The 72089-nt window shown below is 43.7% G+C and overlaps 2 protein-coding genes across 2 annotated transcripts in view; both read right to left on the reverse strand.

The window, feature by feature from the left end:
- Positions 1 to 16218: 16218 nt before the first annotated feature.
- Positions 16219 to 52423, reverse strand: TMEM44 (transmembrane protein 44). Its single transcript, XM_075266698.1, has 10 exons — positions 52121 to 52423; positions 49320 to 49446; positions 47833 to 47926; positions 46786 to 46952; positions 43816 to 43902; positions 42067 to 42237; positions 37935 to 38087; positions 37024 to 37125; positions 36672 to 36845; positions 16219 to 18627 (listed from the first exon to the last, which is right to left on the reverse strand). Exons 1-10 carry the CDS (start codon positions 52273 to 52275, stop codon positions 18499 to 18501), a joined length of 1359 nt encoding a protein of 452 aa, XP_075122799.1. The 5' UTR covers positions 52276 to 52423; the 3' UTR covers positions 16219 to 18498.
- An 18989-nt stretch (positions 52424 to 71412) lies between these two features.
- Positions 71413 to 72089, reverse strand: part of LSG1 (large 60S subunit nuclear export GTPase 1) — a 19819-nt gene continuing 19142 nt past the window's right edge. Inside the window, exon 14 of the mRNA XM_075268563.1 lies at positions 71413 to 71920. Within this exon, the coding sequence (XP_075124664.1) occupies positions 71741 to 71920 (180 nt within the window). The 3' untranslated portion in view covers positions 71413 to 71740. The remainder of the gene's footprint in view (positions 71921 to 72089) is intronic.

Raw genomic sequence — 72089 nt, forward strand, 5'->3', positions numbered from 1 at the left:
TCCAATCTCTCTATTGTCTTGTTTTCCAGATTTCAAGTTAATGTAGGCAATTCATCTTATGTTTCTTGAGAATCACTGCAACGTTTTTGAGAGGTTTTTCCTTAGTGCACCGTATAAGTGTTTTTGGGATAAGTTTCATCATTATAATGAATTCATTCTGTGAAATTATTCAAATAAAGAGTAATCACATATTTCAACAGAAAAAAATTTATGCAAAAATATTATAATGGCATGAAAAATTCTTCTCCCATGAAGATTATTCTACCAGTGCTACTGAGCATTACTGTCTGTACTGTATAGTCTGTACCAAGAAGAGAGTCATCTCATTGCTCAGTGAACATTCAGGTTTCTTCCTCGGGCAGCACATCACTGTTTTATCCTTCACTTACACAGTATTCACCTTCTGCGGACTTTACTACAAAGTGACACTTTATTGGTAACTAGATAACCAGTCATAGACACATTGTTACAGGGAGCTGGCCCTGTCAAGACCCCTGTATAGCTATCATACAGACAACACAAATGTTATTTTTCCTGTTTCTACATGTAATGTGGAGTGTTTGATTTATTATGACAAGGTAATTTTTGACTACCTGGTATGGCAGAGATTATTGCGTAGTACATAAAGGCTGTACTGTCATACTATCTAGATTTATGGGGGACAGATCTCCTTTAGATTAAGACACCATTTTGCAGAAATGCAGAATTTATTATTTTTTTTGCAGATTTTGCTGCATTTTTTTTTTAGCCAAAGTCAGGAGCGGCTTGAAAAGGAATGGAAAATAAAAAAAGGAAGCACTTATGTGTTTCCCTCCTGTTAAATCCACTCCTGACTTCGGCTCAAGGAACCGCAGCAAAATCTGCAACAAAAAATGCTGCGTTTAAGTAAAGTGCCTTGCCTTAAAGGGGTTTTCTGGCCCCAAAAGGAGTTTTTCTTACTGATGACCTGTCCACAGGATAGGACATTTCTGGAAAGACCTTCTCAAGTAAGTAAAGAGAAAGACAGTCTAATTACTTTAAGGTAGGGTTCACATTACCATTGGTATCCGTACAGGTGTCTGTTTAAAAAAACAAAAACGGACAACTATAATATCAGACACAAACGGACAGTAACTGTTGACTATCAGTTACTTTCCATTGCCCATAGACCTCAATGTTAAAAAAAAATATGGATTCTTGCTGTCCGTTTTTTCAAACGGACAGAAAAGTCCTGCATGTATTATTCAAAACGTAAAGGACACTGTAAGGACAAATCCATGCACCTTTTTCAGGCCCATGGTGCAAAAAGGCAGCGTTTTAACCACAGCGGAAACGCTGTGGAAAAACACTTAATTTTGCACGAACCGCAAAGTGGATGAGATTCTAGCTAATCCCATCCACACATCCAAACGCTTATGTTTTTGTAAATTGCAGTATGTCAATTATACCTACAGAAACGTTGGTGTGTTCCATATAAGTATAATAGGGGCACAAAGTCCGCAAAAGAAAACTCTGTGGACTTTGTCCAAAAATGTGATACTTTTCTTCATCGTTTTTTAGCTGTGGCTCACTATGTGAGGCCTTAGCCTTGTACAGTTCAAGAGACACCAGCTTATTGCAATGTACAGTATATGTTGAAAAAAAGTCATAAGTAAGTGACTGATATAGAAAGTCTACTGGTTGGTCATTAGCAGGTTATATGTTGTGCTGAATTCCTTATATGTTACATCATATAATGCCGTGTGGGGCATTTTTGCCTTCTCTGCAATTATACTGTTAGTAAATGGTTAAAATAAAAAAATAAAAAAACAGATCTCAAACCACACAGACATATTAAACAAGCATGTGCGCTGAGAGTTTCTGGATCACTCTCTATACATGACCCCTGTTCAGCTGTTGTGCAGCTACCTAGAACTGGACACCTAGAGTGTCATATTGGACATTTCTGTTCATAACTCGGATTATTGTTTGGGGCACTCATTGTTCAGGCGACTTTATACTAAGGCTGCAAATCTCCGCACTAATTCCAGTAATGTGACTCCACTGTACTATTTGTAGACTTCAGCTGATCAGTGAATGCAAAGACTTTCCTTGAGTTTTTTTTTCTAAAAGGGACAACAGAAATATGTGTTACTTACTTACAGGTGCTTTATTGGATGTAATGGATATTATTAATGCTTAGCGGGGTGAATTTCTCCAAAAAGAATATTTGTTAGACTGTTACAATTACTGCAAATACCTTTACCCCATAGAAGCCATAACAAATAGAACTGGCAGGCTTGTATAGCTTGTAGATATAAAAAGGCTTTGTCTACCAGTTATTAGCAACAATATACAATATTGTTAGCAACAGAACACATGAGCATAATGGCCTCAGCATAAGAACCCTCATCATTTGTCAAACAGGTAACCTATGGCATTAAGCTACCTATAATGGAACCCAGCGACAACTGTCAATACGTATGTCATGTTGATATGAAATACAGTTAAAGGAGTTTTCCCAACACACTTTACCTTTATGGTTGTTTAAGTATAAATAAAGACGTAAGTGCACTGTGCTTGTGACTTCAACCTCATTCTACGTGCCCAACCTTTCAAGACCTGCTCAATAGCACCATTACAATTTCAGATTGCAATGGCCAAAGTGGACAGTCTTTCCTATGGAGCATGTGACCGTCTGCTTACTAGTAATAACTATATTTCCCAGATACACATATGCACTTTCTAACAGCTGCACTGGCCATTACACCTAACAGAAGTCATTCATGCACTACAAATTTTCCATGTGTTAGGATGACACATGCATGGTTAGGTAGCCCTGATATAATAAGCAGTTATAGGAAAGTGATAAAAATAAACTGGGAACGCTCATCCAGAATGAAGATGGACTACAGGTTATATCCATTGACGACAAGGGTAGGGGGATTTCATTGAGCTGTTTCTAGTGACATATACACTTTTCCTAACTGCTTTCCATAGGTGACAGTGATATTTTGTAATTTACTTTTATATAAAATGTTATAGTGGTTGTGTGAATACCCATAAAAGCAGGAAGGAGAGAATAAAAATTAAAGAAATGGCGCTGGATGAATATGGGTAAATAATTTGCTACTTTTATGAGCAGTATTACAGAAGACTGCAATGGACATGAGCCAGATGATAAAGAATGCAGTAGATCATTGGCAGAGAGATTCTTAGTAAGTGTGCTATAAACTACGCATTAGAAAGATTCCTTAAGGTCAAGTCGTACAGAGGTCGCCAGAATCCTGAAAACTGGCTATGGATAGAGATCTGAAACACTCCATTCCCTGAAGATGCAGGGTCATTAACATGAGTGAATGTATGTGATACTGGCTGACTACTAGACATCTAAACTGGATTTAAGCTATAGCAGTTGCCTTTTCCATGTCCGTGTTTGATATTCCATTCGGGGAGTCCGCTTGGGGACCCCCCCCCCCCAACAGAAACCTATATGCATTAATAAGCGGTTAGCAAAGAAACCACACGGACCCCATAGACCCCCCTTTTCTCACTCATTACAAAACCCTTCCTCTCACTAATCCTAGACGCTCCCACCCTCACTGACTAGCAATCCCATCCATTAGTAGCCCCTCCCACCCTCAGTATCTCACAAAGTATATCAATCCTGCCCTTTACTAGGCCCTCCCTCACTCCCCATCTCCTTGGTTAATCTAGCCCACTACTAGAAGACAGGAAGAGGAGGAGAACCCATTCCCTGGACACAGGAAGGCTTGGTAAGTAGTGCAGGGGATAGGGAAGGGGGAACAGTGATGTGATGTTCTGTTTTGGAACTGGTGAAATGGAATGTCACCGGATTATCAGAAAGTGTCCCTGGAGCGGTCACATGACTGCTCCAGGGATATGGGTAATTATACATTTTTTTTTAAATTGAAGTAAATTAGAAGTTAGGTGGGGGGAGGAAGTATAGTTTGGGGTGAATAATCAGTATCAATTATCCTGAACAACCCCTTTAATGTAAACCCTAATCTGCAATGCTGACTAGTACAGTAAAATGTACAAGGTAAATAATTACTAAACATGGCTTCCACATGTTTGCTGTGTCCCCTATATGACTTTGTCAAATAGGCGATAAAGGTAACCTGTTATGTATGACAAATGATGATCAGTGAAAATTAAAAACTCAGAGGACAATGGGAGAATCTTTATTTTTCCATTCCACCACCACCAAGAAAAGTTACCAAAGCTTATTCAATACAATAATATATATGTATACAATAATGGGATCATTAAAAAGACAACCGATGCTGTGCCAAATTAAGCTAATTCTAAATGTGGCTTTAATGCCTCTCCTGATGGTTACAGCATCCAGATCACTCACCATTCCTGACATTTGGCCATTCTTCCTCATCAGAGTCACCATTTTGCTTTCCTTCCTCTCTCTGCCCTGCTGTGACAGACTGTAGGGTGCATGCAGGGCTCCTTCACCCCTCTTATAGTGCCAGTGTATAAATCTGTTAATTGTCCCCATCCAATCTCCTGAGGTCCCTAGTTATAATAAGCATCTTCCTACAGAAGCTTCCTGAGCCATCTAGGTTCCTAGCTAACTAGTTTCTGGATGCATGCTTTTTTACTGTTCTATTTGACTGTCTGCACTTGACCCTCCCTTGTTTCCTGACCAAATTTCTGCCTCCTGATTTCAATCCTATACTGCCTAACCTGTTGCCTGTTTACTACATGAACTTTCCCAGCCCTGAACTTGACCTGTACCTGACTCTTCAGTGTCTTAGGCTACAAATGGGTACCTCTCCAAGAGATAGCGACTAGAGATGAGCGAACACTAAAATGTTCGAGGTTCGAAATTCGATTCGAACAGCCGCTCAATGTTCGTGTGTTCGAACGGGTTTCGAACCCCATTATAGTCTATGGGGAACAGATACTCGTTAAGGGGGAAACCCAAATCCGTGTCTGGAGGGTCACCAAGTCCACTATGACACCCCAGGAAATGATGCCAACACCTCTGGAATGACACTGGGACAGCAGGGGAAGCATGTCTGGGGGCATCTAACACACCAAAGACCCTCTATTACCCCAACATCACAGCCTAACAACTACACACTTTACACACTCAATACCACCTCTCTGACAGTAGGAAAACACCTTGAAACATGTGTATTTGGCACTTGCAGTGAGGAGAGCTTGTCACCAGCAGTGAATTTGGCCCTTGTAGTAAGTTGAGGTTGGCACCAACATTTGTTTTGAAAATCAGGGTGGATTGAGCCTCTAACCAGCAGAGTTTGGGCAAATTCATGGTGGAGGGAGCCTCTAAAAACCCCAGTTTGGACCAATTCATGGTGGAGGGAGACTCTAAAAACCCCAGTTTGGACCAATTCATGGTGGAGGGAGACTCTAAAAACCCCAGTTTGGACCAATTCATGGTGGAGGGAGCCTCTAAAAACCCCAGTTTGGACCAATTCATGGTGGAGGGAGCCTCTAACCAGCCCAGTTTGGACCAATTAATGGTGGAGGGAGCCTCTAAACAGCCAAGTTTTGGGAAATTCATGGTGGAGGGAGCCTCTAACCAGCCCAGTTTGGACCAATTCATGGTGGAGGGAGCCTCTAAACAGCCCAGTTTGGGCAAATTCATGGTGGAGGGAGCCTCTAACCAGCCCAGTTTGGACCAATTAATGGTGGAGGGAGCCTCTAAACAGCCCAGTTTGGACCAATTAATGGTGGAGGGAGCCTCTAACCAGCCCAGTTTGGACCAATTAATGGTGGAGGGAGCCTCTAACCAGCCCAGTTTGGACCAATTAATGGTGGAGGGAGCCTCTAACCAGCCCAGTTTGGACCAATTAATGGTGGAGGGAGCCTCTAAACAGCCAAGTTTTGGGAAATTCATGGTGGAGGGAGCCTCTAACCAGCCCAGTTTGGACCAATTCATGGTGGAGGGAGCCTCTAAACAGCCCAGTTTGGGCAAATTCATGGTGGAGGGAGCCTCTAAAAAACCCAGTTTGGACCAATTCATGGTGGAGGGAGCCTCTAATTAGCCCAGTTTGGACCAATTAATTGTGGAGGGAGCCTCTAACCAGCCCAGTTTGGACCAATTAATGGTGGAGGGAGCCTCTAACCACCCCAGTTTGGGCAAATTCATGGTGGAGGGAGCCTCTAACCAGCCCAGTTTGGACCAATTAATGGTGGAGGGAGCCTCTAACCAGCCCAGTTTGGACCAATTAATGGTGGAGGGAGCCTCTAATTAGCCCAGTTTGGACCAATTAATTGTGGAGGGAGCCTCTAACCAGCCCAGTTTGGACCAATTCATGGTGGAGGGAGCCTCTAATTAGCCCAGTTTGGACCAATTAATTGTGGAGGGAGCCTCTAACCAGCCCAGTTTGGACCAATTAATGGTGGAGGGAGCCTCTAAAAAACCCAGTTTGGACCAATTCATGGTGGAGGGAGCCTCTAATTAGCCCAGTTTGGACCAATTAATTGTGGAGGGAGCCTCTAACCAGCCCAGTTTGGACCAATTAATGGTGGAGGGAGCCTCTAAAAAACCCAGTTTGGACCAATTCATGGTGGAGGGAGCCTCTAATTAGCCCAGTTTGGACCAATTAATTGTGGAGGGAGCCTCTAACCAGCCCAGTTTGGACCAATTAATGGTGGAGGGAGCCTCTAACCACCCCAGTTTGGACCAATTCATGGTGGAGGGAGCCTCTAACCACCCCAGTTTGGACCAATTCATGGTGGAGGGAGCCTCTAAACAGCCCAGTTTGGGCAAATTCATGGTGGAGGGAGCCTCTAACCAGCAGAGTTGGGGGAAATCAGGGTGGAGGGAGCCTAGTATTAGCAGAATTGTGCAACGCTTATGGTGGATGAGTATGAGGATGCGGAGGAATTGGAGAGGTTGAGTACAGACATGGAGTTTCATGTTGGGGTGCTTTACACAGGTGGGCACAAAAATGACGGCTCTACCCAGTGGTGGTTCATTTTTATCAAAGTGAGCCGGTCGGCACTCTCAGCTGACAGACGGGTGCGCTTGTCAGTGATGATGCCACCGGCTGCACTGAACACCCTCTCAGATAGGACGCTGGCGGCAGGACAGGACAGCACCTCCAAGGCATATAGGGCAAGTTCAAGCCACAGGTCCAACTTCGACACCCAATACGTGTAGGGCGCAGAGGGGTCGGAGAGGACAGGGCTGTGGTCGGAAAGGTATTCCCGCAACATGCGCCTATACTTCTCACGCCTGGTGACACTAGGACCCTCCGTGGCGGCACTTTGGCGAGGGGGTGCCATCAAGGTGTCCCAGACCTTAGACAGTGTGCCCCTCGTTTGTGTGGACCGGTGAGAACTTGGTTGCCTACTGGAGGAACTGCCCTCCCTGCCGCCAACGTCACATGCTGGAAACATCTCCATCATATTCTGCACCAATTGCCTGTGGCAAGCATTGATGCGATTGGCCCTCCCCTCTACCGGAATAAAAGACGAGATGTTGTTTTTATACCGGGGGTCAAGGATAGCAAAGATCCAGTACTGGTTGTCCTCCATGATTTTGACAATACGCTTGTCGGTTGTAAAGCACCCCAACATGAACTCAGCCATGTCTGCCACAGTGTTAGTTGGCATGACTCCTCTGGCCCCACCGGAAAGTTCAATCTCCATTTCCTCCTCATCCTCCATGTCTACCCATCCGCGCTGCAACAATGGGACGATTCGAAGTTGCCCGGAAGCCTCCTGTATCACCATCACATCATCGGACAACTCTTCTTCCTCCTCCTCCTCCTCCTCCTCCTCCATTAAACGCAGTGAAGCGGACAGATGTGTGGACCTACTCTCCAGCTGTGACGGATCGGATGCTATCCCTAACTCCTCTGTGTGATCTGAGTTATCCCTGATGTCAATCAGGGATTCTCTCAGAACACACAAGAGCGGGATTGTAAGGCTCACCATCGCATCCTCAGAGCTCACCCTCCTTGTGGACTCCTCAAAGACCCGTAGGATGTCACAAAGGTCTCTCATCCATGGCCACTCATGGATGTGAAACTGAGGCAGCTGACTTTGTGGCACCCTAGGGTTTTGTAGCTGGTATTCCATCAAAGGTCTCTGCTGCTCAACCACTCTATTCAACATCTGAAACGTTGAGTTCCAGCGTGTGGGGACGTCGCACAAAAGCCGGTGTTGTGGCACATGCAGGCGTTGCTGGAGAGATTTTAAGCTAGCAGCGGCTACTGTCGACTTGCGAAAGTGGGCGCACATGCGCCGCACTTTCACCAGTAGCTCTGGAACATTGGGGTAGCTCTTTAGGAAACGTTGCACCACTAGGTTGAAGACGTGGGCCAGGCATGGAACATGTTGGAGTCCGGCAAGCTCCAGAGCTGCTACCAGGTTCCGGCCGTTATCACAAACGACCATGCCTGGGCCCAGGTGCAGCGGCTCAAACCATATTGCCGTCTCATCGAGGAGGGCATCCCTCACCTCGGAGGCAGTGTGCTGTCTGTCCCCCAAGCTGATCAGCTTCAGCACAGCCTGCTGACGTCTACCAACGCCAGTGCTGCAACGTTTCCAACTCGTAGCTGGGGTCAATCTAACAGCGGAGGAGGAGGCGGTGGCGGAGGAGGAGGCGGTGGCGGAGGAGGAGGCGGTAGAGGAGGAGGAGGAGGAGGGGGGTGTTCTTCTCGTGTCCCTGCCAGGAATGTTAGGCGGGGAGACGAGGTACACCGGGCCAGTTTGGGAAGCAGTCCCAGCCTCAACTACATTCACCCAGTGTGCCGTCAGTGAAATGTAGCGTCCCTGTCCGCATGCACTTGTCCACGCGTCGGTGGTCAAGTGGACCTTTGTGCAAAGCGCGGAACTAAGGGCCCGCCTGATGTTGAGTGACACGTGCTGGTGCAAGGCGGGGACGGCACACCGGGAGAAGTAGTGACGGCTAGGGACGGCATAGCGAGGTGCCGCAGTTGCCATCAGGTCCAGGAAGGCGGGAGTTTCAACAAGCCGGAACGCCAACATCTCCTGGGCCAGCAGTTTAGCGATGTTGGCGTTCAAGGCTTGCGCGTGTGGGTGGTTAGCAGTGTATTTCTGCCGCCGCTCCAATGTCTGAGAGATGGTGGGTTGTTGTAAAGAAACGCCTGATGGTGCCTTTGATGGTGCAGGAGAAGGAGATAAGACAGGACCAGGGGAGGATGAGGTAGAAGTCAACAAAGTGGCGGAGGCAGATGAAGTGGTGTCCTGGCTCGTCCTCTGGAGTGCATCGCCAGCACAGTCAGCAGTGGCAGTGGCAGAGGCAGAGGCAGTGGCAGTGGCGTGAACGGCAGTCGGCCTTTGTCCTGCCGTTGCTGCCTGCCACTGATTCCAGTGCTTGGATTCCAAATGACGGCGCATTGAAGTGGTGGACAGGTTGCTCTTCTCAGAGCCCCTAATCAATTTCGAGAGGCAAATTGTGCAGACAACACTATATCTGTCCTCGGCGCATTCCTTGAAAAAACTCCACACCTTCGAGAAACGTGCCCTCGAGGTGGGAGTTTTTCGGGGCTGGGTACGAACTGGAACATCTTGGGAGATTCCGGGTGTGGCCTGGCTTCGCCTAAGCTGCTGACCTCTGCCTCTGCCTCTAGCTACCCTTTTTGGTGCTGCACCTGCCTCAACATCCACACTACTTTCCCCGCTTGACATCCCCCCTGTCCAGGTCGGGTCAGTGTCCTCATCATCCACCACTTCCTCTTCCAACTCCTGTCTCATCTCCTCCTCCCGCACAATGCGCCGGTCAACTGGATGCCCTGACGGCAACTGCGTCACATCATCGTCGATGAGGGTGGGTTGCTGGTCATCCACCACCAAATCGAACGGAGATGGAGGAGACTCTAGTGTTTGAGCATCTGGATACAGATGCTCCTCTGTTAGGTTCGTGGAATCGTGACGTGGAGAGGCAGGTTGAGGGACAATGAAAGGAGCGGAGAACAGCTCTGGGGAGCAGGGACAGTTTGGGTTATTGTTCTGTAAAGCTTCGGAATTTTGGGAGGAAGGAAGACAAGACTGTTGGGTAATAGGAGGAGAGGAGGCAGAGTCTGACTGGCTGCTGGACAATGTGCTGTAAGCATTCTCTGACAGCCATTGCAAGACCTGTTCCTGGTTCTCGGGCCTACTAAGGTTTGTACCCTGCAGTTTAGTTAATGTGGCAAGCAACCCTGGCACTGTGGAGTGGCGCAATGCTTGCTGCCCCACAGGAGTAGGCACGGGACGCCCTGTGGCTTCACTGCTACCTTGCTCCCCAGAACCATTCCCCCGACCTCGCCCACGGCCTCGTCCACGTCCCTTTCCGGGAGCCTTGCGCATTTTGAATTCCTAGTTAGAAATTGGCACTGTATACCAGTAGTAAAAATTGTGGGTGCACGTAACCCCAATATATTCTTTGAATTCCCAGTCAGAAACTGGCACTATATGGCAGTAGCAAGAAATGAGGGTATTTGTATTCCCAATATACTCTTTGAATTCCCAGTCAGACAATGGCACTGTATACCAGTAGTAAAAATTGTGGGTGCACGTAACCCCAATATATTCTTTGAATTCCCAGTCAGACACTGGCACTATATGGCAGTAGCAAGAAATGAGGGTATTTGTATTCCCAATATATTCTTTGAATTCCCAGTCAGACAATGGCACTGTATACCAGTAGTAAAAATTGTGGGTGCACGTAACCCCAATATATTCTTTGAATTACCAGTCAGAAACTGGCACTATATGGCAGTAGCAAGAAATGAGGGTATTTATAACCCCAATATATTCTTTGAATTCCCAGTCAGACAATGGCACTGTATACCAGTAGTAAAAATTGTGGGTGCACGTAACCCCAATATATTCTTTGAATTCCCAGTCAGAAACTGGCACTATATGGCAGTAGCAAGAAATGAGGGTATTTATAACCCCAATATATTCTTTGAATTCCCAGTCAGACAATGGCACTGTATACCAGTAGTAAAAATTGTGGGTGCACGTAACCCCAATATATTCTTTGAATTCCCAGTCAGAAACTGGCACTATATGGCAGTAGCAAGAAATGAGGGTATTTGTATTCCCAATATACTCTTTGAATTCCCAGTCAGACAATGGCACTGTATACCAGTAGTAAAAATTGTGGGTGCACGTAACCCCAATATATTCTTTGAATTCCCAGTCAGACACTGGCACTATATGGCAGTAGCAAGAAATGAGGGTATTTGTATTCCCAATATACTCTTTGAATTCCCAGTCAGACAATGGCACTGTATACCAGTAGTAAAAATTGTGGGTGCACGTAACCCCAATATATTCTTTGAATTCCCAGTCAGAAACTGGCACTATATGGCAGTAGCAAGAAATGAGGGTATTTGTATTCCCAATATACTCTTTGAATTCCCAGTCAGACAATGGCACTGTATACCAGTAGTAAAAATTGTGGGTGCACGTAACCCCAATATATTCTTTGAATTCCCAGTCAGACACTGGCACTATATGGCAGTAGCAAGAAATGAGGGTATTTGTATTCCCAATATACTCTTTGAATTCCCAGTCAGACAATGGCACTGTATACCAGTAGTAAAAATTGTGGGTGCACGTAACCCCAATATATTCTTTGAATTCCCAGTCAGACACTGGCACTATATGGCAGTAGCAAGAAATGAGGGTATTTGTATTCCCAATATACTCTTTGAATTCCCAGTCAGACAATGGCACTGTATACCAGTAGTAAAAATTGTGGGTGCACGTAACCCCAATATATTCTTTGAATTACCAGTCAGAAACTGGCACTATATGGCAGTAGCAAGAAATGAGGGTATTTATAACCCCAATATATTCTTTGAATTCCCAGTCAGACAATGGCACTGTATACCAGTAGTAAAAATTGTGGGTGCACGTAACCCCAATATATTCTTTGAATTCCCAGTCAGAAACTGGCACTATATGGCAGTAGCAAGAAATGAGGGTATTTGTATTCCCAATATACTCTTTGAATTCCCAGTCAGACAATGGCACTGTATACCAGTAGTAAAAATTGTGGGTGCACGTAACCCCAATATATTCTTTGAATTCCCAGTCAGACACTGGCACTATATGGCAGTAGCAAGAAATGAGGGTATTTGTATTCCCAATATATTCTTTGAATTCCCAGTCAGACAATGGCACTGTATACCAGTAGTAAAAATTGTGGGTGCACGTAACCCCAATATATTCTTTGAATTACCAGTCAGAAACTGGCACTATATGGCAGTAGCAAGAAATGAGGGTATTTATAACCCCAATATATTCTTTGAATTCCCAGTCAGACAATGGCACTGTATACCAGTAGTAAAAATTGTGGGTGCACGTAACCCCAATATATTCTTTGAATTCCCAGTCAGAAACTGGCACTATATGGCAGTAGCAAGAAATGAGGGTATTTATAACCCCAATATATTCTTTGAATTCCCAGTCAGACAATGGCACTGTATACCAGTAGTAAAAATTGTGGGTGCACGTAACCCCAATATATTCTTTGAATTCCCAGTCAGAAACTGGCACTATATGGCAGTAGCAAGAAATGAGGGTATTTGTATTCCCAATATACTCTTTGAATTCCCAGTCAGACAATGGCACTGTATACCAGTAGTAAAAATTGTGGGTGCACGTAACCCCAATATATTCTTTGAATTCCCAGTCAGACACTGGCACTATATGGCAGTAGCAAGAAATGAGGGTATTTGTATTCCCAATATACTCTTTGAATTCCCAGTCAGACAATGGCACTGTATACCAGTAGTAAAAATTGTGGGTGCACGTAACCCCAATATATTCTTTGAATTACCAGTCAGAAACTGGCACTATATGGCAGTAGCAAGAAATGAGGGTATTTATAACCCCAATATATTCTTTGAATTCCCAGTCAGACAATGGCACTGTATACCAGTAGTAAAAATTGTGGGTGCACGTAACCCCAATATATTCTTTGAATTCCCAGTCAGACACTGGCACTATATGGCAGTAGCAAGAAATGAGGGTATTTGTATTCCCAATATACTCTTTGAATTCCCAGTCAGACAATGGCACTGTATACCAGTAGTAAAAATTGTGGGTGCACGTAACCCCAATATATTCTTTGAATTCCCAGTCAGACACTGGCACTATATGGCAGTAGCAAGAAATGAGGGTATTTGTATTCCCAATATACTCTTTGAATTCCCAGTCAGACAATGGCACTGTATACCAGTAGTAAAAATTGTGGGTGCACGTAACCCCAATATATTCTTTGAATTACCAGTCAGAAACTGGCACTATATGGCAGTAGCAAGAAATGAGGGTATTTATAACCCCAATATATTCTTTGAATTCCCAGTCAGACAATGGCACTGTATACCAGTAGTAAAAATTGTGGGTGCACGTAACCCCAATATATTCTTTGAATTCCCAGTCAGAAACTGGCACTATATGGCAGTAGCAAGAAATGAGGGTATTTGTATTCCCAATATACTCTTTGAATTCCCAGTCAGACAATGGCACTGTATACCAGTAGTAAAAATTGTGGGTGCACGTAACCCCAATATATTCTTTGAATTCCCAGTCAGAAACTGGCACTATATGGCAGTAGCAAGAAATGAGGGTATTTGTATTCCCAATATACTCTTTGAATTCCCAGTCAGACAATGGCACTGTATACCAGTAGTAAAAATTGTGGGTGCACGTAACCCCAATATATTCTTTGAATTCCCAGTCAGACACTGGCACTATATGGCAGTAGCAAGAAATGAGGGTATTTGTATTCCCAATATACTCTTTGAATTCCCAGTCAGACAATGGCACTGTATACCAGTAGTAAAAATTGTGGGTGCACGTAACCCCAATATATTCTTTGAATTACCAGTCAGAAACTGGCACTATATGGCAGTAGCAAGAAATGAGGGTATTTATAACCCCAATATATTCTTTGAATTCCCAGTCAGACAATGGCACTGTATACCAGTAGTAAAAATTGTGGGTGCACGTAACCCCAATATATTCTTTGAATTCCCAGTCAGAAACTGGCACTATATGGCAGTAGCAAGAAATGAGGGTATTTGTATTCCCAATATACTCTTTGAATTCCCAGTCAGACAATGGCACTGTATACCAGTAGTAAAAATTGTGGGTGCACGTAACCCCAATATATTCTTTGAATTCCCAGTCAGACACTGGCACTATATGGCAGTAGCAAGAAATGAGGGTATTTGTATTCCCAATATACTCTTTGAATTCCCAGTCAGACAATGGCACTGTATACCAGTAGTAAAAATTGTGGGTGCACGTAACCCCAATATATTCTTTGAATTACCAGTCAGAAACTGGCACTATATGGCAGTAGCAAGAAATGAGGGTATTTATAACCCCAATATATTCTTTGAATTCCCAGTCAGACAATGGCACTGTATACCAGTAGTAAAAATTGTGGGTGCACGTAACCCCAATATATTCTTTGAATTCCCAGTCAGAAACTGGCACTATATGGCAGTAGCAAGAAATGAGGGTATTTGTATTCCCAATATACTCTTTGAATTCCCAGTCAGACAATGGCACTGTATACCAGTAGTAAAAATTGTGGGTGCACGTAACCCCAATATATTCTTTGAATTCCCAGTCAGACACTGGCACTATATGGCAGTAGCAAGAAATGAGGGTATTTGTATTCCCAATATATTCTTTGAATTCCCAGTCAGACGATGGCACTGTATACCAGTAGTAAAAATTGTGGGTGCACGTAACCCCAATATATTCTTTGAATTACCAGTCAGAAACTGGCACTATATGGCAGTAGCAAGAAATGAGGGTATTTGTATTCCCAATATATTCTTTGAATTCCCAGTCAGACAATGGCACTGTATACCAGTAGTAAAAATTGTGGGTGTATATAGCCCCAATTCTATTGCTAGGGGACTTGCAGGGTATTTCTGGGGTGAAGGTGGGGGGGCACACCGTTGGAACGGGTATCGGGGTATATATCGGGTATACGGGAATACACTGACAGTGTATTCCATTCAGGATCCTGGGAAAGCTGGGTTGCGGCGATTGAGCCCGTCAGTGCCACGTTACACTGACAAGCTTCTCCCTGGAATTTAGCTCTTACAAGAGCTGTTGGTTGTCTTCTCCTTCCTATCCTAGCCTGTCCCTGCCTACCCAGAATCTAAGCCCTAGCTAGCTGGACGGAAACCTCCGTCCTCGGTGAATTGCAAGCTCAGAATGACGCGAAGCTGGGCGTCGCTGTTCTTTTAAATTAGAGGTCACATGTTTTCGGCAGCCAATGGGTTTTGCCTACTTTTTTCAACGTCACCGGTGTCGTAGTTCCTGTCCCACCTACCCAGCGCTGTTATTGGAGCAAAAAAGGCGCCAGGGAAGGTGGGAGGGGAATCGAGTAATGGCGCACTTTACCACGCGGTGTTCGATTCGATTCGAACATGCCGAACAGCCTAATATCCGATCGAACATGAGTTCGATAGAACACTGTTCGCTCATCTCTAATAGCGACCTATTAGTCTCCCGGCAGAATGTTGCACATTAATGAATGAGTTAATAGATGAAGACCAGGAAAGCCACATAAGCCAAATTAGTTTGGTGGGAAAGTGGATCCACAATCCAATGAGTATCAAAGTGGTGATGGAAAAGAAAAAAAAAAAAAAAATGATGGCCATACTGCAGAATACACCAGGTGTGTCACTGTGGGCTTCATTGCAGTGTACTTTCCCCAATAAAGGTTATAGGTGGCTATTACCTGGCTGTATTTGGGTTCATAAGTGAAAATCATTTCAAATAACATGAGAATATATATCTCAATAAGTACTGAGAACTTCCAGAAACAATAAAACACATTCTGTAGACTTTCCTCATAAATCTTCTTAGTTCTTCATAAACTGTGTACATCAACATAAGGTTTCCATATCATAACAGCTATGGCCAGCTATTACTTCGTTCAGGCAGAGCATTGGTATGTCAAAAATAACATGTACAAGTGATTCAATCTAGTAAACTATGAGAGGGTGCCCAGCCCTTTGTTCTCACGAGAGAAAAACAACTGCAAGAAGTGTCTGTCAGCAGATTATTCCCGTCTGCTAAGAACATAAGTATGCTTCTTCATCATCTGCACGCCCTACTCAAAAAAAAAAAAAAAAAAAAGAAGCTAACTCCTTGACATATATTAATATAACAATAAAGGAAAAGGACCTTACAAAAGCAAGCAATGCCAAAATACAATTTATTTTAAAAAAAAACATTTGACATAAAAAGATAAAATAGCAACGCGTTTCGGAAGAAGAACTACTGCCTTTCTCAATGGCTATTTTCCTATGGTTAGTCCACCGTGAACCATCTTATTTGGGTATGGAAAAGTTTGGCATGGAATATTCAAGCTAAAAGTAAATTTTCACGTAAAAATGTGGTTTTATATACATTACTGCCACTGAGAGTTTGGTACGGGTGGCTGTAATTTATAATGGGGCATACATTTAAGTCAGGTTTGGATTTTTAAACATTTTATGCTGGGTTATGCAGTTGAAGACAGAAAGGAGTTGAAAAGTGAATAAGATATCATACTTTAAGGAAACAAAAAAACCTATATATACACTAATTAAAAAAAATTAGATTTTCCAAATTTTATGAATTTGAGTATAAACAGTGTTGGCCAAAAGTATTGGCAACCCTGCCATTCTGTCAGATAATACTCATTTTCTTCCAGAAAATGATTGCAAGCACAAACTCTTTGGTATTAAATATCTTCATTTATTTTGCTTGCAATGAAAAAAAAACAAAAGAGAATGAAAAAAAAAAGTCAAATCATTGATCATTTTACACAAAACTCCAAAAATGGGCCGGACAAAAGTATTGGCACCCTCAGCCTAATACTTGGTAGCACAACCTTTAGACAAAATAACTGCGAACAACTGCTTCCGGTAACCATCAATGAGTTTCTTACAATGCTCTGCTGGAATTTTAGACCATTCTTCTTTGGCAAACTGCTCCAGGTCCCTGAGATGTGAAGGGGGCCTTCTCCAAACTGCCATTTTGAGATCTCTCCTCCCCCACAGGTGTTCTATGGGATTCAGGTCTGGACTCATTGCTGGTCACTTTAGAAGTCTCCAGTGCTTTCTCTCAAACCATTTTCTTGTGCTTTTTGAAGTGTGTTTTGGGTCATTGTCCTGCTGGAAGACCCATGACCTCTGAGGGAGACCCAGCTTTCTCACACTGGGCCCTACATTATGCTGCAAAATTTGTTGGTAGTCTTCAGACTTCATAATGCCATGCACACGGTCAAGCAGTCCAGTGCCAGAGGCAGCAAAGCAACCCCAAAACATCAGGGAACCTCTGCCATGTTTGACTGTAGGGACCGTGTTCTTTTCTTTGAAGGCCTCTTTTTTTTTCCCTGTAAACTCTATGTTGATGCCTTTTCCCAAAAAGCTCTACTTTTGTCTCATCTGACCAGAGAACATTCTTCCAAAACGGTTTTGACTTTCTCAGGTAAGTTTTGGCAAACTCCAGCCTGGCTTTTTTATGTCTCTGGGTAAGAAGTGGGGTCTTCCTGGGTCTCCTACCATACAGTCCCTTTTCATTCAGACACCGATGGATAGTACGGGTTGACACTGTTGTACCCTCGGACTGCAGGGCAGCTTGAACTTGTTTGGATGTTAGTCAAGGTTCTTTATCCACCATCCGCACAATCTTGCGTCAAAGTCTCTCGTCAATTTTTCTTTTCCGTCCATGTCTAGGGAGGTTAGCCACAGTGTCATGGGCTTTAAACTTCTTGATGACACTGTGCACAGTAGACACAGGAACATTCAGGTCTTTGGAGATGGACTTGTAGCCTTGAGATTGCTCATGCTTCCTCACAATTTTGCTTCTCAAGTCCTCAGACAGTTCTTTGGTCTTCTTTCTTTTCTCCATGCTCAATGTGGTACACACAAGAACACAGGACAGAGGTTGAGTCAACTTTAATCCATTTCAACTGGCTGCAAGTGTGATTTAGTTATTGCCACCACCTGTTAGGTGCCTCAGGTAAGTAACAGGTGCTGTTACACAAATTAGAGAAGCATCACATGATGCCAATACTTTTGGCCAACACTGTACAAAGCATACAGGCAAAATTCACATTTTGAAAACATGTCTAGAAAAGTATAATCGTCTACCTGTAGAAAATAAATGTTGAATTAGAATGTGGAATATGATAACTATTCTCCTGAAAGAGACAATGTTCAACACCATGGTATAGAACAAACAGATGATGGATAACATGGGGTACCAAGTATTGCTAAGCGAAATGAGCCACAAAAAGCAACTTTTTCCTAAAGAATTCATGAATTTGCCTGCTTTACATCCCAAAACTTGTACTGCATGTTCTGTGTGTTACGTCTACGCTGTTATTTTAGAAGTCAATGATTTACTGAAGGAATGAAGTCTAAACATCCCTTTTGTCATGGAAAGTCAAAAAAAATTTTTTCTTCAACCCTGTTCTATTTTTGTCAGGTCTTCAGATTGTGTGTTCTTCTAGCTTGTAGTAGGCTCAAGGTTTCTGAAACTTGGTCAGATGGTAGACGGGAACTGTTCTTCAGGATTGACATTGATGGCTTTTAAGACAGAGCTGTCATTTGGTTGGATACTTGGAAAGTCAGAATCAGTATTCCAATTCTCATCTAAATCTTCAAAGTCCCACTAAAAATAAATACAAAATACAGACAATTATATAAAGGGGTATTTTTGATTACACATGCGAGAGCACCAAGTATAAAAATGACATTTTATTTTTTATTTACTTTAGAGTCCTTCCCATATATTCTTTCATTTTCATCTTTAAACCCCCTTCTCAAGAGAAATTTGGCACTGTATCTTCAATGGCACGTAATGCTGAGGGAAAGGCTCACCACTTTCAGTTAACACAACATGATCCATTTTTTGTATGAATGAATCTCTTCTTCATATTACATAACAAGAGTGAAATAGAAGGTGGATGGCGTGTAGTTAGAGATATTTACTAGGCTCTGAAATCTATATTGAATATTATGTATAAACATCACATTACTTGATGTTAAATTGAATCCTTGATTTTAATTTATGATTATATCAGTGATGAAGTAGTTAAAAAGGATCTGTCATCTCCTGTGAATACCGATAGACTGGCGCCACTGTCCTAAATCCACAACTGTTATTTTTGGTTCCAAAGATAATAAGTGGCATTACTTTCAGCTACAACTAGAATGACGCTGGGCAGTGGAGGGCTGCCCACTTGATACTGACACTTCTATTAGTAGCCAAAAGTAACAGCACCAATATGTTTGGAAACATGCAAGCCGCACAGAAAAATAATTGCTGTGGTTTTAGTACAACGGAATTACGGTATTGTTATAAGGGGTATTCCCATCATGCTTGTTCAGCAGCCTGCAGGCTGTGTGCTCTCTTCACTTCCTGGTTTTCTCAGCACATTGGTGGGCGGGGTTTCACTTGCTCTGCTATCTGCTATGTTTGCAGTTAGTAATGAGGGATTAGTTGTAAATAAATTACCACAGTATGAAGCTGATGTAGCAACTCCCTATCTCAGCCCTTATCAGCCAAATTCAATTAAACCGACTGATAAGTGGAAGAGCAGGAGATAAGAGTTCAGAAATCCCAGAGCTCTCACCTCCCCGCTCTCCTATCTGAGGAGCTCCGTTACTTGTCTGTGGCAGAGACATACACAGCGCAGAGCTGCTCCCAGCACTTAGCCCCTCCCTCCCCCCTGAGAGCAGGCAGCTATGTCACTTGGGAACTGAGCAGATAAGCCCCGTGGTCATAGAAATGCATGTAAACAATGAAGTGAATAAATTAAGATAGCGGCCAAATAAAGCAGTTTTGATAAAGCAATGTATTTAGAAAAAATCTTAGGGCTCATTCACACTACGTAAACGCCAGCTTATACTGAACGTAAAACACGTTCAGAATCAGCGGCGTATAAAGCAGTTCCATTCATTTCTATGGGAGCCGGCATACGAGCGCTCCCCATAGAAATGAATGGGCTGCTTTTTTCACTACGAGCACTCCCATTGAAGTGAATGGAAAGTGCCCGCGTGTACGGCTCGGCATGAGCAGAGCTAGCTGTACACGTGGTTCACCGTATTCTTCGTCTAATTTTTTTATTGTCTACTTGATGTATATTTGTAAGGGCTCCTTATTTGCTGGGCAAATTGCAGTTTTTATTGGTACCAATGTTTTGTATGTATGACTGTTTGATTGCTATTTTTGTCTGGAAGCAAGGTGATCAAAATACATAAATTTGTGCATTGTGGTTTGCATTTTTTCTTTTTTTACAGTATTCACCATACGGGATAAATAACGCTATTTTTCAATAGTGGGACTTGTATGCACATGGGAATAATTAACATTTATTTATGTGTATTTTAAACTAAAAGGTGTTTTTCTAATTATTATTTTTTTACTTTATGGAAAGCTTTTTTTGCAATACTTTACACATAGGCTCCCTAGGTGTAATAGGGAACGGCAGTCAGAAGGCCATTGCTCTGAGGGGTTAAGTTGCAAGAGTCAGAGTATTTTCCGACTCCAGCAGCTAGTCCCAGGTCTCAGTTGTATAGTACAGTCAAGACCAGGAAATAATGCCACAGACACAGATCCTGTACATTGTGCTGAATGTTAGCTATACGCTCAGCACAACATAATAGTATGTCACAGAGCGGGAAAGGATTGTCTCAAAAAGTCAGAGGAGATGGCAAATCCTCTTTAAAATTAGTAACAAAAAAGTATGAAATGAACATGGGAAAATACTGGATAAATCTTCAAACAGTTTCCATTGAGTATTAACTCCTGGGGGCAGACTTAACAGAGCCAACAACAGTACTTTACTTCAGCGACAATTTTTTTTTTTCCAGAATTGTGAATGGCTTCCATTCTCTTTAGAACAAGCAAGGATATGGACCATGCAAATTAATGGTCTCAGTTATAAACGCCATAAAACAATTGTGAGTGATGGCTGGTTTGTGGCTTAGTTTTCCACTACCAACATTTAGTTTAAGACTACCTCCAAATCTAAAATAACTTTTCATAAATAGACTTGCGTGAACCTCACAAGTTCCATTTCAATGAATATTCGCAAAGTTCATTACTCCTCCAGTTTGCTTCCAGCCAACACCTAGGAGAGGTGAGGCATGGTGGATATAAATGTATGTTATTTTTATTCATCCTCCTCTGGTCCTCCATTTGCTAAACTCTGGGGTCTGAGTAGAGCCCCAAAAGTTTTGGGTCAAACCTGAAACTTTTGGAAAAAGTTTTTACAGTGAACAAGCCACTACAGCAATACAGAACTCTTTTTCCATCTGGATATAGAGAATGTCCATTTGTCGTCATAACAAGGCTAGATGAAAAAGATCATTAGAAAGATTTCTGCATGGAGGGATGGAGAAAATCTGGAGGAAACAGGGTTTCTACACCAACATAAAAGAGAGTTCTTTACTGTAAGTCCAGTGAGACTATGTACAGAAACTTCACAGTGGAAATCCAGCACTCAGGAAAACTTCTTAATTTCATATTTATTGAAAAATGCACATTAAAAACATGCAAAAATGAATCCACTGGTAGTGGTGACCCCCATCCAGAGAGAAAAGCATCCAAACTGACGCGTTTCGGAACTGAGTTCCTTAGTTGTAGCCGTACATTGTAGCCGTACATTGCATTAGTGATCAGAACCCCTTGGGTTCAAGACCCCTAGGGGTCTAATAAATGCAAAAATTAAAAAAAAGTAAAAAAAATAAATAAAGTATTAGTATTAGTTAAAAAGTATTAAAAATTCAAATCCTCCCCCTTTCCCTAGAACACAGGCTGTCTGCGGCTGACTTCCTCATTACCCAGCAGGATCAAGCAGGTATTGGGGGGGTGTAGCAGCCTGGCGTCACTGGCCAGACCCCAGGCTGCATATTAAAAACACTGGCACCCCCTGATCTCTCCGCGGGGGGGTGCCAATCAGACCGGCAACTTTGCGGAACCGCTTTAGTTCCGTGATCGTGTTTGATCACGGAACTGAAGGGGTTAAAAAAAAAATCCTATCGGAGCCCCCTCTGATGGGGGGGGGGGGTTATGGAGTGGGTCTTAGCTGTCAGATACAGCTAAGATCCGCTCCAATTACGTTGGCACCGACAGGGAATCCTTCTCTGACTGCTTGACGTAATTTTACTATAGGGCAGTCAGGAAGGACCTGTCAGTACTGATGTAATTTTACTATGGGCCGGTCGTTAAGGGGTTAAGCGTGTTCTGGAGTATGAAGACAGTGTATGTTGGATAATAGATAGGCACTATAATGACAGAGCCACTAACCGCACATCTGTCATAAGTAGGATTTTCTCTTTGATAGTATTTTCTTTACATGTATACTGTACTGTATATAGAGATATATTTCAGTATGCCAGTACATTGTATGTATATACAAAATCCAGATCAATATTTTTTCAGCATATAATTTACTGCCATCTACTTTACTTACTAATACATTATATAAAAAAAGAAAACTACTATAAAAAAGAACAAAACTTCCCATTGAAATCAGTGAAGCCAGTGGCTCAAACATAGGAGTGTCTGCCTCTTATACAATATATCTCGGGTTCAAAATCCAGAGCACATCTAATGTAAATATGAATAAATATGTAACTAGATGGAAGTATTCCCATCAAATTCTTTTCTAGTATAATAACAGATGGTTGTTCCTAAACACAGAGACCCTTGTTTTGTTAAATGGAGGAATTTTTGTAATTAATAAAAAAAAAAATCATATTCACATCGCTTACTATAACCTACTTCTATTTTGGTGTTTTATTAATATGGGGGTCATTCTAAACATCTACACAGAAATTTGCATCAAATACACTGATAGATTTCCACCATACAACTCTGAATCTGAACTTGCTTTTCAACAGTGCATGATAAGAATGTCTTCCAGCAGTCACCAATAGGGGGAGCTCAGTACATAAGAATAAATGCAGCTTCCACTAAACTCAACAGACGCTATAAAAACATCTTTACGTTGAAATCCCCCTAGTGATGGCAGTAGGAAACTGCTGTGGATCCATGTTAGAAGACAGTAGGGTTCCTTGGTAAGTATACTACTGTAAGTTTATTATCCTGCGGTTGCTTTTAGGAACTGTCATGGTTGTGTTGTTGCACTTCATAGTCTGTGCTGGTAAAGTGAATGTAAACACTATAGAGATTAATGGTGTTACATGTAAATGATAAGCAATTTGATATATTTTAGATGAAGTTGTAACTCACTTTGTACTTGAATATAATAATACTAAATGTTAGAGAATAGCTGCAATCCCACACCAGAGCTTCACTTAAAGAAAACAGTTAGTGTGAACAATGCCCAGTAAAGTTGAATATACTGTAGTTTTTGTTTTTACTCCCCTCCTAGGAAACAGCAGTGTCAGGCCACCCGCTGCCAGTAGCACCGTCTATGACATCAAAAGAAGCATATTATTCCATCATGTGATCGGCCGGGGATGTTTTGGAACAGTCCTGCTGGCAGAATATCCATCTACCCACAAACATTTTGCCGTTAAGATCATCAGCAAAAGAGCCCTCCTTGCTGAAGGTGAAAAAGACCCGATGGTGGAGCGACGAGTTCTACAGTTAGCATCCAGGAGCGTTTTCCTTGTTCATGCCACCTTCGCGTTCCAGACCAAGGTATAAGATTGACTTCTTAGTTATAAAATATCCTATATGTATAGCAGCACATATTACCAGGCCTTATAGACCCCACTGTCTATGGGGAAAAAGGTGTGTGATGGACGACTATTAAGGGGTAAGGTGGAGGTCAGATTTATTTATTTATTTTTTTTTTAAGCAAGCACTGCAGGAATGGAAAAGTCAGCAGATCCATTCATGCACAGTCAATAATTAGAAACACCTAAATATCTTTGTTTCTTTATAGTCACAAATTTTTTGTACCTACTGGTAATTGTACTTTCTCGAACTTATCACAGCTCCAGCTATGGTGCTATATTAGGCACAACAGAAATAATACATATTGTGATGTAAGGAGGACAAAAGATTTTAGTTTTTACATAAACCTCCCATCCATAGTGCCCCAGAAGGTAATAATGCCATCTTTGGAACAACACACAGTAACAGTACCCTAGTTTTAGTGCCCCCTATAAATCCTGCACAATTAGTATCACTTCTAACACTTTTAGCTGTCCCAAACAGTATAGTGTTCCCTACAAATACATCACAATAATGCCATTTCTAGTTCTCTCATATAATAATAGAACTCCTTAGCTCCTCTTAATACTGTACTAATGCCTTTTTAATGTCCCAATAATGCCTACATTTATTTCAGTACTCCGTAATAATGCCGCCTTTTATGTATCCTATCAATGTCTTCGCATTGCCCTTATTGCATCCGTTTTCAGTAATGATGCCTAGTTTGTGTCCCACTTTGTAATAACTCTCCACTGCACCCCCCTCAGTAACATTGCCCCAATTGTTTCCCTACTCAGTAGTAATGCTCTGATGCACCATGCTAACTAATAATGCTAATCCCATTTGGTAATAATGCCCCAATTACAAACCTGCTCAATAATAATGCCTATTCTTATGCCAACACTCACTAATAGTGCCCTCTCATGTGCCTTCATTCCTGAAGAATATCAATATTACATGTAATTATAGTCATTAAAAATTCCCACTTATGCTCTTCTACTCTCTAATAATGCCCACTCTCTAATGCTGTCTAATATGCCTCTTTGGTTTAGTAATGCCCCCTCAGATGACCCAAGTCTTTAAAAATGCCCCCTCATGTGCCACACTATGACCATTATGGGACACGAATAATTAGATAATTCCAATCCTATGGGAAATCCTTCCTCTCTGCCATTCCCTGCCTCGCACTGGCAGCAGGGAATGGCAAAACCAATGTTTTCTGGACTTCTATGACTACAAGGAAGGTTAGCCGGTCTACTAGGACAACGAGTGGGCTGCTGTGACTACTGATAAAGCTTGTGGGGTTTATTGTCACTAATGGGGAAGATATGGGGCCTTTCTCCCTGCTGTGCATTCAGCCTCACCACAGCCAGGCTGAAAGTAGGCATATCTGTTGGTGGAGTTATTTATTTCAGTGGGAGTGCCAGAGATAGCAGGGTGCTGTACTTCAGCTGCCTCCAATGCTCCCTCTGAAGTGAATGGGAGCACCATCCCCCACCAGACACACAATATACAGCATGGGAGAAAAAAACATTTTCAGAATATGTAGGGGTCTCAATGCTCAGACCCCACTGATCCGGTATTTATCCTCTTACTTTTTAATAGGGGATAAATACTTCAAGATAAAATCCATAAGAAAAGCACAATTTTTAGTACAATAGATAAGGGGATTACACTGCTTCAGCTCCCATGAACAGGTGCTCTATTCTTTATACAAGTCACATGTAAGGCCAGCCTATTTGCATTTCACATATGTATATGCCAAGTCAGTTCTCTCTAGGCTGTCCTGATGAGATCCAATCAGATCAAAACAGCGCCGTCCACAGTTGAGATGATACTGACTTGGCATCATTGCAATAAAGGCTTGTTGGAAAGTCGGGCATGATGTTCTAGGGAGCTTCCCATAGAGGGCAGCATACAGAGGCAGTGTTTCCTTATTTACATCCTGGGAAACATATTTGCATATTCTTCCCACAATCTCCCATAGTGGAGCGAAAAGGGCTTTGTAAGACTCCTCACACCTACTTGGTGGTCTCTCCCTAAGGAGTGACAATATCCCCACATATGTATAGTAAATGTAGTGCTGAAATGTGAACAGAGGTTAGTTAGGTGATATAAATCTTCTCAAAGAGTTCTGTTGTAGGGACTACCAGATAGAACAGGGGAGAGGGATGCAGTATAAGATATGGATATGACATTATAAGGATCATTCCATAGGTCCTGTATAGAACAGTACTGGAAAATTCAGAAAGTTATGAAAACATCTTGCATGGTTCACAGATTGTCTTTATGGAGACACATAATATGTATGGTTTTTGCTGTTATTTAAAGCGATTATCAGGTTTCTAGTATTGATGGCCTATCCTTAACACAGGCCATCAATATTAGATCTGCAGAAGTCTGGAAAGCCATGCAGCTCACCTCACCTGTACTGAGACAGGGCTGCACTCAGCAATGCTTACCTACCGCAAAATGCGCTGCTCACTCGCCGTAAAAACTGTACCAGCAAGTGTAGGTAACGCAACACTGTCCCATGGAAATCTAAACATTACCAAGAGTAAACATTACCAAGAGCTGTGCTATCTCTGTACATGTGGTCCGCAGAGGTTCCAGGTATCGGACTCCCGCAGATCTAGTATTGATTGCCTGTCCTAAGAATAGACCATAAATCCTAGAAACCAGATAATCCCTTTAATTTATACCAAGCAAATTAGGACGAGGCTAAACAGAGGAAGGACTACTTTTCGCTATGGTTTATTGCCTGGATCCAATAATCTGATGCCGCTTCTCCTGATGTTTTGTCCTATAGTGGGCTACACGTCTCTCATACTCTTAGACCTGAGTGGAGAAGCCTTACTTCCTTAACCACAGTCCACTTCCCAGGTTGTTCTCCCTGTACCTTCACTCACCTACGGTACCCTTCATTTGAGGGTCACACCATTAGACTCTTCATCCAAACTCCCTGCTAGTCATTGTTGGTTACTGTCTCCCCGGATCAATTAGTTTACCGACTATCCCATTTCTTGTGCTTGCTGGCATACTACCTTTCCCAGCAGACCTAGCAGCCTGGCTACCATTGTGCGAGTTCTCTGTTAGTCTAAGCATACCTCCCAACTTTTGAAGAACCGAAAGAGGGACAAAATGTGCGGCGCGCGTAGCGGCAAACTTAGCCCCGCCCACTTTTGTGTTGACTCCACCCACTCGTTAATTTTTCATGTGCCCGCACACAGTATAATCCTCCTACAGTCACCCGTAAATTATATGTCCCCCCTCTATCTCTCCCCCAGTTTCATATACACCCTTCATCTGCCCTCAGTTTCATGTCCCTCCATCTCTGCCCCCAGATTCATGTCCTCTCCATCTCTGCCCCCAGATTCATGTCCCTCCATCTCTGCCCCCAGATTCATGTCCCACATCTCTGCCCCCAGATTCATGTCCCCCATCTCTGCCCTCAGATTCATGTCCTCTCCATCTCTACCCCCAGATTCATGTCCCCACATCTCTGTCCCCAGATTCATGTCCCCCCATCTCTGCCCCCAGATTCATGTCCCTCCATCTCTGCCCCCAGTTTCATGTCCACTCCATCTCTGCCCCCAGATTCATGTCCCTCCATATCTGTCCCCAGATTCATGTCCCCACATCTCTGCCCCCAGATTCATGTCCCCACATCTCTGCCCCCAGATTCATGTCCCACATCTCTGCCCCCAGATTCCTATCCCTCCATCTCTGCCCCCAGATTCATGTCCCCCAATCTCTGCCCCCAGATTCATGTCCCTCCATCTCTGCCCCCAAATTCATGTCCTCTCCATCTCTGCCCCCAGATTCATGTCCCCCATCTCTGCCCCCAGTTTCATGTCCACTCCATCTCTGCCCCCAGATTCATATCCTCTCCATCTCTGCCCCCAGATTCATGTCCCCCATCTCTGCCCCCAGTTTCATGTCCACTCCATCTCTGCCCCCAGATTCATGTCCCTCCATCTCTGCCCCCAGATTCATGTCCCCACATCTCTGCCCCCAGTTTCATGTCCACTCCATCTCTGCCCCCAGATTCATGTCCCTCCATATCTGCCCCCAGATTCATGTTCCCACATCTCTTCCCCCAGATTCCTGTCCCTCCATCTCTGCCCCCAGATTCATGTCCCCCATCTCTGCCCCCAGATTCATGTCCTCTCCATCTCTGCCCCCAGTGTCATGCCGTCCTCTCCATCTCTGCCCCCAGTGTCATGCTGTCCTCTCCTTCATCTGCCCCCAGATTCACGTTCCACCTCCACATTAAACTTACCTTCTCCTCCGCTCCCTTGCCGCTCTCTGCCCGCCTCTCTCGCTGACACATGCGGCTGAAGGAAGGAGCTGACACAGGTCAGCTCCTCGCTTCGCCGCTGCCCGCCTCTCTCCCTGACACATGCGGCTGAAGCTGCTCGCGTGCTCGCTTCGCCGCTGCGTCTCTCTCTCGCTGACACATGCGGCTGAAGCGAGGAGCTGACCTGTGTCAGCTCCTCGCTTCGCCGCTGCCGCTGGCTCCTGGCTTGTACATCGTGTCTACAAGCCAGGAGCCGGCGGCAGTGGCGAAGCGAGGAACTGACACAGGTCAGCTCCTCGCTTCAGCCGCATGTGTCAGCGAGAGAGACACGCAGCTGCAAAGCGAGCACGCGAGCAGCTTCAGCCGCATGTGTCAGGGAGAGAGGCGGCCAGCGGCAAAGCGAGGAGCTGACCTGTGTCAGCTCCTTCCTTCAGCCGTATATGTGTTCAACTCAGATCTGCGTCCTCTGGACGCAGATCTGAGTTGAAATCGGGACATACCTCCCTCCAACCGGGACCGCGGGACATGTCACCCAAATCGGGACTGTCCCGCGGAAATCGGGACGGTTGGGAGGTATGGTCTAAGGATTAGTATGTTTAGTCTCCTTCCATCCGTTTCTGTCTGCCTGCTTGTACAAAACTCTGCTTCTATCCCAACACCAGGGTTTTTGCAGCATCTCAGTTTATGATCTATTTGGACCCATGCAGGCTATCCTCCTGTCTATAAACATGAGTTATGTTTCTGTCTGATGCTGGAGTAATGTCTGTAAATCTGGAAATGCTTGTCTTTCTGTGTGCTATGTCTGATCTATGTCTTAGTTTTTGCCTAGTTTTGGTACAAGACCTTCCAGTCTACGTGTTTGGTCTATGGTCTTCTACAATTCTTCTGCTACCTGTCTTCTGTCTGGTTCTGAATTCCTGTCAATTTTTCATGTCTGCAATAACCTGTTCTCCATGACTTTAGTCAGTAATTCACACTATGTATTTTGGCTGTGGTGCACTGCACCACAGTCCTTACCTGCCTTGTCAACTGCGACCAACCCGAGACCACCTCAGGAGGTAGCGGCCTGGCAGACTCCCCACAGCGAAGTCCAGACCCCCATCTGGAGGTTAAAGGTTGAAAACTTGGGGGGTTTGCTGCGACGACACCATTAGAGGTGGCTCTAAGTCAAACCGGTTTGGTAGCACAATGATCCACAATCCTCTGACTGTTACAATCTAACTCTCAGTTTCTATCTCTAAGCTCCTACTTTGGCTTTCACAATTTATTACTTCACATACTTACAAATTACAAAATATATTTGATTTGGTCTAATTCTGGATCTATACAGTTTCTAATTTTATTTCCTTCTTTCCCCATTTTTTACCATAACCTTATTTCTTTTACTATCAGGACCTTTTCTTCTTCTCAGAACACATCTACCTATCACACTTACAGACATATGTGGTAGCGATCTTGGTATCCTCCATAAGGATAACATTCTCCATATTCCAAAGGTCCCACTCCCCTCTATAAGATTACTATCCAAATTCTACCATTTCAAATGTGATCTAAAACACATCTTTATAGACTGCTTTACCTTATTCCCTAATCTGACTCTTCTACACTTAAGCGCTTTAGAATTAGAGATGAGCGAGTACTGTTCGGATCAGCCAATCCGAACAGCACGCTCCATAGAAATGAATGGATGCACCTGGTACTTCCGCTTTGACGTCGGCTGGCTGCTTAACCCCCTGCGTGCCGGCTACGTCCATTCACTTCTATGCGAGCGTGCTGTTCGGATCGGCTGATAATATGCTAATATTATGATAGTGATAGCGATATTATGTAGTCTAGAAGGCAATAACACTGAATGGCAATAATGCCTCAGACTACTAAGTATTATGAAAGCCATCAAGTAGCTTTCAAGTGGTCCTATCCTGCTGCTGAATTTTTGAGCAACATAATGCCAGTTACAATAACTTGCTTACTGGTCCTGATCATGTGCCATCCATTATGCACATAACTTCAGTTGTTAACCATGCCCACCATGAATGTGATATCATTACTGATGACAGTGACACTTGTGAGAACTTTATGGACTGCCAGAGCAGCCAGGAAGAGGTGTGGGCTGGTCTAAATCACCTGAGAAGCCACTACCTGCTTTATGCATCTATTAGATGTTCGCTGTAGTGATTAGAGTCAGCCAAATTTGAAAAAAAAAACAAAAAAAAACACAAACATTTCTCAGTTTAGATCCATCAGGGGTTGCAAGCATGCAATAGGGAGAGGGTAATGAACTGCTACCAAATAGTTCTGGTGACACTTATACCTGAAACTACATTCCTGTCCCCTACCTGTCTCCTCCAAACATCCAATTTCAGCGGAGAATCCCATTCACGTTACATGGTCGGCTGATACAGATGCAATTAGCAGGTTTGGTCATAGTGCATGGTCATAGACATAGTAAACAAAGTACCAAAGACTGGGCTGATACTCAAAAATATTACTATTCGGAGGCAAAAAGAATTGATGTTTACTAGTAGAGATGAGCGAGTACTATTCGAAACGGCAGTTACAAATAGCACACACCCATAGCAATGAATGGAACCAGCCGGCAGGCAGATGGGGCCGGCGTCCTGCCGCTTAACCCCCTGCTGCGTCCATTCATTCCTATGGGTGCGTGCTATTCGAAACTGTCGTTTCGAATAGTACTCGCTCATCTCTATTTACTAAAATTTTATTGTTGCATAAAATCCCTGTCCAAGGAGAAACCCTACATTTTCACAAAATGAAGATACACATTATGCTGAAATATACTTAAACATAATCTTATTTCCGTTGGTGTGGCTGTGTGCTTGGGAGTTAGTGTTGTGCTTTGATGACATATCACAAGATTTTCCATCACTACATCAAAAAGTTTTGGTATTTCTCATTAGTATACAATTAACCCTGTATGTGATATTGTGCCAGTAGAAAAGACATGTCTTGGTATTAACAAATAACCAATACCCCAAAATAAGAACTATAAACTTTGCTCTGTAAGGGAACCATGTACTATCTTTCTACATCATTATTCCCAAACATTGAAAATACACTCTTCATTAAAAAAACAACATGTGCTTGAAGTAATAGCAAAGGTATGACACGCTTACAGCAGTATGATGCTTTATCAGCAAAGGTTTTAGCACTGTGACTTCAATGATCATGGCAGGAGAAGACATATACACAGATGAGTAAAAAGGTAACCGTGTGTTGATCTTTTGGCTTTCCTGGCCCATATCTCACCATCCACTACAGCTTTGAATGTGAGACTTCCATCATTGTATAGACAATCATCTTGGATATCTCATATATAAATTTGACTTGCAACTATTTAGCATATGATTAGTTATGCAGATTCTTGTCATGTGACGCATTGTTACGATTTTGCTCCTGGTGGTGTAAAAAACTTTTTCTTCTTGTATACTACAAATTACAACCTGTTCTCACATTCCCTAATAGCTCAGTGTGTTATTAGGTTGATTCCTAAGCAAAAGGTTACTGGCTCAAATTGAGGATTAGCCATGAAGAAGATTTCCCAAGAAAAGAAAAACAGCATCAACCAGCTTATCGATAGCAATTTCTTAACCAAGAAGTTTGCCAAACTGCATCACAAGAGTGCCATGACAGCTGGAGGAACACGAAATGAAGTCTGTCCATCCATTTATAAGCCAAGAGGTCCAGGCAAAATACCAGAGTCAACAAATCAGCTTATCACAAGGTCTATCAGTTCTTGTGTGACAAACACAGCAGTGGAGGTGACTTGTATACTTTGGAATAATGAGATCACAGATGTCCATGAAAGGAACGCCCCCTCCCTCTGCTCACAGCGCTCGTCCATAGACGAGCATTATGAGGAGCGGGAGGGGGGGGGGGGGGAGTTCATCCTCGCTCCACAGCACAGCGCGATTGGCGCCGCGAGGCAGAAGGACGTCTCTGGCTAATGGTCAGAAACGCCCTTCTGACCATAGAGCACTACGGTACCGGCACCGTAAGCTCTGTACACCGGGCACAGATCGGGAAAGCCGACAGTGCGCTGAACTCAGCGCACTGTCGGCTTTCTGGCAGTATATAACACTGCATGTGCCCAAAAGTGGTGAAAGGTCCTCTTTAATAAATCAGATCGTCCCTCCTCGCAACGTCCCCATTTGAAGAATGTGTCAGGCAAGGGCTATGTACCAAACCAGCACCTCAACCATCCCATTGTCTGTTGCACGGATACAATAATATATAGATATATATGTAATTTATGTGTTAAAGTATAAAGGGAAGGAATATATTGTTAGGTCTAGAAATATTTTCCTTTAGTCTTTCTTTAGTGAGCTTGTAGAATATAAAAATAAATTAAAGAGGTCACAGTGTCCTCTAGTGGTGTAAGTAGATATGACACCAGGATGTGCTATATGAAGAGGACAAGCTGGTAGGGTAGAGTTATACTCAGGACAACGTACAGCTGGGAAACCTTGGGTTATAGCATCCATGTGAATATCATGAATGCTTTCATATTAAAAACTAAAACAAAAATGTACCTAAACAGACCAAGACTATGTATGCTCTTCCATAACAGTATCCCCTAATCGGTAGTGGCATATTTTAGCAGAATAATACAATCTACAAGCTGCAGAAATAGTTCAGAATTAGTTTGAGTAAAATGAATTCTAGGTGTTGACTTGGTCTCAAGTCTCAATCTGACCGACCATCTGTTGGATATCGTAGAAAAAGAATAATGACATTCTGTAATAATATTACTCCATAAGTAGCCTCCCTGGTATTCACCCTTTACCCCCTGCATGAGTTTCTGGGCTTTGCTCCAGGACGACTACCAAATCGCTACCAAATCTCCCAGTAGAGGTGGTAACTAGCCAAGGGCCAGAGAGATGCTCTTGAGAAGCACCAGTGGTTAGGCAAGGGAATGGTTGAGTAAAAGATGAAGTCTTGGGCTGGCAGAATGAATTGATAGTTGTAAACAGGCAAAACCATCAGGGTAGGTAGGACAAGTTCAAAGGTCAGAGCCAAACCAGGGCCAGACACTGGAGATTAGCAGGACTAGGCCAGGATCAAAGACTAAGTTAGAAATCAGCCAACATCAAAATACAGAGGAGAGTAAGAAAAAACAGTGGCAGAGCACCCTTGTAAGAATTAACTGGTTAGAAACCTATATTGCTCAAATGTCAATAGCCCAGTGGAGCTGCTTAGGGATTAGCTGGGGAAAATAAGCAGTTGCCAGGGAAGCTCAGGGACAGGCAGAGGTTGCAGAAAATCTGTCAAATTCTATCTGGGAATACCCATTTTGGCACAGATGGCACAAGTGGACACAAATTTTTCAAATCACAAGAGGGAACTAGCCACCAGAAATGACAGGATACAAGTCTCAAAGTATTACAAACAACAGGGAGCATAACTGGCAAGTTTGGAGCAGTGGTCCCGGGTGACTACTCTTTCTTCTCACCTGTGGAACAAGGATATTCCAACTGGTAAATCCTTTAAATTGAACTGGTGCCACAGAAACAATGCAGGAAGGATCAATTATATGGTATGGATCCTATACCTGGTCAGATACTTCAAAGGACTATGAGAGGAGAGAGTATTTTTCTTGGCTGAACAAAATATGTGTGTGTGGGGGGGGGGGATCAAATATGGTGAAAAGAGTGGCCATCTGGCCTGACAATGACTCAAGTATTGTGCTAATTGAAGGCAAGCTAGGTGTAGAACTATAGAACTCTATTGGGAGGCTTTTTTGGAGGCTGATTTTGAGGTGGATTCAGTGTCAAAATCAGCACCAAAAAGACCCTTAGTCATAGCACTAGATGTGTACTTTATGGTGGTTGGAACATTATATATATATATATATATATATATATATATACACACACACACATACACTCACCAGACCCTTAACACCCACCCTAGTCATTAGGAACAGGTCTAGGTTCATCAAGTAACACCCCCTGTACACCAAGAGAAGCGATCCAATACTCATTAAAAAAAAAAATGCATACATCAACATGAAACACAATGTTAAAACATAGATAAATATAATAGATAAAACCACAATGTGGACATGTAAGTGTATAAATCCAAAAGTATATATACATGTATGAAAAATTATTATTAATGAGACCCACAGAAGATCACAAAAAAACCCTCCAAAGCAAATAAATAAATATATTGTAACGGGATTAGCTCAGGGATCGCTGTCTTGAGCACTTTTTGGCACAAAATGAAAGTCCAATCCAGCCAAGTATGGTGCAACTGGCCGCAACCAGTTTTATTAGGATTTTTCCAGCCAAAACCAAACATAAACAATGCAAAATAAACTCCTAGCTGTCCAGCTCCTACCTTCAACACAGTTTCCCTAACTATGAGAGCTGGGCCTTCTGCACAGCTGCCTAAACACAAAACCAGCAGTAGTACTCAAGTATTTTTCCCCAGGAGTAGACAGAGCCATCTACCTGTGGGCTTTCTGTCTCTTTATACACAACCTTTAGGAACACAGGAATTAACCCCACACATCTCAAAACCTGGAGTGGCTGAGTGGAGTTTAGACACACCCAATACTCCTACTCCAGCAGCCAGACCTTTTCCAGGGTTTTGGTAAGACCCATGAGCCAGGAGCACAGCTATGCTCAGCTGCACCTAGAGTGTGTATGACAGGAACCTGGGAGAAATGTATACGCCTTCTACCACTTTGCCCCTGGTCCTGTCACATATATACACACACACACTAATATATATATATATATATATATATTCTATTAATCTTAAATTGTACTGAGATTTACTTGCTCAAAAAGATGCGGATTGTGTATGACAATGGTTGTGAAAAATAACGTTGCTGCTTGGGCCCATACATAAACAGACAGATCCAACTCACATGATACTATATCATACCTCCCAAACGTCCCGATTTCCGCGGGACATTCACGATTTGGGTGGCATGTCCCGCGGTCCCGATTGGAGGGAGGTATGTCCCGATTTCGACGCAGATCTGAGTTGAACTCATATGCGGCTGAAGCAAGGAGCTAACAGGTCAGCTTCTCGCTTCAGCCGCATATGTGTCAGCGAGAGAGGCGTGCAGCAGCAAAGCGAGAAGCTGACACAGGTCAGCTCCTCGCTTCAGCCGCATATGTGTCAGCGAGAGAGGCGTGCAGAGAGCTGCAAGGGAGCGGAGGAGAAGGTAAGTTTAATGTGGAGGTGGAACGTGAAACTGGGGGCAGATGAAGGAGAGGACGGCATGACACTGGGGGCAGATGAAGGCGGGTACGGCATGACACTGGGGGCAGAGATGAAGAGGACGGCATGACACTGGGGGCAGAGATGTAGAGGACGACATGACACTGGGGGCAGAGATGTGGGGACATGAATCTGGGGGCAGAGATGGAGAGGACATGAATCTGGGGGCAGAGATGGAGAGACATGAATCTGGGGGCAGAGATGGAGGGACATGAATCTGGGGGCAGAGATGGAGAGGACATGAATCTGGGGGCAGAGATGGGGGACATGAATCTGGGGGCAGAGATGGGGGACATGAATCTGGGGGCAGAGATGGAGGGACATGAATCTGGGGGCAGAGATGGAGGGGACATGAATCTGGGGGCAGAGATGGGGGACATGAATCTGAGGGCAGAGATGGAAGGGGGACATGAAACTGGGGGCAGATGAAGGGTGTATATGAAACTGGAGGAGAGATGGAGGGGGGATATATAATTTACGGGTGACTGTAGGAGGATTATACTGTGTGCGGGCACATGAAAAATTAACGAGTGGGCGGAGTCAACACAAAAGTGGGCGGGGCTAAATTTGCCGCTACGCGCGCCGCACATTTTGTCCCTCTTTCAGTTCTTCAAAGGTTGGGAGGTATGCTATATGGTCACGCGATGGTGAAGATCACATGGGAATCCCATGCAATAATGATATTACTATGATAGGCCTGGGAGCTTTCATTAGGCCTTTCATTGTTCACAGGAACAGGACAGCTCCTGCAATCACATGGCACAGGAGCCGTCCTCCAACAAGAAAGGAACAGGGCCAGTGGGGACCGACCAAAGGGTCTATTTTCACACTTTAAGGTTGGGGGCCTTGAAGTATTAATGCCCACGATCAGAGTGGACTCTTATTGTGGGCATTAGCTCAGGGTGTCCACTGCACATTACAGAGGAGACCCAGTAGCTATGGCGAACGTTCTACAGCAGAGCGGCCGCCATCATCTTTACAGACCTGGCATCTACTGTAATAGCACAGCGGATGCCGGGATGGTTCACTAGGACACCCTTTGCTCGCAGCCCAGGGCCAACTCATCTTCCCATTCCTGCCTTTGCAAAAAGCCAGCGGTGGCAGGAGTGGGGCAATATTACCACACCGCACCAAATCACCCCACATTAGGACTATAAGACGCACCCCCATTTCCTCCCAAATTTAGAGGTTTAGTGACAAGTTTCCTTTAAAGTGATACATACGGTTTATGAAATAAGGGTTATTACTTGTGCAACAAAAAAACTGTAGCGTTTTCACTATTTATTTATTTATTTATTTATTTAATAAAGTTCCTTTTATGGTTAATAGCCTTGTGAAATTTATGGACTGAAACTATAAACCATCTAGGCACCTGGCTATGGGCTGCATTAAAAGCAGTTGTAGCTCTAGAATAATTTAAATTAATTTTGGATTAGAAAGTTGAATCCTAATGGAAGAGACCACATACCTCTAAGTCAGTAGTATAAGATGCATCAGAAGAGCTGGAAGGGGAATTTGAGGGGTGTATGATATCAGGAGGCGGATACACCGGCAAGTCAAGGTAACACAGTGGTTCCTTATAATTAATGCGTCCAGGATTTGTCTGTCCATCCCCAGGTAGTCTCACTGCTCCGATATCATTCTAAATATTGAAGAAAATACGTATGTTTTAGAAGTGGTTCAGGAAACAAATTAATGACCATTAATGGCAAATGTACCCTACAAAATAATGGCCATTAGTAAATGACATCTTCTATAGTAGCCAGTGGCCATCATGGTGTTAGTGTGGGTCAAAGAGTCTTACAGAAGAAAAGACTTACCTCTTGCACTTGCTCAACACTGAGCCTCACATAACGTCCAAGTGATACCTTGCTACTTAAACATCTATTAGGAACCATATTCAGTGGTGTCCAGCTTGAGGCCTAGAAGAATACAGTTTTTGCAATAAAAAAGTATTTTACATAAGATCATTATTTGTTGGTGAATCATAGTGAATCATGGTAGCAGCAAAGTGGGCAAATTTTTTTACCAAATGTGTGAAAATTAACAAGCTTTGCAAATTTTAAATCTGTGATTTGTCAATTTATTTAGTACCTTTTTATCACAGATTTCACACAATGTATGAATGTGTATATGTACAACATGCTAATGTCCTGTCTAAAGATGAAAAGGCTCTGCAACTCTTGTTATTTTTGCTGTCCTTGACTCTCCATTCTTCCTCTTTGGTTCTGCAAGGATTGTGTTTTACGTGCTGAGCAGCAGAATAACAGGGCAGACAGTTACAACAATAGCTTGCAAATTGTAAAAGAGAAGAATTCATACAGCTGTAAAGAGAGGCAATATCAATGACAGGAGAGAGTAATCATCAAAATTGTAGTCCTTCACACTGGTAATCCAGCCTACAGCAAGCCTTGACAGCATCAAAACAAGTGTGTTGCACAGAGCTGTACAAGCTAATAAAGATGAAAAAGAATTCCTTCTGAACAATCTTATGAGCTTTTAGACACATGCAAGTACTCTTTACTTATATATTTTTTTTTATATACTTAGAACATTCCTTGGACTCATAGCCATAATAACCGCTTGAACTAAGCAGTATAGCTGAAGCCACCTATTGATCTCCACCAATTAACCCTGCTCAGGCATTTTTCTGTTATTACACAGTGTTCATGTTAAACAGAAAGCAGCAAAATATTGTCCTCAACAAATTAATGTTTCATTGACAACCAACCTCAGAAGTAGTATGACGGAAAACATTTGCTTTTTCTGCCTTTCGTATCTTTGGTGGCAATAGCTCAGAGCTTTCTTCATCCAGTGTTGCGTCCAATACCAGCCCCATCTGTTTCATCAATTTATTTTTCATTATACAAGACAGAAATATTAACTGCAGATATGGCAACGTCAAGGATTCTACCAGATTTCACTATGACAGTGCAATGTGATACGAAAAGGAGTCTGTCAGGTCCAGAATGCCTCCCAAACCGATAATAGTGCTCTGTAGGAGCCTTTAATAGCAGATAAAACATACCTAAAAGTTTGATGCAGAACCAGCATTCATTGGCCGAATGCTATACAGCTGGTTCTTCTCCCACCTTTAGAAGTCTTTTCCGTGCAGCTTCCCCGCGGCGTCTTCCGGCTCTTCATTCACTCTGCCAGGCAACGGGCCTGGGCAGCGCCGACTGCACATGTCCGCTTGTAGTGCAGGCATGCGCAGTCGGCTCTGCCCAGGCCCGATGCCTGGCAGAGTGAATTCAAAGCCGGAAGATGCCGCAGGGAAGCTGCACGGAGAAGACTTCTCGGAGGATCCAGCCCGACCCTCACTCGTGGACTTGGTAAGTATAATTTGATCGAATGTTGCCTACCCCTGAAACGAGCATTTTCCCCCCAAAGACTATAATAGGGTTCGATATTCAATTCGAGTAGTCGAATATTGAGGAGCTACTCGAAACGAATATCGAACCTCGGACATTTTACTGTTCGCTCATCTCTACTTTCCACCCTTAGGGTGCATTCACACTGAGTAAACGCTAGCTTATTTTGTAGAGTAAAATTACACTTGTAAATTTTGCTATCCCATTGACTTCAATGACATTTTACAGGCGTATTTTTACAGGCGTATTTTTTACAGGTGTATTTTTTACAGGCGTATTTTTACACTTGTAAAAAAATATCATTGAAGTCAATGGGATAGCAAAATTTACAAGTGTAATTTTACTCTACAAAATAAGCTAGCGTTTACTCAGTGTGAATGCACCCTTAATGGAAAACTCCACTCTTGAATGGTATTTTACTATATTCCACAGTATAAGTCAACATAAAAGTGTGAGTAACTTTGTAAAAAGTTTGCTTTACTTATCTTAACTTATGATTTATTGGTTGTTCAGACAAAAAGGCCATTTCTGAAGTCATCCTGACCCCCAGATACCAGTGCATTGTCAGAACTCAGATAAAGCTGGCCATACATATTAGATTTTGAAGTGCTGAAGTGGCAGATTATGAAAGTTCATCCTATACCGCTGACTAAGTTGGTCACAACCAATTGCTTGTGTTGTTTTTTTTTCTATCGGCTATAATAGATAGTGCATGGGCTAGACTGACACACCAATGGGTGATTTGTGTGTTGCGGCCAAGGCCGGCATAAGCACCTGGCATACTTGGGCAAGTGCTGGGGCCCCAAGCTCCTGAGGGGGCCCACTTGGCTGCTGACTACGGCTCCATTTACTTATTGATTCCCGCAGGAGCAGGGATCGGTAAGTAAGGTTAGGATCGCCAGGCAGTTTGGTTCAGATCAAATAGGTCCAAACTGAAACTGCTATTATCATACCCCGGTATCTTTGTAGACCCAGGAGTATGATTGGAGGCCCAGGGGAGGTAAGCAAATATATTAAACAATGTTACTCACCTCTCCTGGGCTCTGACGCGACTCTGTACTATCTTCTGTCTTCTTCAATGACCTCGCGTGGGTCAGGCAGACGTCGTGACGTATAATGACACTGGCGCAACCCACATCTTTGACGTCATTGAAACAGGGAGTGATGACAGAGCCAAGGAGAGGCAAGTAACTTTTTTTTCCTATATGTTTTTCACCTCCTTGAACCTCCAATCATTATATTCGGGGGGGTTAGAAAAGACTCCCCTCCACCCAGTACAATAATAATTTGTGGGTCATGGACCCCAAAAATTTAGGCAATATTTGCAAGGACAACCCTAGGGGACACAATGGGACATTATACCTTGTGAAGGGGCCACTATGCCATGGGGGGCAAAAGTAAGTTATGGGTCCCAGTCTTTGCTAGTTACGTCTCTGTATACATTTATTCTTATACCCTGTCTGTGTATATATGTATGTATGTATGTATGTATCTATCTGTGGGGGCCAACTCAGTTTCTGCATTGAGCACTTCCATTAATACAAATGAAACTGCACTGCAGTGTTAATAGAATCTGCAGTGTTAATAGAATCAGGCCCTGTTCACATGATGGAATCTGACGCTGATTTTGCAGTGGATTTCGCCCCAAAATCAGCGGCAGATTCTTCCTTTATTCTGCCTTCCATTGACAACAATTATGGCAGAACGCTTTAAAAAAAAAAAAAAAAAGTGTCCTGCTCGATCTTGCCACAGATTTTGCATCTGATTCGGATGCCGCGGCTTGAGACTCTACACTGGTTAGACCCATTTATGGTGGAAAGTCGCAAGGGCCTGCTAATACTCTTTATCCAACACAGTGAGCCCAGGGGCAGAAAATAAAGAATTCCGCTTTACTTTGGACCATTCCTCTTTACAAAACAATCCAAGTTCAGTTAAGTTTGATGGTCGCCGAGCATGGACAGCCCGCTCTCAAATGATCTGAAAACAAAGATTGTTCAACATAGTTGTTCATGGGAAGGATACAAAAAGGTGTCTCAGAGATTTAACCTGTCAGTTTCCACTGTGAGGAACTTAGTAAGGAAATGGAAGACCACAGGGACAGTTCTTGTTAAGCCCAGAAGTGGCAGGCCAAGAAAAATATCAGAAAGGCAGAGAAGAAGACTGGTGAGAACAGTCAAGGACAATCCACAGAGAAACCTCCAAAGAGCTGCAGCATCATCTTGCTGCAGATGGTGTCACTGTGCATCGGTCAACAATACAGCACACTTTGCACAAGGAGAAGATGTATGGGAGAGTGATGAGAAAGAAGCCGTTTCTGCAAGCACACCACAAACAGAGTCACCTGAGGTATGCAAAAGCACATTTGGACAAGCCAGCTTCATTTTGGAAGAAGGTTCTGTGGACTGATGAAACAAAGATTGAGTTGTTTGGTCATACAAAAAGGCGTTATGCATGGCGTCCAAAAAAAAACAGCATTCCAAGAAAAACACTTGCTACCCACTGTAAAATTTGGTGGAGGTTCCATCATGCTTTGGGGCTGTGTGGCCAATGCCGGCACCAGGAATCTTGTTAAAGTTGAGGGTCGCATGGATTCCACTCAATATCAGCAGATTCTTGAGAATAATGTTCAAGAATCAGTGACGAAGTTGAAGTTACGCTGGGGATGGATATTTCAGCAAGACAATGATCCAAAACACTGCTCCAAATCGACTCAGGCATTCATGCAGAGGAACAATTACAATTTTCTGGAATGGCCATCCCAGTCCCCAGACCTGAATATCATTGAACATCTGTGGGATGATTTGAAGCGGACTGTCCATGCTCGGCGACCATCAAACTTAACTGATCTTGAATTGTTTTGTAAAGAGGAATGGTCCAAAATCCCTTCATCCAGGATCCAGGAACTGATTAAAAGCTACAGGAAGCGACTAGAGGCTGTTATCTTTGCAAAAGGAGGATCTACTAAATATTAATGTCACTTTTCTGTTGAGATGCCCATACTTTTGCACCGGTCAAATTTTGGTTTAATGCATATTGCACATTTTCTGTTAGTACAATAAACCTCATTTCAATCCTGAAATATTACTGTGTCCATCAGTTATTAGATATATCAAACTGAAATGGCTGCTGCAAACACTAAAATATTTAGAACTGAAAATGATTAAGATTAATAGGGGTGCCCAAACTTTTTCATAGGACTGTACATTGGTCATTAAATAACCTTTCTTGAAATTTTTATTTTTAAAAAAAGCTTTCATAAAACAGTTTTATAAAGTTGACATCTTTTCCTTTGCGTCACTTAATTTATATTGTCAATGTTTAATCCGACAAAGACACAAATCGGACACCGGGCACAAATGTGAACCTTCCCTTACTAAAGTGTTACTAAGCTCCTGCAGTTTGCTGAACAGTTTCAGGCAATGTTCAATTATACTGTACACTCCAAAATTATTTAATTTACTTACAGTATGTTTAGTCCAATGTAAAGGATACGGCAATGTCCAGGGCAGCAGCGCCCATTGATATAAGAAACCAAGGAATTGCTCTGACAAAATATTCCGGACGGCGATCATGTGACACGACAGCAGCCGCATACATGAAACTGGCCAAGGCAGAAAATAACACAGCCCATACTCGAATAACTGGAAACATTAGCCCCTTGCACTGTAGATGAAATGTGTTTAGAAAATACAGAGTACATAGACGCTTTCCAGGTTACACAATGCATAAACAATATAATAATTATTATTATTATAACAATAATAATAAATATTATAAATGATATTTCTCAGAGATAAAAGCACAAGTATTCTTAGGTCTCATTTGCTGTTATGAAGAGAGGTCGAGATTGTGGTCAGTGTCTGATGAATGTAAATGCTTTAGATAGCAGAACACACTTTCCTTACCAATGTGACAGAGGTTTTTTTTTTCTCTCTCTTTTATCACAAAAATCAATATAGGACCCCTCTGTTTCTCAGCTCTTTAGTATCCACATCCGGTTTTAAGATCAGAACATGTACAACAAACACTGCAACTATACTGTGTGAGCAAGGCTCAAAGAGGACTTTTCATGTTCTCCTGCACATGCGGGTTTATATATCTCAGTGCGTTGAAACCAGAGAGTACTCGTCCATAGTAGAGATGAGCGAGTACTGTTCGGATCAGCCGATCCAAACAGCACGCTCCATAGAAATGAATGGATGCACCTGGTACTTCCGCTTTGACGTCGGCCAGTCGCTTAACCCCCCGCGTGCCGGCTACGTCCATTCCTTTCCATGCGAGCGTGCTGTTCGGATCGGCTGATCCGAACAGTACTTGCTCATCTCTAGTCCATAGCCCTATACTGTCAGAGGGAACGCTCCCCCCATTACAAGTTTATGGACAAGTGCGGTTAGGAGGGGGGGTTCCTCACAGCCCAACTAAACTGTCAGGAATGCCCTTCTGATGGTGGACAGAGACCGGTGTCGAAACTAAAATATTAAAATATTTCTACTGTAGAAACATTTAACATATTGTTGTTTCACTCAAATAGTTACTGGAAAAACCTGAATAGCAGCTAAACCGGCCATAAACAAGAGATGAAAGATCTACAAAATATACTGTAATGTCTGCACAGTGTTATGTATTAGTTGGGCTTTCTTGCAGTACCTTTGGATATTATCTCATGCATACAATTACTTTATGCCTGAGAATATAGTGGCAATAAAAAAAAAAGAAAAAAAAAAAACATCAAGGAGGAGCTGTTGGAATGGAATGAAACCTTAGATGTGTGCATGCAATGATGATCTACTGTATGTACATGATTACAATAATACAGCAGGAGGGTGGGGGGACTGTACAATTGAAAAGAGGGTCTAGCACACTGTTTGGCCACCTCTAGCCTGGATACCAGAGGGGATATGGTTGGGCATGGAGACATACAGATTTCATATGTTATCCTGCGACTCATCTGCTCACAAATTATGTACAGAGAACCAACTGCAGAAATACTATTACCATCTTTGTTAAATAAGTTATTGAATATAACAGTAGGCTTATAACTCAAACGCTATGACAGTAAGGGATATGTTATGTATGGACATGATAGAGTAAGTAATCTGCATGTTACACATAGAACAAAAGGAAGTAAACACCGCACAATGTAGTCATAACAAAAACTTCAAGGGACAGATTTTAGGAGGTCCTGCCCCATGTCCATCAGCAACTGGCATCCACACAGGAGATGCCATTTTCTGTACTTACCACTCTGGTGATGACAGGCACTCTCACAGTCCAGGAGACAAGAACAGCAATGATCCCAAGAGTAAAACCCACAACATCTGTATTTTCCTAGAACAGGATGATGGAATATTAAGTTCATAGACTTGTCATCTGATTAAGATAAAGGGGTGTAATTGTTACTAACAGCCACTAGACTGAAAACACTAGCAGACTGGTCATGTGATCCTTTGTGTTAAATGTTATATGAATATACTGATAACAAATTCCACACTGTTACTGATGACCCGTCCCCAGGATAGGTCAGCAATAAGAGATCAGCCGGGGTCTGACTCCTGCTGATCAGCTGTTTGAAGGTGCAGCAGCGAGTATGATGTGCTCAGTGATGTAAGGGAAACAGCCATCATCACAGGTTGCTGGGAAATAGCATGGGTAGGTGGTACAAGAGCCATGGCTATAAATAACGAAAATTGAACTTTTGTTTGCATTACATATGGGAGGACCACAGTCATTTTACCAATACATACTGGAATTGAAGAATCCATCCACTGAGCACCTATATCTGATAGATGTGCTATACCTCTGTCTAATCTTCCTATGACAGGAGTCTGACACTTAAAGGGGTACTCCCACGAACATAACCATTTATAAATTTGTAGACAATTAAAAAAGTTAAACATTTTTGAAAATATAAGTAATAAACATTTTGCAGAGTTTTAAAGATTTTCTCTAAATATCTTGTAGTGTCTTGTTTTCTAGATTGGTTGCCATTGGATATGACCATGAATGGAGAACCTTTCTAAGCTCAGAAAGTCAGTCATGATGTTCTTATTGTGGCTGTGATATCTTCTCGTACCTGTAGTGTCTCTGCCTGCTAACCCGGCTACAATAAGGACATCATGGCTGGGATTTTGACAAGTCCCAGACTATAGAAAATTTCTGCGTTTGTGGTCGTATCCACTGACAACTGATCAAGACAACAGACTGTCACCACTAAGATGGTTAGAGAAAATCTCATACTCTGCAGAATTTTTAACTACTTATATTTGCAAAAATGTTTAACTTTTAATTATCTACAAATATAGGTATAATTACGTTCATGGGAATACCCCTTTAACACTGATTGGCAATGGCACACTCCTAATACAACTGCTAACACTCATTTGTCAATGTATTTTTAAATTTTTAATAAAAATAAAAGAGGAATGGCAGAGTAATAATAAAAGACGCTCCAGAATTGTCATTTTATGGGGACAGCAAGTATTTAGTCTTTAGCTATAAGGTGTATTTATCATGACAATGAAGGTTAAATACCAGTCCATTAGTTCTTTAGTGATCGTCCTGTCTCAAACAGTTTTTAACTCAGCTGACATTTCCTCAAGCAGTGTAAAGGTGTCAATATTTTGCTGCTTTCACATGACTTGCGTTTGACATAGCTGGGGAAGTTCTCTCAACTGAGCCACAATCCATCATGAAAACTTGATGAGTAAAAACAGTGTTGGTATTATGATGGCTTGCACATACCTACCATTATTATCAAGAATGATTGAGAGCAGGATCTTCTATACTCTCATGCGGAAAACACGTGGACCCCATTATAGTCTATGGAGTCTGCATGCTTTCATAAGCTCATCGCTTGCCAATGCGTTTGGTATTCCGTTCGGGGAAGTGTCCCCCAAGCGGACTCCCCGAAAGGAATACCGAACGCAGATGTGAACCAGGCCTGACAGATAGGATAGCAGGTTGGTCACTTCCCATTGTTAGTGTTGTCTTTCTGCAGAGGACATCAGTCTGCCATACTTTATGGGATTACCTGACTTTTTTTTTTGGAGAGAGGTGTGGAAAATTGTCTCAGCATTTATTTATTTTACTTTCCCCATCTTCCTGCCTTCTTCCTGTTCCATCATTGTGATGTTCCTGTTGTCTTATCTTGTCTCTATTGGTATATTCTGCAGGGTCCTGTATACCACTGCTGTGGAGACACATTAAACCTTCCTAATTAAAATTGTGGCTTTTCACAAATGGGAGACCTGACCTCTGAAGTATCTAAAAGACATGATGTATTCCTGGATTAAGACTAGTGTACAGAATTCCAGTCTTAACAATTCCTCCTCTGTGCTATTTATTCCCTTCACTACAGTAAATATTTTTAATCCATGGCTTCCTTATGTCCAAAGTTCTATTTACCTCCTCATAAAAACAAATTAGATTGGGCCATATCAGTTACTAGGGCGGATATATCACTATACACATTTTATAGACAGAGCTTCCTAGTATTAGGAGAAACAGAATGAACAAGAGATCATTGTGCACAAACGGAGAATAAAAGGTATTCATTATATAAGAACATCCCTCGGAATATCCTTCACAGCTGTTATAAGAGAAGCATCTCTCAACGGCAATGGGATTAGGAGATTTAGCTTCATTAAGGTTCATCTCATCGTGTTTTTTGGTAATCTATTTGAAAATGAAAATAGTGATGCTATTGTGAACAGAGGCAAAGGCAATGTATAAACCTAGCTATTATTTCTAGAATACATCACTGATACAATCTATGGCACAATATAATCTGGAATTCACTGGTTAAAATGCAATGTAGTTTCACCTAAGGTGTGTATATCTTTGTGTATGAAGTGGGGAAGATGTACTAGCTTACTAGCCCAGAATTCTCACTTAATTTGCACCAGAAAACTGGCTTCACATGGTTTACAGCATTTATTGTGTGTTTTAGTATAGGAATAGGAACGGACATAAGATGTGACAATGTGCACCAGAATTGTGCCAAATGGTATAAGTATAGATAGTCTAATGATGCACCAAAGCCTAATAATGGTAAAGTTTCTTCTTTGCCTATAATGCAGTAGGTCTATCATACTTATTTTGCATTTTCTTTGTAAACCCCTCTTCAAATGTAAAGCACCATATTATATTAAGAATTCTACTACTACTACTACTGATGATATTAATGATGATAATAATATGAAGACTGGTTACCTGCAGCATTGTCCCAAGTAACCTTCTCCGAGGAGCATGAGGCAATTCAAAATTAGAAAGGTCATTTTCTACTAAGGAGTAGTAACACCCCAAACATATAAGCAGAGACAGGGACAAAGTAGATAAGACAGACTTTCTCTTCTGTTTTCTTTTAGCGTTCCGCTGTTCTGCATATCCAAAATATAATAAACGTCATTTTCTAAAGGGTTTTCATTTACGTCTAATGAACAATCCTCCACCCAGCTGTGCCAAGAACCCAAATCCTACTTAAAGAGGACCTTTCATAGTCCGGGGCACAGGCAGTTTTATATACTGCTGGAAAGCTGACAGTGCGCTGAATTCAGCGCACTGTTGGCTTTCCCAATCTGTGCCCCGGGTAAAGAGCTATCGGTCCTGGTACCCTAGCTCTTTACAGTCAGAAGGGCGCTCCTGACAGTCAGTCAGGTACGTCCTTTTCCACAGCAGCGCCTATCACACTGTACAGTGAGACCGGGGAGGAACGCCCACTCCCTCTGCTCACAGTGCTCGTCCATAGACAAGTATTATCAGGAGGAGAGGAGGCGTTCCTCCCCGGTCTCAGAGCACAGCACTATTGGCGCTGCTTATATAGAAGGACGGTCCTGACAGAGTGTCAGGAACGCCCTTCTGACTGTAAAGAGCTGCGGTGCCAGGACTGATAGCTCTTTACCCCAGGGCACAGATCGGGAAAGCCGACAGTGCACTAAATTCAGCGCACTGTCAGCTTTCCAGCAGTATATGGAACTACCTGTGCCCCGGACCATGAAATGTCCTCTTTAAGCTTCAATATCCCATATTCCCCCTTTCAACTAACCCCCCCCCCCCAAAAAAAAAAAAAAAATATATAATAATAATAATAATAATAATAATTCAGGGTTCTCTATCTCATAGTGAAAGTACTGGTTTTGGTACAACAATAACTGCAGTCACCAATAATATGTATGTAGAAAATTACTCAATCTGCATCTAAAGCCTAAGAAATGTATTTCATACCTTGTGCCCAGAAGGCACTGGTTAGATCTCACTTACTCAGTCTCGTTCTGCTGCTGGAGGTACATGCTGGGAATAAAGTTAATACGAAGTTTATAACATTTGACAATGCCAGGTATGCCCCAGTGATGATCTGATAATAGAAGTGGGAAAAAAACACTTGCAGTAAATATCAAATGTATAAGAAAGCAAATTACAGAAATACGGGTATATAAATAGGCAATGTATAGTACTTCAGCATCATGTGAATAACACAATAACAGTCCACAATGAACTATAAGTATAATCAGAAGGCCAGGGTTCACATGAACAGGACACTTTTTTCCGCTTTGTATTTGGTGTCTCTGTTGCTCTTCCTGATATGCTAATGAGCTGTTTGGTGCAACTAGGCTGTCAATCAAAAGAGTAAGATGAAGCTCCTGGGTCCCAATGCACAATCTGTACAAGGCTGCACAACTATAAAATATTGTTATAATGTTACGCCCCTGGTGTCACCATTGTTCTCATCGCACAAAGATCTGTGCTTTACAGTGTCCGGTCCCTTCATCCCTCCCTGCTATGACTAACATGTACCCTGCCTGGCCCTGTCAATCATAGCAGGGCGCCATGAGGTCCTCATTGCACCAAACAGCTTATTGGCATATCAGGAAAAAAAACGTATGAATCTTAGCAAAGGAGGCACAGTTTGGAAATCAGAAGGAGTGTTTTATTCACATGAATCCTGACTGTAGTTCAATAAAGACTGTTTGGCTGGCAAACTCTCATTGACGCTAGGTACACACTAGCAGTCAGGAACTCTGTCCCAGATTCCGCTTAAAATTTGTGGAGATAAAAGTCCTACAAGGACCAATATTTCATTAAAAGGCTGGTTGCACACGACTGTGTGCTGCCAGCTGGCTGTGAATTAAAGGAACTCCGATGTCCTCCTGACACGTTCTCAAAGTGAAACTGCTTACTGGGTGTGACGTCACGAATCCCTGCCACTGAAGCCACTGATTGGCCTCAGGAAGAGACTCATGATGTCACCAGTAGTGACATCACAAGCCCTTCACTGAGACCGCTGATTGGCCTCATCTGTGAGGTGTGGCTGGGACTTCCGCCACACGTCATCACTGGACCAAGAAGACCGGACCGTGCTGGGAGACACTAGAGCACCGTGGATGGAGAGTATGATTTTTTTTTTTTTTAAATTTCACTGCCCCATGCCCATTTTTACCTGGACAAACCCTTTAATGATTTATTCAGGATTTCAAAATTGGTGCCACACCTGTCTATCTGGTACTGCTGCTCAGCCACATCACTCAAATGGAACTGAACTGTGATCCAACATAGCCATGTTTTTCCACTGCTATATGGACTGCAATGTGACACAATTCTGGCTATTGTTGGGGGTCTCATTGCACAGAGTATTTTCAACATTCCAACCATTGCTGTCCTAACAACTGTTCGCATTACACAACAGGACATGTTTCTTGCACAACAAAGGTAGTATTGTACATGATATTGCATACTGATATTATACATACCTGGATAGTAAGCTGTTTTGACAATAAGGCCCCAATTGTATTACACATAGAACCAAAAAATCCATAAACACTCCAGAACACAGATTCTTCATAGCTCGACTTCCGTTTACACCTCAAGTAGGAATGTCTAGAAGATATTTAGATAAAACATATAGCTATCAGCGGTATTGTACCTCCGAATGCCTCAGATTTAATTCATAGATGTTTTCTGCTATCATACTCAGAGACATTTCAGTGGACAGGTTTGGTATGCAATAAGACCTAAGTGATATATGCTTCTGTTTCTTTCTATGAAAAAAGAAAATGTCTGAATACACTCACTGAAATCAGTGGGACCATGTGCTGGGGCATGTGAATATGGCCTTAATAATAATGTGCACCTAACCAGGCAGTCTGAAAACGTGCCACATTTATCAGTGGCTCATGTTATACTGTCTAGTCCATGTTTACACCATCCATTAGTTGGCTTACTTTTTTGATCAAAATACTAACAACCTTAGCAAGCAACCCAAGCAATTGCATAAGGCTCCTTGCTCACGACATACCAGCCAGGAGTTTCCCCCTTCCTACCTATTGGATTATGCAATACTTGCCTCTCCTCCACCCTGGCCCAACTCGCCCCCAAACATGAAGTTCTAATGCTGTCAGCATACAGACTTAACATGCAGCAGCTCATGAATCCATTCCATGATGGCAGTGACAGGACCTTACAGCTGAAGTTACATGTGGCATGTGTGGGGACCCCTACTGGGGCAGTATTAGGGGTCCCTCAGATATCTTTGCTTGGGATCCCAGAAATGCCAAATCTGCTCCACTGTTTGATGCCTAAGGGAGTAGCGCAAGACACAGGGATTCAGAGACCACAAATAAGCATATTTCTCTGTTACATTGCACCCCAAACTCTGTATTTGCAATAAGGGAGTTGAGCAGATTTATTTAGAGATCTCCTTTAGGCAGATACTGTAAAACGCAGTGATTGTTGCTACAGCGTTTCCGCAACGTTGGCCTTTAGCTTTCAGCTATGGCCCCAAGGCATGGAAACCCAACGTGTTTGTTGCAGATTTTGCTGCATTTTTTGAGCCAAAGTCAGGAGTGGCTTAAAGAGAAATGGTAAATATATAGAAGCTCTTTGATGTTTCCTTTCTATAAAATCCACTCCTGACTTTGGCTAAAAAAACAGCACCAAAATCTGCAATAAAAACACCTTAATCGTTAAGTAGTTGTCTCACTCAAGACAGACCCTGTCCATAAGCCCTGTTATGGCATATGGACATGGAAGATGGAGGTTCTGAAGTTTATGGGGCAGATGTATTGAAATTGTCTACAAGTGAAATTGTCTTATTTGCCTATAGCAAACAATCAGAACGAAGCTTTCATTTTTTTTTACCTATTCTGCTCCTAAAAATAAAGCTGCATTGTAGTTGGTTGCTATGGGCATCCAAGGCAGTTTTACTTTTAAGGGGGCTCTATCAGCAAAATTATGCTGTATGAGCCCCACATATGCGTGAATAGCTTTTAAAAAGACTATTCAGGCACTGCTAATCTTATTTTACCCCTCCCCCCATTTTAAAATAAAACTGTAAAAACATATATGTAAATCATACCTATCGTGCACGCTGGGCGGTGATGTACGATCCGAAGTCATCTTCTGGCACGCCTTCCTCTTCTTTCAGCGACGCCCTCTGGTCCTGGCTCCTCCCCGGCTTCATCGTCGTCTTTTTCCGGCGGTTCATATCCGGCGCGTGCGCAGTAGCGCTCCCTCCAGAGATACTGCGCACGCTCCGGTGCCATTTTTCTCAATGGCCGTGCGCACGCGCCGGATTTGAACCAATCGGATTTGAACTGCTGGAAGAAGACGACGATGAAGCCGGGGGAAGAGCCAGGACTGGAGGGCGTCGCCAAAAGAAGAAGAAAGAAGAGGAAGGCGAGCCAGAAGATGACGTTGGATCGTGCATCACCGCCCACCGTGCACGATAGGTATGATTTACATATATGTTTTTATAGTTTTATTTTAAAACGGGGGATGGGGGTTTAAAATAAGATTAGCGGTGCCTGAATAGCCTTTTTAAAGGCTATTCATGCATATGTGGGGCTCATACAGCATAATTTTGCTGATACAGCCCCTTTAAGAATGGTCTATGATTCAGGTCAGAAAACAGATCCTTTGTCCTAATAATGTCATGGTGTGCGTTATCATACCAGATGAACTAGCAAAGCATGCTATACACTAATTCATGTGCCATTTTTTTTTTTTTTGAAGGAATTTGCAACTGGTGCACCTAAGGCCCAGTTCACATCTGCGTTCGGGTCATTCCGTTCCCCTATCTGCATGAAATATGCGGAAAGAAAAGTCCTGCAAGCTGCACCTTTCGCTCCACATTTTTCGTGAGGAAACCAAATAGTCTATGGGATCCACGGGTTTCCTTAGGTAACCGTTTTTTTTTATATCGGGCCTAAGTCAGATGTGAACCTAGCCCAACAATCTAAGAATCCATTACATGAAATACTTGAAACATTCAAGACATATTAAACATCTTTAAAATAGATCAATTGGAATGAGGAACTGTAATTGTAACTGCAGTGTGAAATATAACTACACATACGCACGCCATGTACACACCACATACACAAACCTTGTTAAACAGAAGTGTTTGCTCAAATATGTGGGGCAAGAGTGACTTCATTCAGCAAACCATTCAGGCACTTTAACCTCTTCCCTGACACCATGTGTCTCTATTCTACACAGAGAACTTAAGATCTACGGTTCCTACAGGTAGAAACAGATAAACAGGTAAAATTACAGGGAGAAGGAGGTGATCCAGAATAAGCAAGAAAGCAGCCAGAGCAGAAAAGACACGCAGATCTTCTCCTCAGCGAAGCAGGTGATCAGATAGTCCAGGTTCCAGAGGCCAGGGTCAAGGTCCTCCTTCATTGTGACGTTTTCCATCTTGTCCATGTTTCCCCTCCTCCATACAGTTAAGCGTTGCGATGAGGCAGCATGCAGGGTGCAGTGCAGCACATCTTCTGGAATACAGGCTGCAGATCATTAAGTGTAGACCTGTCAATGACATACACTTAGGCTGATTCTTCCAGGCTACAGAGGCGAAGGAGAAGAGTTCTGCTCCACCTGTGCATCCTGGCCGCACCCCCTGCCCTTCCCTGCCATAAACACTTTCCTGTGCTGACTCTAGATCTGTCAGTGACAAGTTCTACAAGCTCAGCCTGACAACGGCATTGATACAAACAGAAAAAGCAATTTATTCTAATGAAAAACTATGGCCCATAGTGATAAAGAACGTAAAGTAAAATGAGTATTCTCTGGCTCATTCACACAGCGGAATTTCGTGCTGATTTTGAGGCAGATGCCGCCTGAAAATCAATGCCAAATTCAACCCGAATTCTGCCTTCCATTGTTTTTCATGGGGGACAGTGATTGAAGCAAAAAGCTGAAAAAATAAGCATCTTGCTCATTCTTGTTGCAGAGTACGCAGTGGGAGCCACTTGGCCGATTAGGCCCCTCCATCTAACCTAGGTGCAGGGCTGGTTTTAGACAAAGTGTGGCCCCGGACAAAATTGCAATAGTCATGCACTACACAGACTTCTAACCTAATAAATATCAGATCAATTAAAGGGTTTTTCTGGCCACAAATTTATTTTTTTTATATTGATTAACCATCCACAGATTAGATTATCAGTATGTGATCTGTTGGGGTCCAACACCTGAACCCCACACAGATCAGCTGTTCTAGCAGCTTCGGGTGTTAGATGCTGCTAGTGGGCAGGATGCAGCATTACTCCCATTCAAGTAATAGGAACAATGCTGCAATTACCCAGAACCACCACTATACAGTGGATGGCGCTGCTGTGCTAGTCCTACTAGAATAGTAGCAGTGCTGCATCCTGTCAACTAGAAGCTTTCAGCACCCAGAGACTGCTAGAACAGTTGGACCTCGAAAGATCACATACTGAGGTCCTATCCTGTGGACAGGTCATCAGTATCAAAAATCAGTTTACAGCTGAAAAACCTCTTTAAGGCCGGGGCCCCACGAAACGTACACGCCGCGATTTGCCCGCAGTGGAGATGCTGCGTGAAAAAAACGCGGCGTTTTACAGTGCAAGCAAAGGGGATGGGATTTATGTGAATCCCATGCCCACTTTGCGGAAGAAAGCACAGTGGGAACAAGCTGCGATTTGCAAAGCCGTTGCGACTTTGCAAATCGCAGCATGTCAATTATATCTACGGAAACGCCGGCGGCTTTCCCGTAGATATAATGTTAAGAGAAAGTCCGCAGAGGAAAACTCTGTGAACTTTCTATTAAAAGTGCTGTGGAAAGAACCACAGTGCGTTTACCCCGCGGTTCTTTCCGCAGCGCTTTGGCCCGTGGGGCCTCAGCCTTAAGATGGTGATTTAATAATACATTTTTCTCTCCCCAGTAATAATAACCCCCTTTTATGAGTTATTATACTGCCCCCTTGTATCCCTACTTATGAATAACAGTTCCCCTTATAAATCAATCTCGTTTACTAATATTAGTTCGTTCTTCTTACAAATAGCCCCCCTTATTGATTATAATTCCCCACATGGCCTTATTATTAGAGATGAGCGAACACTAAAATGTTCGAGGTTCGAAATTCGATTCGAACAGCCGCTCAATGTTCGTGTGTTCGAACGGGTTTCGAACCCCATTATAGTCTATGGGGAACAGATACTCGTTAAGGGGGAAACCCAAATCCGTGTCTGGAGGGTCACCAAGTCCACTATGACACCCCAGGAAATGATGCCAACACCTCTGGAATGACACTGGGACAGCAGGGGAAGCATGTCTGGGGGCATCTAACACACCAAAGACCCTCTATTACCCCAACATCACAGCCTAACAACTACACACTTTCCACATTCAAAAAAACCTCTATCAAAGTGGGAAAATACCTGGAAACCTTCTTTACTCCCCAAATGGATGGACACAAACCCCAATTTAAGCTCAACAAACAGTAACAACCACCCCTTTAAATCACGTTCCCTATGACAACCACAAATGGAATAGGCAATGGGAATTCCAAAAGCCCTCACCCTTAACTGTCATTTTGAGTGTGTGTGTGTGTGTGTGTGTGTGATGTGGTAAGACCTTCCAAAATTCACTTTTCTAGCCCTTAACATGAGCCCTTCCAAACAAAGTTACAGGACCTTAAGCTGAGCTACCAGCAGAGATTGAGGCCCTTGGCATGAGTAGAGCCTTGCACCAGCAGTGTTTTTGGCACTTAGGGTGAGTTGAGCCTTGTACCAGCGTGTGTCCCTTAACATCAGGCGGGCCCTAAGTTCTGCGCTTTGCACAAAAGTTCCACATTAACTAGGCTGAATGGTACAAAGATTAGTAGGCCCGAGAACCAGGAACAGGTCTTGCAATGGCTGTCGGATAACGCTTAAAGCACATTGTCCACCAGCCAGTCAGCCTCTACCTCCTCTTACCCAACAGTCTTGTCCTCCTTCCACCCAAAATTTCCAATCTTCCCAGAACAATAACCCCAACTGTCCCTGCTCCCCAGAGCTGTTCTCCCTTCCTTTGACTGTACCCCAACCTGCCCCTCCATTTCGCGATTCCACGGACCTAACAGACGAGTATCTGTGTCCAGATGCTCAAACACTAGAGTCTCCTCCATTCCATCTCCGGTCGATTTGGTGGCGGATGACCAGCAACCCACCCTCATCGACGACGATGAGACGCAGTTGCTGTCAGGGCAGCCAGTTGACATGCGCATTGTGCAGGAGGAGGAGGCGAGACAGGAGTTGGAAGAGGAGGTGGTGGACGACGAGGACACCGACCCCACCTGGACAAGGCGGATGTCAAGCTGGGAAAGTAGTGTGGATGTTGAGGCAGGTGCAGCACCAAAAAGGGTAGCTAGAGGCAGAGACATGTCCAGAGGCAGAGGTCAGCTGCTTTGCCGAAGCCAGGCCAGACCCGGAATGTCCGAAGATGTTCCCTTTTGTACCCAGCCCAGAAAAACTCCCCCATCGAGGGCACGTTTCTTGAAGGTGTAGAGTTTTTTCAAGGAATGCGCCGAGGACAGATATAGTGTCGTCTACACAATTTGCCTCTCGAAATCAAGTAGGGGCCCTGAGAAGAGCAACCTGTCCACCACTTCAATGCACCGTCATTTGGAATCCAAGCAATGGAATCAGTGGCAGGCAGCAACGGCAGGACAAACGTCGCCCGCCGTTCATGTCACTGCCTCTGCTCACAGTGCTGGCGATGCACTCCAGAGGACGAGCCAGGACATCACTTCATCTGCCTCCGCCACTTTGTTGACTTCTCCCTCATCCTCCCCTGTTTCTGTCTTATCTCCTTCTCCTGCACCATCAAAGGCACCATCAGGCGCTTCTTTATAACAACCCACCATCTCTCAGACATTGGAGCGCCGGCAGAAATACACCGCTAACCACCCACCCACGCAAGCCTAGAACGCCAACATCGCTAAACTGCTGGCCCAGGAGAGGTTGGCGTTCCGGCTTGTTGAAACTCCCGCCTTCCCGGACCTGATGGCAACTGTGGCACCTCACTATGCCATCCCTAGCCGTCACAACTTCTCCCGGTGTGGCGTCCCCGCCTTGCACCAGCACGTGTCACTCAACATCAGGTGGGCCCTTAGTTCCGCGCTTTGCTGCAAGGTCCACTTGACCACCGACAAGCGCCTGTGGTCAGGGATGCTGCTTATCTTTAAGGACAGGCAGGGTGAATGTGGTGGAGTCTGGTCCCGGGGTGCAAACTGAGGTACCCTATCTCCTCTCCCAGGCCAAAATTCATGGCAGGAGTAGACTGAAACCCTACGACGCTGCAACCTCCACCCCAGCTACTAGCGGCAAACGCTAAAACACTGGTGTGGGGAGACGTCAGCAGGCGGTGCTGAAGCTCATCAGCTTGGGGGACAGACAGCACAGTGCCTCCAAGGTCAGGGATGCCATCCTGGCTGAGATGGCATTTTTTTTTCCGTGCTACACCTGGGGCCTGGCATTTTTACGCCTGTGATAATGGCTGGAACCTGGTAGCGGCTCTGGAGCTTGCCAGCCTCCAACACGTTCCATGTTTGGCCCACGTCTAACCTAGTGGTGCAAAGTTTTTTGAAAACATACCCAAATGTACCGAAGCTACTGTTGAAAATGCGGCGCTTGTGCGCCCACTGTTGCAAGTGCACAGGAGTCGCTGCTAGCCTAAAAACACTCTAGCAAGGCCTACATCTGTCCAAACACAGGCTGTTGTCCGTCATTCACACACGCTGAAACCCTACAATACCATATCTTGAGCAGGGTGTGTGAGCTGCACAGACCTTTGATGGAGTTCCATCTACAAAACCCAAGGGTTCCTCAAAGTCAGCTCCCAAAGTTTCTGCACCATGAGTTTCCAGGGGTGGCAGAGTTATGGCTAGGGGCAGAGGCATGGATAGGGATGATGTCTAGGGGCAAAAGCAGTGTGGATGTGGAGGCAAGCTAAGCAGGAAAAACTGGGGGTACAAGCTAAGGCATGGACTGGGGTGATGTCTAGGGGCAAAAGCAGTGTGGATGTGGAGGCAAGCTAAGCAGGAAAAACTGGGGGTACAAGCTAAGGCATGGACTGGGGTGATGTCTAGGGGCAAAAGCAGTGTGGATGTGGAGGCAAGCTAAGCAGGAAAAACTGGGGGTACAAGCTAAGGCATGGACTGGGGTGATGTCTAGGGGCAAAAGCAGTGTGGATGTGGAGGCAAGCAAAGCAGGGAAAATGGTGGCTAGAGGCAAAGGGATGTCCACAGACAGCAAGGGCAAAGATGCAAAACTCTCCCCTGTTTCAAGAATTTTCCTGACTTGTCTCCCCACAAAACATTCCTGGGAGGAGGGCTGAAACACCACCCTCCTCCTCCTCCGCTGTTAGATTGACCCCAGCTACGAGCTGAAAACGCTGCAACACTGGTGTGGGGAGACGTCAGCAGGCTGGGCTGAAGCTCATCAGCTTGGGAGACGGACAGCACACTGCCTCTGAGGTCAGGGATGCCATCCTGGATGAGATGGCAATTTGTTTATCCCCGCTGCCCCTGGGGCCAGGCTTTTTTGTCTTGTTGGAGGGCTCTGGAGCTTGCCAGCCTCCAACACGTTCCATGCCTGGCCCACGTGTTCAATGTAGTGGTGCAATGATTTTTAAAAACATACCCCAAATTAGCTGAGCTAAGGGTGAAAGTGCGGCACTTGGACACCCACTTTCCCAAGTCTACAGTACCTGGAGCTAGCCGCAATACACTCCAGCAAGGCCTACATCTGCCTGAAGCACCTACTGTTGTGCGAAGTCACCACACGATCTAACCCTAGATACCGTATGTTGAGCAGGGTGTGTGAGCAGCAGAGACCTTTGATGGAGTACCAGCTACAAAACCCAAGGGTTCCTCAGAGTCAGCTCCCTCACTTTCTGCACCATGAGTTTCCATGGGTGGCAGACTTATGGCTAGAGGCACAGGCATGGATAGGGGTGATGTGTAGGGGCAAAAGCAGTGTGGATGTGGAGGCAAGCTAAGCAGCAAAAACTGGGGGTACAAGCAGCCGGTGGCATCACCACTGACAAGCACAGCTGTCTGTCAGCTGACAGGCTGACTTTCAATAAAATGAACAGACAATGGATAGACTCATCATATACATGTCAGTTACATGACAAATTTAGTGCAATTTGCAAGTCCAAGATGGGTTGGAGATCTGCAGAGAGGAATCTCACCACCTCTTGCGGGTGCCATCATTTGGAAGGCAAGCCCTGGGCTCAGTGGGTGGGAGCAAGCGCAGGATAATCGTCGTTTGGCCTGGCGGCCACTGCCTCTCCCACTGTTGACAGGGCTGGCGCTGCAGTCCAGACCAGCAGCCAGGACACCTCCACATCTGCCTCTGACACTTTGGGGAGTTCACCCTCATCCTCACCTTTTCCTGCCATTTCTCCTTTTGCCCACGCCATCATGCGCCTCTTCCCAGCAACTCCCCATCTCCCAAGCCTTTCATTTCATGCTAAAGTACAGCGCAACCCACCCACATGCCCAAGGCTTCAACGGCCTCATCTCAAGAAATCTGGCCCAGGAGATGTTGGAATCCCGGCTGGGGGACACTCTGCCCTTTTTGGGCAGAGTGTCTACTGCGCCACCGCACTGTGCCGTCCACACCAGCACTTTCCCCCAAACATGAGGCGGTCCCTAAATTCAGCGCTTAGCCCTAAAGTTCCACGTGACCAGTTACGAATGGACAAGTGCATGCGGACAGGGACGCTACCTTTCAATTTTGGCACAGTGGTTTAATGTAGTTGAGGCGTGGACCGGGTCGCAAAATGTGGTGGCCTGACTTGTCTCCCCACACAACATTCCTGGGAGGAGGGCTGAAACACCACCCTCCTCCGCTGTTAAATTGACCCCAGCTACGAGCTGGAAACGCTGCAACACTGGTGTGGGGAGACGTCAGCGGGCCGTGCTGAAGCTCATCAGCTTGGGGGCCAGACAGCACACTGCCTACAAAGTGAGTCATGCCATCCTCGATGAGACGGCAATGTGGTTTTTGCCACTGCACCTGGGCCCAGGCATGTTGTCATGTGTGATAATGGCCGTAACCTGGGATCGGCTCTGTAGCTTGGCAGCCTGCAACATATTCCATGCCTGGGCCACGTTTTTAACTCATTGCTGCTAATCTTTTGAAAAAGGTACCCCAATGTTCCTGAGCTACTGGTGAAAGTGTGGCGCTTGTGTGGATAGTTTTTAAAGTCTATAGTTGCCGCTGCTAGCCTCTATGCACTCCTACAACGCCTGTACCTGCTGGAACAACGGCTGTTGTGCGACGTCTCCACACTGCTGGCACTAAACATATCATGTGTTGAGCAGAGTGTGTGAGCAGCACAGACCTTTGATGTAGTTCCAACTCCAAAACCCTCGGGTTCGTCAAAGTCAACTCCCTCAGTTGCTCAACCATGAGTGGCCATGGGTGGCAGACTTATGTGAAATCCCATCCCATCCATTGCACTGGACACGAAACATTAGCATGCGCTCAGCACAACTTCGGATATGGCAGCTGCGTTAAGCAGGGTGCAGGGTACAACACAGACCAGGCCCGAGCACCAGGAACAGGTGTTAGAAATACTGCAGCATCCGCCATTTCCTTCCAATTTTGGGGGTTTGGACCCGCCACCGACTTGTCTGGACCTAAGTGGGGATCATGAGACACAGTTGCCATCAGGGCAAGCTGTGGTCATGTGCGGTTTGCAGTAAGGGGCCAGTGCGCAATTGGAAGAGGAGTTGGTGGATGACGAGGCCACCGACCCCACATGGACAGGGGTGATGTCTAGGGGCTAAAGCAGTGTAGATGTAGAGGGAAGCTAAATCAACAAAAAACCTGGGTAGAAGCAAAGGCATAAACTGGGGTGATGTTTAGGGGCTAAAGCAGTGTAGATGTGGAGGGAAGCTAATTCAACAAAAAAAAAAAACAGGGTAGAAGCAAAGGCATAAACTGGGGTGATGTTTAGGGGCTAAAGCAGTGTAGATGTGGAGGGAAGCTAATTCAACAAAAAAAAAACAGGGTAGAAGCAAAGGCATAAACTGGGGTGATGTTTAGGGGCTAAAGCAGTGTAGATGTGGAGGGAAGCTAATTCAACAAAAAAAAAAGGGTAGAAGCAAAGGCATAAACTGGGGTGATGTTTAGGGGCTAAAGCAGTGTAGATGTGGAGGGAAGCTAATTCAACAAAAAAAACAGGGTAGAAACAAAGGCATAAACTGGGGTGATGTTTAGGGGTGAAAGCAGTGTAGATGTGGAGGGAAGCTAAGCAGCAAAAACAGTGGGTAGAAGCAAAGGCATGCAAAACTCTACCCTGTTGGAAGACTTATTCCTAGGTCTGGAACACGTTAATGGCCCCCCTGGACAAATTACTGCCACTCAGGGGCCTAGTGTCACCAGGAGGGACAAGTATAGGCGCATGTTGTGGGAATACCTGGCCGACACCAGCTCTGTCCTCTCCGATCCCTCTGTGCTCTACAGCCTACACTTATTTTCTCATCTTTTTTTCTGCACTGCACATCTCTTGCCTGCTTCCTTTGGGATCTTACAAGTGGTGGTCCACTTCCAAAGATGGTAATTTCACTAGACAGTGTAACGGGAGTAGCTGAGGGATCGCTGTCTTAACCACTTTTTGGCACAAAATTAACTTCCAAAGCCAAATATGGTGCAAGTATATGATGCAAGGACACCTACACACCTATCTCTGACACATTGGGGAGTTCACCCTCATGCGCCCTTTTGGCCTGCACCATCATGCGCCTCTTCCCAGCCACTCCACATTTCCCAAGCTTTTCATTGCAGGCAGAAGTACAACACAACCCACCCCCATGCCCAAGCCTTTAACAGCCTCATCGATAAACTGCTGGCCCTGGAGATGTTGGTGTTTGTTTATGCTTCTGGAGACCCAGGCCTTCCGTCAGCAGATGGCAGCTGGGGCACCTCCCTATGCTGGGCCTAGCCGTTACTACTTCTCTTGGTGTGCAGTCCCTGCCTTGCGCCTGCATGTGTCCCATAACATCAGTCGGGCCCAGAGCTGTGCACTTTGCTGCAAGGTCCACTTGACCACCGACACATGGACAAGCGCCTGTGGTCAGGGATGCTGCAGTGCTTATCTTTAATGACAGGCAGGGTGAATGTGGTGGAGTCTGGTCCCCGGGTGCAAACTGGGGTGGCCTATCTCCTCTCCCAGGCCAAAATTCATGGCAGGAGTAGACTGAAACCCTACGATGCTGCAACCTCCACCCCAGCTACTAGCGGAAAACACTGTAACATTGGCGTGGGGAGATGTCAGCAGGCCGTGCTGAAACTGATCAGCTTGGGGGACAGACAGCACAGTGCCTCCGAGGTCAGGGATGCCATCCTGGCTGAGATGGCATTTTTTTTTCCCTGCTACACCTGGGGCCTGGCATTTTTGCGCCTGTGATAATGGCTGGAACCTGGTAGCAGATCTGGAGCTTGCCAGACTCAAACACGGTCCACGCATGGCCCACGTTTTCCAACTTGTTGGTGCCATGTTTCTTTGAAACCTACACCATTGTGCCTGATATACAGGTCAAAGTGGGGCCATTTTCGTAAGTGAGAACTAGCCTCTGCTAGGCAGAAAACATTCAGAGCACACTCCTCTCATCTTCGCACCGTTGGCTGGTGGAGGAAGACGAGGGGGTTGGAGTGGCATCTGATGTCCCTGTCCCACACGAGGCTAGAGGGTGCACTTCAGTGCATCCCATTGCTTCACCACAAATGGTGTGAAGGGGAGTGGAAAATGGAGGAAATGGAGAGTGACCCTTACAGTTGGGGCCAGCAAAGGCATGCCAAGTAACACACTGGCACACATGGCTGACTTCATCTTGGGTTGCTTTTCAACACATATTTCACATCAAGAAGAACAAATAATACTGTCTCGCCCTGTGGGCGCCGTGTTACGGTTGTGGCGGTCGCTGTGCGGCACCACACCCAGTAGAGTAGGGACCCACTATAAAGAGGTCGCCGTGAAGTGGCTAGTGGGCTTATACACCTTGATCAATATGTATACTAAGAACCTCATGTTCAGTATTGTAGAATTTGCTGAGAAGCACTACTAGATCAATGTATAAGATTGGGATGTGCGGGCCATGTTTTTCTCTTTTTGTATATTTCCGGTAAGTTTCTTCCTTCACCATTTTTTTTTGTTTTGCCTTGGTACCAGCACTCCCCCCATTTTGCCCAGGTGTTTTTAATTAGCAGGAGACTGCAAAAAGGGACCCACCTACTAGCTCTCAGTCCTCTGACTGGGGCAATATGGTAAGGTGAATTTTTGAGATCTGTTCATATGGTGTGGTGTTGCGTGGTGTCTGCTGCTTCTGTGGTGCGGTGCCCATGGGGCGGCGCGGCCCGGAGCCCTGGGGGCTTGGTCTGGTGGCAGGGGTGTTGCCGGACCGCTGGGTCGCTCGCCCTGTGGGCGCCGTGTTACGGTTGTGGCGGTCGCTGTGCGGCACCACACCCAGTAGAGTAGGGACCCACTATAAAGAGGTCGCCGTGAAGTGGCTAGTGGGCTTATACACCTTGATCAATATGTATACTAAGAACCTCATGTTCAGTATTGTAGAATTTGCTGAGAAGCACTACTAGATCAATGTATAAGATTGGGATGTGCGGGCCATGTTTTTCTCTTTTTGTATATTTCCAAATGTCAACCAAAGATGTGAGCTCTGAACACCCACAGTGACTTTGGTGTCATCATCATTATAAGGGAGCGGGTGGTAATAAATAACTTGGCAGTGCCTAAAACCCAAAAAGCTTATACAACTATATTTACATTAAGATACACAAATGACACTTTTCAGTAGCATGTCATGAGACAAGCTGATAAGCTCTTCCTTTGTGCAGTGCTATTTGAAAGTTAAACGCTGCCTTTATTTTAATTCTGGAGAAGGTGCAGACATTAGATTTAGAACATGTTGTCTTCATTGTCCAAATCCTCTATATAGGTAACGTGTTTTTCGGGCCGAGCTGTCTGGGAACGAGCTGGTGCAGCACTGACAACCTGGGTGAATATGGCAAGAGCCTGAGATGTAGGGTGAATGAATCCCCAAATTATTTGTGGAATTCCCAGTGAGACAATGGCACTATATACCAGTAGCAAAAATTGTGGGTGCACATAACCCCAATATATTCTTTGAATTCCCAGTCAGACAATGGCACTATATACCAGTAGCAAAAATTGTGGGTGCACATAACCCCAAAATATTCTTTGACTTCCCAGTGAGACAATGGCACTATATACCAGTAGCAAAAATTGTGGGTGCACGTAACCCCAATATATTCTTTGAATTCCCAGTGAGACAATGGCACTATATACCAGTAGCAAAAATTGTGGGTGCACGTAACCCCCATATATTCTTTGAATTCCCAGTCAGGCAATGGCACTATATAGCAGTAGCAAAAATTGTGGGTGCACATAACCCCCATATATTCTTTGAATTCCCAGTGAGACAATGGTACTATATACCAGTAGCAAAAATTGTGGGTGCACGTAACCCCCATATATTCTTTGAATTCCCAGTCAGACAATGGCACTATATACCAGTAGCAAAAATTGTGGGTGCACGTAACCCCAATATATTCTTTGAATTCCCAGTGAGACAATGGCACTATATACCAGTAGCAAAAATTGTGGGTGTACGTAACCCCAATATATTCTTTGAATTCCCAGTCAGACAATGGCACTATATACCAGTAGCAAAAATTGTGGGTGTATATAGCACCAATTCTATTGCTAGGGGACTTGCAGGGTATTTCTGAGGTGAAGGTGGGGGGGCACACCGTTGGAACGGGGATTTGGGGTGTATATATGGGGTATACGGGAATACACTGTCAGTGTGTTCCATTCAGGATCCTGGGAAAGCTGGGTTGCGGCGATTGAGCCCGTCAGTGCCACGTTACACTGACAAGCTTCTCCCTGGAATTGAAGTGATATGTAACCCCAATATATTCTTTGAATTCCCAGTCAGGCAATGGCACTATATACCAGTAGCAAAAATTGTGGGTGCACGTAACCCCAATATATTCTTTGAATTCCCAGTGAGACAATGGCACTATATACCAGTAGCAAAAATTGTGGGTGCACGTAACCCCAATATATTCTTTGAATTCCCAGTCAGACAATGGCACTATATACCAGTAGCAAAAATTGTGGGTGCACGTAACCCCAATATATTCTTTGAATTCCCAGTGAGACAATGGCACTATATACCAGTAGCAAAAATTGTGGGTGCACGTAACCCCAATATATTCTTTGAATTACCAGTCAGACACTGGAACTAAATAGCAGTAGCAAAAATTGTGGGTGCACGTAACCCCAATATATTCTTTGAATTCCCAGTGAGACAATGGCACTATATACCAGTAGCAAAAATTGTGGGTGCACGTAACCCCAATATATTCTTTGAATTCCCAGTCAGATAATGGCACTATATACCAGTAGCAAAAATTGTGGGTGCACGTAACCCCAATATATTCTTTGAATTCCCAGTGAGACAATGGCACTATATACCAGTAGCAAAAATTGTATGTGCACGTAACCCCAATATATTCTTTGAATTACCAGTCAGACACTGGAACTATATAGCAGTAGCAAAAATTGTGGGTGCACGTAACCCCCATATATTCTTTGAATTCCCAGTGAGACAATGGCACTATATACCAGTAGCAAAAATTGTGGGTGCACGTAACCCCCATATATTCTTTGAATTCCCAGTGAGACAATGGCACTATATACCAGTAGCAAAAATTGTGGGTGCACGTAACCCCAATATATTCTTTGAATTCCCAGTGAGACAATGGCACTATATACCAGTAGCAAAAATTGTGGGTGCACGTAACCCCCATATATTCTTTGAATTCCCAGTCAGACAATGGCACTATATAGCAGTAGCAAAAATTGTGGATGTATATAGCATCAATTCTATTGCTAGGGGACTTGCAGGGTATTTCTGAGGTGAAGGTGGGGGGGCACACCGTTGGAACGGGGATTTGGGTTGTATATATGGGGTATACGGGAATACACTGTCAGTGTGTTCCATTCAGGATCCTGGGAAAGCTGGGTTGCGGCGATTGAGCCCGTCAGTGCCACGTTACACTGACAAGCTTCTCCCTGGAATTGAAGTGATATGTAACCCCAATATATTCTTTGAATTCCCAGTGAGACAATGGCACTATATGGCAGTAGCAAAAATAGTGGGTGTATATAGCCCCAATTCTATTGCTAGGGGACTTGCAGGGTATTTCTGGGGTGAAGGTGGGGGGGCACACCGTTGGAACGGGTATCGGGGGTATATATCGGGTATACGGGAATACACTGTCAGTGTATTCCATTCAGGATCCGCGGAAAGCTGGGTTGTGGCGATTGAGCCTGTCAGTGCCACGTTACACTGACAAGCTTCTCCCTGGAATTTAGCTCTTATAAGAGCTGTTGGTTGTCTTCTCCTTCCTATCCTAGCCTGTCCCTGCCTACCCAGAATCTAAGCCCTAGCTAACTGGTGTCGTAGTTCCTGTCCCACCTACCCTGCGCTGTTATTGGAGCAAAAAAGGCGCCAGGGAAGGTGGGAGGGGAATCGAGTAATGGCGCACTTTACCACGCGGTGTTCGATTCGATTCGAACATGCCGAACAGCCTAATATCCGATCGAACATGAGTTCGATAGAACACTGTTCGCTCATCTCTACTTATTATGATAGTATCTCCTTATAAATCTCCCCTATATAGATTTATTAATAATAGATTTGCCTCATAAATCTAATTATTATATTTATTTATATACTGTATTTATTAGGAGCTATTTATAGGGAGTAACTATTAATAAGGCTGGGGAACTATTAATAATAAGGGGGCTCAAACTCAATTTACCCCGAGGGCCGCTAGAGGTAAAGTCTGGGTGAGGTTGGGCTGCATCAGGTTTTTCCCATTTTTTTTTTTTCTAAAAATCATATTCTGACACCCGTAACTTTTTATACTTCCATTTACGGGGATGTATAGGGTGTTTTTTTTTGCGGGGCTGGGTGTACATTTTACCGTAATTCTACCATTATGGGAAATTGCTTTTGCTTTGATCATTTTTTATTCAAATTTTTATCAGAGGCAAAAGAGTGAAAAAATGGCGGTTTGGCTTTTTTGACTTGTTTTCCCACTACGGCGTTTACTGTACAGGAAAAATATTTTTATAGATTTGTAGAGCGGGCGATTTTGGACACAGGGATACCTAGCATGTATGTGTTTCACAGTATTTAACTACTTTTATATGTGTTCTAGGGAAAGGGGGGTGATTTGAATTTTTAATACTTTAAAAAAAATTTTTTTTTTTTTTTTACTTTTTTTTTTTTTGCATTTATTAGACCCCCTAGGGGTGCTGAACCCCAGGGGGTCTGATCACTAATGCAATGCATTACAATGCTAATGCATTGCAATGCATTGCAAAAAATCATCATTTCTTTTGCAGGCTGCATAGACCAGCCTGCAAAAGAAAGAGATTGCAGACCGACCCGGAGCCTTTAACAAGGCTCCCGGTTGTCATGGCAACGTGACGTCGGCCCTGGAGCATGCTAGCTGGCAAAATGGAATGGGGGAGAAGATTAAGCAAATAAGTAAACGGATCAAATGGAACACCCTGTATAAAAACAGCATCAGAGTGAGATTGGACCTCTAACCAAAAGGGTCGTATGTCAGGACAGTCCCAAAAAACATGACATAAGGAACTGATACTTGTCTGACAGCGCCAACACAGGGGTGAGATGCTAAGGTTAAGGGAAGGAAGTAGGGCGGGAGTACCAGTGGCTCTGGCTGTAAGTTTAGGGTCATTGTCTTGCTGGAAGGTGAATCTCCTTCCCAGTCTCAAGTCTTTTGCAGCCTCCAACAGATTTTCTTCCAGGATTGCCCAATATTTAGCTCCATCCATCTTCCCATCAACTCTGACCAGCTTCCCTGTCCCTTCTGACAAAAAGCCTCCCCACAGCATGATACTGCCACCGCCATTTTTCTCAGTGGGAATGATGTGTTAAGGGTGTAGTGCTTTGAATTTAGGCTAAAAAGTTCAACTTTGGTTCAACTCATCTGACCAGAGCACCTTCTTCCACACGTTTGCTGTGTCCCCTATATAGCTTTGTGGCAAAATGCAAACAGTACTTCTTATGCCTTTCTTTCAACAATGGTTTTCTTCTTATCACTGTTCCATAAAGTCCAGATTTGTGGAGTGTACAACTTGTAGTTGTCCTGTGGACAGATTCTCCCACCCGAGCTGTGGATTTCTGCAGCTCCTTCAGAATCACCATGGGCCCCTTGGCTGCTTCTCTGACCAATGCTCTCCTTGCTTGATCCATTAGTTTAGGTAAACGGCCATGTCTTGGTAGGTTTGATAACATAACATAGACAGAGCCTTTTGAACAGACCCATAGAAATTCATGGGTTTTATAATAGCTGTCATTCACTGTTATGTGAATAAGTCCCTTCTGTTGACTTAACTATTTTTCAGGATATTGTTTTGTACATAGGGCCTTAGTGTTCATCTGGTTTTCCATAGCTCACTGAATTGAAAAGCAATCTGTGGCTTTGATACCTGGCGATTTGGTTAACATTTAATATATATAGTATTCCAGGAATCATCTAGATACAAAACTAAATATAGATTTTTGGCACAGGTGGTATGCTGAGGAAGATTTATTTTCACCTATATTACAGATTTTTCTCCGTATTGTTGATGAACCAAGAAGCATGTTGTGAACACAGCCGAAATCTGGTACTTCACTGCCAAAGTAGGGTTGGCCATTAATATAATGTACCAGTGCCTAAAATATGCTACTATCCTCTGCCCGCGACTTCATCTGTGTGTTGTTGACATCGATGATCCGCCTATATTCAGCAAATTGCTGCCGTCGATGGATTGCCTGCTCCGGCGTTTCGGCAGTTCTCAAGCTGTCCCGATACTGAACTTGTTCCTTGTGCCGTGCCTTTGATTGTTTCGGCATCTCAGCAGCTCGCTGGGACGCCACATAATGAGCGTATTGTTGGCGTTGATGATCCTCCTGCTCCAGTGTTTTGGCTGCTCTAAGAGCCCGCTTGATGTCTAGCTTGCTCATTCCCCCTGAGCTCCGCTTGAAGAGTAGTCTGTGACTTCTGGCTAGCTTCATAGCTCTTGTGGTTTTAGAATTTTGTGACAAATTAGATTTTCTTTTTCTCAGCATGTTTAAAATTGCCAAACGGCCAATTTGGATTAAAGGGGCTACCTGAAGCAGATCATATAATATGCAAATACTTGTACACAATGGACTGAGGGTTAGCTGTGTGTTTACATAAAGAGATAACAGAGCAGCTTTATTAGCAGTCTCCAATTAACTGAGATAGTGCTTCTGGCAGCAGCAGTTTAATATAGTATGTGAACATAAATTCATAACAGTCGTGAAGCCAAGTCATTTACTGGGATAAAAAGTAGCCTGTGTGTTAATTGAGGTTACAAACTAAGTGCCAAATTTCATCCAAATGCAGTCAGCCGTTTTTGCGTGATTGAGTAACAAACATCCAAACTTTCACATTTATATTAGGAAGGATTATATTAGGAAGGATAGGATTAGGATAGGAAGGATATGATTACAAAAGGCTAGTAACCCTGCACGGGAAGAAAGGTCTGGAGGACTGCTCTTTATCTTATGTATTTTCATATGTGTAAACTACATTTGATAGAGCTCATGAGGAAATGATAGCATGGAGAAAAGAGGCTGCAAGTCTCAGCTTGGTGTACCTGCCAAAGGTTTTACTGCATAGAAATGGTGCAGTGCAATGTTTGTTTTTAATATATTGAGGTTATCAATGTGGTAAAAAGATCATGTTACAGTCTCGCTCTAACTGGTCACAGCACTTATTTCTTTACTGAACAATAGAGTCAGCAGATGTGCCAGGTGAGCTGGCACTAGTACAGACATTTTCTCACTGCCAGTGTTCATCACGGAGCACCAGGTCAACAATCCTGTAGCCTTTAGCACCTAAGCCCAGATGGCGGCAGTGTCTGTGAATAATGGGTGGATCCTATCATGTGTAATCAGGAAAGCCTGTATTAGGGGCGTAGTGGTAGCAGTCACTACTTGGCCCTGGACCATGAGGAGGCCCACACTGACGCCTAGAAATAACACCTAATGCTGTCTGACCTGACACAGGTTTACGGTTAACAGCCAAAGTCACTGATCCCCACTCTTTCTGGAACTTTCATTGACTTAAATGAGAGTTATGTAAACAGTGAGATGTAGAACTACCTTTGCATCTTCAAAGGTCCTGTAAGCAAATTTAACAATCTTTGAAATGCATCTTAATAAAAGACAAATGCTTCCTTCACCACTTTTCCTTCTTCCCCACTTCATAAACTGCTCACTCACTCTGAATTTCACTGCCAAAACTGTCTAGAGAGACAGGAGACTTAGTTCAATGAAGGATCAGATTACAGGCTGCACACAGAAGTCTATGGAGGAGAGTGTAGCTAAGGATAGGGGAATTACTGGCGGGAGATAAAGGCACACACAGGGAGTGCTGCATATTTTAGCTAGATTCATAGTTACACTGGCCAGTACACATTATACTACTGGATTTCCTCAATGTGCTGCTCTATGTATTGTAGAAGCTAGTGAGTCTTCAAAAGTAATGAATAATTGCATCAGTCATATAATGGTCAAAAATAAATTCCCCTCCATGTACACATCATAACAGCTTATTCTGAAGTCACCTAAAATGGCATTTACACTTTAAAGCAATATCTAAACTTTTAAACTTTCTTCTTTTTTCCATAAATCAATAGTGCAGGTGAAAGTAACATGTAATATACCTTTATTAAAGAAAAGAGTTTGTGTCTTATTTTCTTTTTATCTATGGCTCTTGCCACTCTTTACATTCATTGATCCCCTCCATATAGGCTTCTATTGCATGCTGCTTAAACCTTACATCTGTATGGATTTCATGTGGGACAGAAGGGAAAAAAGTGAGGAAACAAGCTATTCTATTTAATAAAATATGTTACAAAGTGTCCTATTATATCTTGTATTGTTCATTGAAGGTAGTAGGCCTTAAAGGGGTTGTCCCATCACAAGGATCCTATCTATAATGCTTGTTAATGTGGATTTAAGACTTTTCCTAAATACACTGCTTCAGAAAAACTGCTTTGTTTGTCCATTATCTTACTTTATTCAATTCATTGTTGACACAGCCCTTGACTTATCTGCTCAAAAGTCAAGTGATGTAGCTGCCTGCTCTCAGGGAGGAGGGAGGGGCTAAGTGTACAGGAGCGAGCCTGTGTTTCTAGCTATTCCTGTGTCTACACCACGTGACCTAGCTCCCTGCTCTCAGATAGGGGAGAGGAGCGGCTTTCATTTCTGAACTCGTCTTCTGTTCTCCCAGTTATCAGGTTAACATTCAATTGTGTTCATTATGGCAGAGACAGGCAGTCTCTGTATGTAACACAGAATGGCGTTGCTCCTGCCTGTACTTCATAGTCCAAAATTGTGCATATAGTGTTGTTTGAGGACCTTTGATGACATCACAGGCCCTTCAGCCACCCCATAAGATCACGCTATGCGGTGGGCGGAGCTACACATTAATTTGGGGCAGAGGTAAACTGCAGGTTGCATATGAAACCCCACCCACCAAATGACACAAGAAACCAGGAAGAAAGAAGATTTTACAGCAGCGAAGACTGGTGAGTATGAGACGTGGGAATACCCATTTAAGTTTATTACACTATCCCCTCTGTATTGTTTTTTTTTTTTTTGTTATAATTAAACCTTACCCATCAACAAACTTGGCACAAATCAACTGCAGTGTTATCAGGAATAACACTTATTTCTGGTGATTGTATGACTTGTTTTCTGCATTTTTTCCATAGTTTTACAACCTACAGGCTCTCTCTAGTTTTCAGTACTCACTGAGTACTCATTGTTGCTGGAGAATTGCTGCTAAGATGTCTGCCGTGTGCAACACACAAGAAGTAGAAGACAATCTGCTATGACTCAAAAACAGCAGTACATACAGGGCATTGATACTGATCTATACTGATGTGAATAAAGCACTTGGGGTAAAATAGAAGCTTCCTATTCCTCTTCAGAATACTCTGTGTCTGACTGTCTCTCACTCAGCTTCTGATTACATCTACCACACCCTATTGTGAGATGTAATACAGACACCTCTGTGCACAGAGTAAAAAGAAAAAGGTAGTGACATTTTAATAATCAAAAAAGGTTCCTCGCTACATAGGTCCTTTATAAGACTTTAAAATATAAAGGACCTATCATAGCTGATATTTTACAGTTAATAAAGGAACGGTCAGCATAGTTTAGACAGCAACCAATCAAATACCCAACTTTTTTTAATGGCTTCTATAGACTACACTGTTACTTTTTGTTAGAGCAGTTCTAATACATGAGACTCAGACTTACGTTCTCACCTACATGAATGTTAATGGGGTACGTCGGGCTCCTTATGTGACCGCTGTTTTGTACGGTCCACCAATCTGTTGTTCTGGTCCTCCGACAGACCAGAACAATGGATATGTCAATTCTAGTGTGACGCCCTACAATGTTTTTCAAAGTCAAGTTTGCAGGGATAAATGAGCTTCTTAATTTTGGCAAATGGCTGAGAAGACTTACAAATAAGTGGGAAGCCATTTACCAACCAGTTATTTTATGGGCACAATTGCGAACAATATTACAGCAATAAATACATTAACCCTTGGAATGGTGGCTGCGTTTATTGCACACAGCAGATATTGTCAGAGCAGGATGATTGCACTTCTGCAATTAGACAAAAGAATTCGGCATATTAAAAGTTGAATTACGTTAATACAAAAATGTACAGTGCTGTCCTAGATTCCAACAGTCCGTGATTTCATTCATGCGTCCAAGTGCTTGTTAAGCCTGCGGACTTTCTCTTTCTTATTTCTGTTCCCATGCTTTTTCCATGGCTTTCCTGAAAGTGTCTCTGTACTGGTTGTATTTAATGGTATAGGTCCGCTGCCAGGTTTGTATCCCATCACAGACTGGACACCTTTGGTCAGAGCTCTGACATTTTCCTGTGTAAGTGAAAAAAAAAAAAGGAGTTATGGGAATTAATATGATCTAAGCATGGATGACAGTTTTGAAGATATGAAGATTGCGTTGTACCTTTATTTTTCCCTGGTTTTGTAACCGCATGGTACAAATGTCAAGCACTGGCAGTCATTTTAGTTTTAGCCAGCTATC

The sequence above is a fragment of the Leptodactylus fuscus genome, chromosome 3 (assembly GCF_031893055.1).
Source record: "Leptodactylus fuscus isolate aLepFus1 chromosome 3, aLepFus1.hap2, whole genome shotgun sequence".
Classification (NCBI taxonomy): domain Eukaryota; kingdom Metazoa; phylum Chordata; class Amphibia; order Anura; family Leptodactylidae; genus Leptodactylus; species Leptodactylus fuscus.

Bases quoted from the DNA above. Each gene is read 5' to 3' on its own strand.
- TMEM44 (XM_075266698.1), bottom strand. From the start codon at position 52,275: ATGGACAAGATGGAAAACGTCACAATGAAGGAGGACCTTGACCCTGGC. The intron at 46,953-47,832 runs GTAAGTGAGATC...TTGGATATGCAG, and splicing joins CAGCAGCAGAACGAGACTGA to AACAGCGGAACGCTAAAAGA. The intron at 43,903-46,785 runs GTAACCAGTCTT...ATCCTGTTCTAG, and splicing joins TACTTGGGACAATGCTGCAG to GAAAATACAGATGTTGTGGG.